The sequence below is a fragment of the Sus scrofa genome, chromosome 9, assembly GCF_000003025.6.
Source record: "Sus scrofa isolate TJ Tabasco breed Duroc chromosome 9, Sscrofa11.1, whole genome shotgun sequence".
Classification (NCBI taxonomy): Eukaryota; Metazoa; Chordata; class Mammalia; order Artiodactyla; family Suidae; genus Sus; species Sus scrofa.
This window is the reverse complement of record NC_010451.4, coordinates 131,516,693-131,587,654: the sequence shown is the minus strand read 5'-3', so window position 1 is coordinate 131,587,654 and position 70,962 is coordinate 131,516,693. Positions and strand designations below refer to the sequence as shown.

Genomic DNA, 70,962 nt, shown 5'->3' with positions numbered 1-70,962 from the left:
ATCTTCCTCTATTCACAGCAAAACTCCTCCCAAAGGGAAATGAAAACAAAAAGAAATGAAAAGGAAAATGGACACAAACGCCCACAGCAGTGTCATCTGTAACAGCCAAACAGTGGAAGCCAACTCATGTCCATCCCCGGCTAAATGCATAAACAAAATGTGATCAATACACACAATGGGATATCATGCAGGCGAAAAAAGGAATAAAGTACTGACATACATCACAACACGGATGAACTGAAAGCATTATGCCGAGTGAAAGAAGCAGTCACAAAAGACTACATATTATATGATTCCATTTATGCAAAATGTCCAGACCAGATACGTCCATAGAAGCCAAACATAGATGAGTGATTGCCTAGGGAAGAATACATTGGGAATTGACAGCTAAAACATAAAGGCATTCTTTGGGGATTGAATAGAAATTTTTAAAATTAGATTATGGTGGAATGCAGGGGGTTGAGTTCAACTGCAGCAGCTCAGGTCACTGTGGAGGCAAGGGTTTGATCTCCAGCCTGGTGTAGCAGGCTAAAGGATCTGGCAGCTGCAGCTCAGCTGCAGCTCAAATTCAATCCCTGGCCCAGGAACTTCCATATGCTGCAGGTGCAGCCATTAAAAAAAAAAAAATAGATTAGATTATGGTGATGGTTGCATGATTTTGTGACTACACCAAACACCACTTAAATGTACACTTTAGCTGGGTGCTATGAGAAGTACATCTTAATAAAGGCGTTTTTTGCAGCAACAGAGATGGACCTAGAGATCAGCATACTAAGTGAAGTAAGTGAGACAGAAAAAGACAAATATATGATATCACTTATATGTGGAATCTAAAATAGGATATAAATGAACATATTTACGAAATAGAAATAGACGAGCAGACATAGAAAACAACCTTATGGTTACCGAAGGGGAAAGGGGGTGGGGTAGGGATAAATTAAGATCTGGAGATTAGCAAATGTACACTATTACAAATAAAACAGATGAACCACAAGGACCTACTATATAGCACAGGGAACTATATAATTCAATATTTTGTAATAACCTACATTGGAAAAAAAATCTGAAAAAGAATGTGTATGCGTGTGTGTAACTGAATCACTTTGTTATATACCTGAAATTAACACCACACTGGAAATCAACTATGCTTCAATTAAACATTATTTTACAAATAAATCTGTTTTTTAAAACAGATTCCTCAATTGTCGTCGGCAGCCACTGTCTCTGCGTCCTCTTCCCTCCTCCCTTGACCCCGTTCCCATGCAACCTGAGTCTCATCAGGCCCTTGCCCATTGCTGATGTGAAACCGCTGCTGTCAGGATCTCCAGGGGCTTCCACGTAACCCAGTGCGGTGGTCAGGTCTTACCCTTGTCTTCCTCATCACCAGCACTGACTTGGCTTGTTCCCATCCTCCTTCCAGAAGGACTTTCCTTCCAGGCCTCTTTGGTCTCCTGGGCCTGCACCTGCTGCGCCCAAGGCCCCCTCTCCTTTTCCTGAGCTGGTTCCTCCTCATCTCGCCAACCTCAGGTGTTGGGGCCACATCCATTCCCCAGCACCATCACAGTGTCAGAACTCTCACCACCATCCCTACACCGATGACCTTAGAGTGAGCAGCGCAGCCTCGCGCTCAACTCCACGCTGGCGCAACGTGGTAAACTGGACATCCACAGGAATCTCACACCGACGTGTCCAAGGACTTGGAGAAATCGGAACCCTCCTCGCTTGCTGCTGGGAATATAAGACGGTCCCTCAAACGCTCAAACATCGAGTTACCACATGACCCAGCAACTCCACACCTAGGTTCACATCCAAGGCACGAAAAGAGCTGTCCACACACCAACGTGTACCTCGAGGTGTTACCTAAAGTACCATATCAGCGTTCATGAATTATTTACTTTTTCACATCAGTCCAAGTCAAAGCACTGGGATGTAGCCAGCAGCACCAGCTGTCTGGCGATTGGGCTTGTTTCTTGCCCTTAGGGTAGGAATCGCTCAAGGTCATGGGTTTGCCATGGGGGAAAGGAGGTGAGACCCTCTGATCAAAATATCCAAGAAGGTGGGGAAGTGGGGAAGGCAGGGGCAGACGGCCGGTGGAGGGCTGAGAAAGGACGCCGGATGATGCCCTGAAGGCGGCTTTTCTCTAGATGTCGCTCCCTCCCTCATCAGATCAGAATTTGCTCTGGGAATCTTCTCAAGGACCATGAGCCTTGAGGGAGGGGGGTAAGCCTCTCCCATCAGGTTGGGAGCTTCTCTGGGATAAAAACCCAAGTCTTGGTATCCTGCTGGGACTGAGCTGAGGGCAGAGCTGGAAGCCCTCGTCCCCACAATTCACTGCCCCACCCTCCCCTCCCCAGAGTTCCCTTCACAGGGCCACCAGCAACTTGGGCACCTGGTCCAGGGGTGACAGACAGACCGACAGAAAAGCACAAGAAGGTGCTGCCAGTGGAGTCTTGTGCCAACCTAGGTTGTGCTGGCAGGTGGTGGGGACTGTGGGTTTGGCCTTCCCATGCTGAGTCTTCCGTGGTTTTCCCCAAGAAACCACAGGCTGTGTTACTGGCCTGTGATTTTCCCCTCCTGCTACATCATCTTGAATCAGAGGGGGTCTCTTGAAACTCCTCTATCCCATCCTCCCCCCCCCCACCCTCACCTCCATCCCAGGCAGAACCATAAGTCCTGGTCCCTGAAAAAGACAGTGAGGGGTGGCCACTGTCCAGAGGCTGGGATCCCAGGAGCAGGCACATCTTTGCAGCCCAACAAGCAGGAAGATCTCTGCCAGGGCTTCCTTGCCCCAGCAGCCCATCTCTGCCCACACGGGAAGCAGCCAAGGCCATGGGCCGCGCCTGGCTGGAGAACCCCGCAGGGTGGGCAGCAAACTTGCTAAGCTGGGGCTGTTGGATCTCATGATATTTCCCAGGGAAACTGAATCTGGGGGGCTGGGCTCCCCAGACTGAGTAGCCAACACAAAAATGGCTTCTGTTCCCGGCCACTTTGGAGTTGGTGTCCCAGCTCTGCCTCTTCCCGTGTGTGACCTCGCGCAAGCCAACCTGGTTTTGTTATCTGTGAACTGAAGCTAATGATGTCGACCTGGGGGAATGAACGAAGACGACGCCTCTAAAGCAGCTCCAGGAGGTCCCTGCACAAGGCCTCCAGGAGGCGCTGCCTCCGTATTATGCTTCTGGAAGCCCTGATGAGCTGGTTACCAGGCAAGCACATGGGATGTGTGCAAATTCGGGGTATGTTTGAGGCCTGCTTTATCAGAAGGGCGAAGAACGAAGCCCCAGTAACACCCTCCCTGGTCCCCAAAGGGTGGGAGCCATCAGCTGGAAGAGGCCTCTCCGTGATCCACCCACACACCCCCTCCCTGAGAGCAGCACCCTGTTTATCAGACCTACTCAGGGGAGGGGAGAGTGGGGCTTGCATCTGACTCAGTGCCCTGAGTCTTCCAGAGAGAGCGCCTGCCTCTCCTGAGCCCCGGGAGAGAGGGGCAAGCTTCCTTAAGCACCCATACCTTGGAAAGCCTTGGAGAGATGAAGCACTGGGTCTGCTTTCATTTTTCCCAAGGCAATCAAGGATTTGAAAGGACATCTTTTATTTGCTCTAGTGTCAGGCTGGAGCTCAGTGCTTTAGGAAAATGCTGTGCCCGAGAACGTTCTGCAATGATGAAAACATCATACACGTGCACAGCCCTGCACGGTCACCACTGGCCACGTGTGGTTATTGGGCAGTTGAGATGTGGTTAGGGTGCCCAAGCACCTGCCTTTTTCATTTGATTTAACTGTAATTCGTTTCCATGTAAGTAGCCCGTGGCCATGGCTTTGATGAACACAGAGGTCTGAGCCCAGCAGGTGCATGACAATGGCCTTTCCTGAGCTGCTTCTCCCTTTTCTGTGTAATGGAGCTCATAATGGCACCTGGCTTCTAGGACTTATTGGAGGATTTAAAAAGTCAGTGAATATAATGCCCTAACTACTGGAAGAATTCAATGACAACCAGGTATTCTCATTACTTTTGCTAATCTCCAAGCTTTATGGGCCTTAGTCATTCCATCACCAAATAGGAACATTTATAATGTGTCAGGCATGATTCTAGGCACAGGGGGGTGCAGAAATGAGTCTTTGTGTGTGTGTGTGTGTGTCTTTTTGCCTTTTCTAGGGCTGTGCCTGCGGCATATGGAGGTTCCCAGGCTAGGGGTCGAATTGGAGCTGTAGCCACTGGCCTACGCCAGAGCCACAGCAACTCGGGATCAGAGCCGCATCTGTGACCTACACCACAGCTCACGGCAACGCCGGATCTGTAACCCACTAAGAAAGGCCAGGGATCGGACCCGCAACCTCATGGTTCCTACTTGGATTCGTTAACCACTGCGCCACAACAGGAACTCCAGAAATGAGTCTTTAAAATCCTTCCATCTCCAGGAATCTCTGTCTAAATGAGGGAAATTGAAGTAATCAAGGGCTGCCACGCAGTAAAGAGAGTACCTCTGGATCCCAGAGGAGACCTCCAAAATAATCTAAAGTGGGAGAAGGAAGTCAAGGAAGGCTTCCTGGAGGAAGCAATGTTATTCTCTTTACATTTACTGGCTTAACTTGACCTTATAGCTCCGAAACCCACCACAACTCAACCTTGTTTCTGTAGATTTTTGTATTAGTTTCCTTTGTTGCTGTAACAAATTACCACATTATTATCTTAATACACTATTGTCTTACAGCTCTGGAGATCAGAAGTCTGAAATGGCTCTCTTTGGGCTAAAATCAAGGGGTCCACGGGGCCGCACTCCTCCGGAGGCTCCAGGGGATAATCTGTTTTCTGCCTTTTCCAATTTCTAGAGGCCACCTTCACTCCTGGCTCATGGCCCCTTCCTCCATCTTCAAGGCTATGGCATCTTCAAATCTCTGTCTCTCTCTCCTGTAAGGGCCTTTGTGATGACATTAAGCCCACCCAAATAATATCCCCATCTCAAGATCCCTAATTTAATCCCCTCTGCCGAAAGTAACATATTCACACATTCTGGACATTAGGATGTGACCCTCTTTTCTGTTAGTTTTTTTTAACAGCTTAAATGACATAATTGGCATACCATACAATTTACTCATTTAAAGCGCACAATTCGGAGTTCCCACTGTGGCACAGCAGAAGCAAATCCAACTAGTATCCATGAGGATGTAGATTCAATCCCTGGCCTCGCTCAGTGGGTCGAGGACCCAGCGTTGCCGTGAGCTATGGTGTGGGTTATAGACATGTCTCGGATCCTTTGTTGCTGTGGCTGTGGTGTAGGCTGGCAGCTGTAGCTCTGATTCAACCCCTAGCCTGGGAACTTATATATGCTGCGGGTGTGGCCCTGAAAAGCAAATAAAATAAAAGTGTACCATTCAGTGGTTTTTCGTATAGTCACAGATAAGTGCGATCATCGCCACAGTCAATTTTAGAACACTTTCATCACCTCAAAAGAAACCCTATACCCTGAAGCTCTCACCCATCTACACTGTCCTGCCTCCACCCCACAACCCTAAGCAACCATTGATCTACTTTCAGTCTCTATAGATTTTTTTTATTCTGGACTTTCACATGGATAGACATGCAATATACGGTCTTTCGTGTTTAAATTTTACTTAGCATAATGGTTTCAAGTTTTATCCACGATGGAGTATATGTCAGTACCTCATGCCTTCCTGTGGCCAAATAATATTCCATTAAGTGGATAGACCACATTTTGTTTATCCACTCATCAGTTGATGGGCATTTGGGTTGTTTTCATCTTTCGGCTATTGCGAATAAATAGTTCTATTCTAAACATTTGTGTACAAGATTCTAGGTGGACATCTACTTCCACTTCTAATGGACATACAACGAAGAGTAAAATTTCTGAGTAGGACATGGACATTTGGGGGGTGCTTCAGTCCATCTACCATACTCTTACTTCAAAATCTTGAAACAATCCGATAGCTGAGGTCAACCTGTGAATTCATTCACTTGGGTCAGGACTGCAGCTACTGCTGCATTGGGAGGCAAGTTCATAGGCACCAACAGGGCAGGAGGTAAGACGGAGCAGTGTTAATGACAACCAAGCAGAGATCACTCGCTGTGAGACCACACACACGACCCCTCTCAAATGTTCACAAGTCATCCAGCTGCATTGCATTTTTCTTTGGTGTCTCTGCAATGAATTATTTCTACAAACCTCCCCTCCTACTAGAGCGGGTCTGAGGGGGTTCCTATTTCTTATATAAGACACTAATACCACCCATCTCACAAGGTGGCTTTGAGGATTTGGTGAACTCAATGAGAAAACTCACATGCAAGTGATGAAGACAGAGTAAGGAGCTCAGCAGATACAGCTCAATCTAAAGCAGCTACATTTTCTCTAGCTGTTTCAGGGATGAAGGTCTGGGTCAGGGAGACCCAGATGGAGCTCAAGCTCTGTTGGAGATTAGATCCAACCACGGGAAGTTAGCAAGACCTGCAGCAGTGCCAGGCTCAGCAGAACTGGATGCAGGAGGTAGTGGGGCCCATCAGGAGGTGACAGGAGCCACTTAGAGGGAAAGCCCTTGAGGGGACAGCAGTGGAAGGAGGGGTCAGCAGCAACTATGCAGATGGGACTTGTTGGGGACACAGATGATGGATCCCTGGGACTTTGAGGGATAATCATGAGAACTTCACAGAAAGCCAGGGTGCCAACCAGGCGGGAGGGCAGGAGGCAGAGCGACAGGAAGAGTTAGTTACCCCGTATTGCGTGGAGCTCTCCTGCAGCCTGTCACTCAGATTTCCCACCAAAGAGAACAGAGTGCCCTCCAGGCTGCCTCCTGGAGACCACCAGAGAGGGGACACATGGCATCTCCTTGATGGACAAGGCTCAGGGCCACTGCATGGACAGTGCCTTTCATTTCTGCTCCCTCCCCACAGCTCTAACCCATCTTTCTCCGGGAGCCACCTTACATGAAGGACTTGAATTCAAGAGAATGAATATTTTTGTGCAAGGAGGCAAAGGTTGGGTCAAATTGGCCAGCCTGGTCAAGTCACAGGGGACGGGACTCAGCAGAGGCCAGAAAAGAGGGGGGACAGACAGCACGATGGCCCTTATCACGGGGCAGGCCCGGGAGAAGGAGGGCGAGGTGGGGGGTGGGAAGAAGAGGAACTCGGGTCAGGAGGGGAAGGCAGGACTGTTGGAGGAGAGAGCGAGCTGGGAGGTGCTGAGCGAGGGCGCAGGAAGTGAGGCAGGGAAGGGAGGTCATGCCTAAGCCTCATCCTTCATTTGTTCACTCATTTAACAAACACGCACTGAGCACCCGGCTCTGAACACCCAGGTGAGGGAGGAGGCCTACCTGCTCTCCGAGCTGAGGCTCCGTAGGTCCACGGGGCCCTGAGAAGTTGAGCAGCTCACTCTTCCGGGTCCCTTCCCCCTCCCCAACCCTAACACAGGGTCTTACCTCCACAGGAGTCTTCTATCTTCCAGACCAGAGGATGCAAGATTATGTCACGGAAAACTCTCATGCCCCAACCCTTTGGTGTGAGTGTCCATCCCTACAGGCAGCTCCAAAGGCGGGGCGCAGATGGGGAATACGCATGTCCCTGGACCCCCCACCACCAACATGGGCTGGCCAGCAGACGGAGGGACCCCTCAGAGACCTAGGGACATGGCAGGAGAAAGGGGCCAGGGTTTGGAGACAGAGGCAGCGGGGAGGAGCAGGGCGAGCTCCAGAGACCGAGACAGGCTCTTGGTTCAAATCTGGACTCCACGGCTCAGGAGCTCCAGGACACTGAGAGTGTCAACCCTCTCCGATGAGGACAGGGTCCCCAGGGTAGTTGTGGCAACTTAAATGGACAGTGTAGGTGAAGGTGACCAGCCCTGGTTGTCAGGATCCACCTGCTCAGGAGGGAGGTCTGGGGCCGGGCCGGGAGCACATCTTCCCCTCCCTGGGAGACGCAAGGTCAGCGGCTGCCGAGGGCATTCCTAGGGCTGGGTCTCCGTCCTGTGGTCTAAAGGGCACAGGCCAGGCTGTTTGTAAGATGGCTTACGGCCCTACCCTCCGATTACTGCACGTGGCGCAGAAGATGGGTTCGTATGTTTCCTCCTGGAACTTTAAATCTGCACAGCGCTTCTTAGTTTCACCCCCAGCCCTGGGGGTGGAAAGGAAAGATATTAGGAAACCCATTTTACAGATGGGGAAACAGAGGCTCAGAGATATTAGATTTGCCAAAGGGTCATTCAGCTGGGAAAGAACGCTGGGTGGCCAGTGAATTCAGGGCATTTTCCACCAAGTGGGTCACAGCTCAGAGGGGACCTCCAAGCCCCAGCCCCCCAGCTTCTTCCACAGTCCAGGCAGATGAGGACATGGGAAAGCCCTGGGCAGGCTCATAATCTGTTTCCCCGCCTCTAAATACCCACACAAGGAGTTCCCATAGTGGCTCAGTGGTTAATGAACCTGACTAGTATCCATGAGGACACGGGTTCAATCCCTGGCCTCACTCAGTGGGTTAAGGATCTGGCATTGCCATGAGCTGTGGTGTAGGTCGAAGATGTGGCTTGGATCCTGTGTTGCTGTGGCTATGGCGTAGGCCGGGATTTGACCCCTAGGCTGGGAACCTCCATATGCCATGGGTGTGGCCCTAAAAAAGCGGAAAAAAAAAAAAAAAAAAGGAAAACCCAATTTTTCCTCAATAGAAGTCTTTTCTTTGAAGGTCAAAAAAAGGATCTATAACAAACACTGGATATAACCAAACATTTGACCTCATCTAATTTCAGTTTTTCCATCCCTCATAGCATTAGTCATGCACATTCATCAGGAGAGAAGTAACTGGCATAGATACAGTTACAAAATCTTCTTTCAAACATGCTTTAAATTTCTTTCCCAGCATTCATGTCAACAAAACTGTTCCCACTTTTCTGTGGTTCTGCTCGTGTTTTGCTTTCTTGTGCAGTTGGGAAACTAGGCAAAGTCTTGAAACATGCATCAGTTAGGTGGCTTCTAGCTCCAAAAAACCTAAACCTCAATTCAACCCTGAAGAAATTCACCGTTTCACACATCTGCTAATCCAGAGGTAGGAAAGCCCTCCGGATTAGCCAGGGCCAGCTCAGCCCAATCCCAGCTATCCCCTCAAGTTTTCCTCTAAACCTTGGCTTCATGCACAAACCAGCTCATCTCCAAGGAGCAAAACGGCTGCAGAAATGACCAAAAGGTGACAGTCACACACGTGTCCATTCACCATTGAATGGCGAAGCAAATGTCTGTACATACAACGGAATCCCCTTCACCTTATGAAAGAGGGAGATTCTCACCTGTGCTACGAGAGGGATGGAGCTTGAAGATACGCTGAGTGCAGTAAGCCAGTCACGACAGGACAAATAGAGCATGATTCCACCTCCACCAGTACCTAGAGTAGTTAAATTCTCAGAGACAGAAAGTCGGATGGTGGCCGGGGCTGAAGAGCGGGGAAGATTGGGGAGTTATTGCTCAAAGGGTATAGCGTTTTGGTTTGGGAAGAAGCAAAAAGTTCTGGAGATGGTGGCGGTGTTCAAATAGCAGCATGAATGTACTTAATGGCGCTGAGTTGTACACTTAAAAATAGTTGAAATGGGAGTTCCCGTCGTGGCTCGGTGGTTAGCCAATCCAACTAGGAACCATGAGGTTGCGGGTTCGATCCCTGGCCTTGCTCAGTGGGTTAAGGATCCAGTGTTGTTGCCGTGAGCTGTGGTGTAGGTCACAGACGAGGCTCGGATCTGGCATTGCTGTGGCTGTGGTGTAGGCCGGCAACTACAGCTCTGATTAGACCCCTAGCTTGGGAACTTCCATAGCCGAGGGAGCAGCCCGAGAAAAGGCAAAACGACAACAAAATAAAAATAAAAACAAAATAATAGAAATGGTGGCGTTCCCTAGTGGCCTAGCAGTTAAGGACTTGCCATTGTCACTGCTATGGCTCGGGTTCAATCCCTGGCCTGGGAACTTTGACATGCTGTGGGCGTGGCCAAAAAAAAATAGATGAGATGATATGTTTTATGTTGTGTACATTTTACCACAATTTAAAAAAAAAATGACTACAGGACTTCAAGATTCTTATCACTTTGAAGAGAAGGGCTCTCTTTTAAGGGAAAGAAGCTTTTGTTCAAGATGGCCACAATAAATCCATCCTCTCATTAGAGTCATATTCTCTCTTTCTGAAGTCATCCTTCTGGCCAGGAAAAATTCTCTGTGCTGATTGGCCTAAGTCTAGGTCCCGGGCCCAATCACTGTGAGGAAAGGTTTGAGATTAGCTTTTGACAAGTCAAGTCAACCTCCAAGCTAGGGGCAGAGTCAACTTCCCCTGGATCTTATGGGGCAGGGGTTGTGGGGGAGGGAGAGGAAGAGAGGAGGAGTGGGGGAGGGGACACATGAAAAAAACAATGTTGGAGGTAGTGAGAAGAAGAGGGAGGCTAGTAGGGAGTAGCAGAGACAGCCAGCCATCCTCCAGCATCCTTCTTCCGGGACACTGTACTAGACTACATTTCCCAGCCTCCTTTGCTGTTACGTGTGGCCAGTGGAGGTTTCACCTTTAAGCCTTAAGGCCGTGGGCCCGCCTCTTCCGTGCTCTCTTTACTTTTCCCAGCACCTCAACTGTGCAGAGGAGGACTTGACATCAAGAGGATGGAGGACAGCAGAGTGAGTCAATGGAAAGAGCCTGGGTCCCTAAACAACAGCCCCCCAACTAGGACCGCTCACTTCACCATGGTTGCATGCAAGACAAAGAAACTTCTATCATTTCTAAGCTGCAGTAGGGGTGGGCAAACGGTGGCCTACTGCCTGTGTTTATAAATAAAGTTTTATTGGAACACACCCATGCTCATTCATTTATGTGTTGTCCAGTGGCTGCTTGCCTGCTGGAGCAGCAGAGTTGAATAGCTGCAGCGGAGACCATAGGACCTACAACACCTGACATATCTACTCTTGTTTACTCTCTGACCCTTTACAGAAAGAGTTTGCTGACCCCTGCCCTAAATATTGGATGTCTTGGTTACAGCAGTCCAGCCTGCCCTTGGCCAATGCAGTACAACCAACACCCCTTGCTACAGGGGATACAATACGGTGTTTTAAATTCTGATGATAAATCACTTATTCCCAGTAAACAGCACCTGCCATATGGTACTACTCACTTCAGGTGACAGTCGATCTCAGGGCTGCTGATCCAGCAACGCTGCACAAGGCAGCCTGTGGGAAGCTTTTCTAGAGGGATCAGTAGACCAAAGACAAATATATATTTTATTCCTGCTCAATGGCTTGTTTCTTTTGGCTAAGCTGGATAGACTTTCATGTCACAGTTCTGAGCAGAGACAGAAAGCGGCCCCACCTTACTTCAGAGGGTGCTCAGCACCCCTGGAAGCAGCCCATCCAACCTACTCCTTCCTATGCCTGTGGATACTGTTTTGGGTGCTTCTCTCAGTCTGCTTTCTGCCTGCCCAGCCATGGCTAGAGCTGACCAGGGCCCTGGTCCTTGGGGTTCTCACAAAACAGGGCTTTTTTTTTTTTTTTCCTTTTTAGGACTGCACCTGCAGCATATGGAAGTTCCCAGACTAGGGGTTGAATCGGAGCTGCAGCTGCCTGCCTACACCACAGCCATAGCAACCTGGGATCCGAGCTGCATCCTCAACCTATGCCACAGCTTGCAGCGATGCTGGATCCTTAACCCACTGAGTGAGGCCAAGGACTGAACCCATATCTTCATGGACACTAGTCAGATTCTTAACCAGCTGAGCCACAGTGGGAACTCCAAGACAGGACTCTGTACATTCTCCTTTGGGGCCAATTCTGACCCATCAGTAGCCGTGAGACTCCATGAGTCTTTGAGTTATCTCTGAAGGGAAATGTCCCATCATGTGGAAGATCAAAGGGTTGGGGTTGTCACAGGCTCAGCGGTGACGGAGGGAAATTCCTTAGGCCAACTTCAGCCAATAGCCCAAGGGGGAGTCTGCTGCGTGGACTTGAATCTCAGCCTCACCATTAGCTAACTATGTGATCTTAGGCAAGTTACTAACTTTTGTGTGCTTCCAATTGGGCTGATAACCCTGGTACACCTCTCTCACTGGGCTGTCAGGAACTTGTCATGAGACCCTGATCAACAAATGTTAGTGCTCCCGCATTTGAAACTCCACATCACCCCAAGCTTTACAAGGCTAGATAAAATAGCGTGGTTGTGCAAGTGCCAGGAGGCGCTGGTAGAGGCGAGCCTGCCAGGAGATAATACCTGAGGTTTCTGAGTCTGGGCTTTCAGTCTTTCCCCAGCAAGCAGCGCAGAGCCAGGCCAAGGGGAGGAGCAGGAAGGGAGGGAGGGGATGGCCCAGTAGCTTCCTCCCACCAAAAGCTACTGGGGGGAGAGATCACTGCACGCTCGCCAGACCCCCAAAGTCGTCTCTGTGCCTGATCTCCGCCTGAACCGTGAACTCTTCAAATGGGTTGCCCTCCTCACCCAGAGCAACACTGCAGCCCGATTAAGCGCTTGCGAAGTGCCCATTCCGGGTTGCAGAGAAGGACCTGGCCAAAGCTTCCTTGCCCTGGACACTTGGCTTGGGCATCACCTCCCCTGAGCCTGCCATAGCTTGCACCCTCCCATCATAAACTCATCACGCTTCCCTTTTTGCAATTTGTTCAACAAATATTGATTGAGTGCTACCACGTGCGGTTCTTTGTTTATTGTCTGTCTCCCGCTGGACTCCCTGAGCGAGGGCAGGGTTTCGCCTCCACCACGTGGTCCTCAGATCGTGGCTATATCCACGACGACGGGTCCGTGAAGGGCCGAGGCCCCCAGAGCTTTGTGCCTCTCACGTAAGATCACAGCTAACACAGACTCAGCGCTGTGGACGTTCCAGGAGTGATGTAAGCGCCTCCTGGTCATGCAGATACTCTAGAGGTTCCCATCCCACTTCGACAGACCTCACAGAGCTCCCAGGTGAGACCTGTGGGGCTTGGCATCCGTTCCCCTGCTGTCCTGCAGCCAACCAGCCATGCGCTACCCATGCTGGCTGAAGGCATGGGTATTATGTCAGATCTTTGATCTGGCTTTTTACAAAACTAACCTGGCAGGCTCTGATCTTCCGCGTTTTTTAGCTGTGGCTGTGCAGGTGGACCCTGGGCCAGCCCCCGCCCCCCACCACCACCAGGGTCAAGCAGGGTCGGGGAGTTGTTTCCACTAACAGGACAGACTGTGAAGCAGAACCACCAGATACAAGTCATCGGTCCCCATGGGGAGTCTGTGCAGCTAGACCCGGGGACCCCAGGAAGTCTCCCTCAGGGGACAGCCTCCCTGCTCTGCTGCCTGCCCCACAGGTTGGGCCTGTGGGGCTTGGCTCGCCTTCCTTCTGATGAGGCAAAGATCAGCTTAGGCCTCTGAAGGTTCACCGCATTGACAGGGCCTGAGTGTCAGCCGGCTGCAGCCCCTGCCGGAAGCCAGGGCCTTCACGCCAGCCTCAGATAAGGCAACCGGCTGGGACTGCCTGGGAACATGGATGCCAGACACACCAACATTGATCGCCATTTTCTGCAACTCACAAGTTAGCCTTGGCCCAGCAAGGGGGAGGAGGGTTCAGAATGGACTAGAAATTCGAAGAAGCAAACAGTCCACCCGAGAAAGGGAGAGCCCTCCTTCTGCCTTGGCCACCGCTGGTGACGGAGGAGACCAGGGAAGGATGGAGACAGCGTAGACTCAGGGTTGGGAGTCAGGGTTGATAAACTCAACTCCGCCTGGGTTTCCAGGTACCAGAGAATCGGGGACCACCCACCCGGGTGGGAGAGAAAGGGGGGGTACTAAGAGCTCAGTTTGGTTCTAGAACCTTTGTAACTTCCGGCTTCCTAATTTGATGACTGCCTGGTTCCCCAGAAGAAAGGCAGCCCTAGGGATGGAGGCGGGAAGAAGGGAAGTGGGCATCCCACTCCCCAGCTCTGTCCTGGACCAGACAGGGAGAGACAGTTCTCCCGAAGAGAGAGGCCATTGCGGCAGCATCCCTGATACTTGATAAAAGAAGAAGGGCGGGAGTCACCTGGGCAGCTTGTGGGCTGAGAAGGGGCCTGGAGCTGGGCAGTGGCGGGTCCATGGCCAGGGTTGAGGCCTGAGGGGTGGGTTTCAGAAAGACAGAGAGCCCAGGACCGTGGACACAGCCTGGCTCAGAAATCTTCATCTGCCTGTGAATCCCCAAGGCTCTCCAGCTAGTGATTCACGAGCTGTGGGACCTTCCTCATGTCTATCATGTCTGAGCCTCAGTTTCCCCATCTGTAAAATGGAGATAATCTGGTAATTGTGATGAGAAGGGGGAGCTACTAAATGTTATAGCCAATTCAGAGTCTGATGGAGAGTGAAAGCTCTGTAAGTGCCCACTGGCCTGTGGCCTCACACCCCACTCCCCGCCCCCTCCAGCCCTGGCTGGAAGGCTGTCCCCAGGCACTCATTCCAGAGTCCTCATAAGCCAAGCTGAGGTTAAGGCTGCCCCGATGGTGAGAGCAGGCTCACGTCTGTGGGGAGTTCAGCGCCCCACATGGCCCCGAAGTGGTGCTCCTTCTTGGCGTGGCCTGATATCCATGGACCCGGTGGCCCAGAGAGCATGGGTCACACCAAGGCTGGGCACCTGGATGCCCATCCCTGGGCATGCTCAGGCAGCCTGAGACGCAGGTTGTCCTGGGGAGACACCCCCGCAGTCATTGCCCTTGGCCTTGGCATTGTGTGGGCAGATAATGTAAACCCAGCTTGCCTTCCACACAGATTTTGCCAGCCTGGCCCTGCCCCCAGTCCCGGCCAAGTTTCACCTGGGCGGGCTGTGTTCCCACCTCTGTATCTCATCCTGCAGAGGCAACAGATGTCAGGGAGTGGGCGGTGCTTGGCCAGGAGTTGCCCCGACAGGCTGGGGTGGTGGGAGCCTCACTCTCTTCTGGGCTCTCGCTGCCACAAGCCTGGCATCCAGCCCCAAGCCGGCTGCCTGCCAGCTTCCTGCATCTCACTTGCTTATCATTGTTTGTTTTGGAGGTTTCTGGAAAGCAAGTCTGCACCTGAGGGAAATCTTTGACTCTGGGGACTTTGTGACGGCTAAGACTTTGAACTCTCAAGAAAGCCCAGCACACAGCGGGCCACCCCAAGCCCGTGGGTGGGGACACCCTACCTGAGGACCGTGGCCCGGCAGCATATACTTCTCCACGCTTCTGCAAAGCAGCCCCGCATGGAAGCAGCTGAGGCCCTCCAAGACAGTGCATCGCCGGGACCTGCTCCAAGCAGCCACCACCCGGGGACCCGTGCTCTGTGGGTCTCTCGCTCTATCTGAAAACAGAAATGATAAGCCTTTCGTCTTCTTCGCCTACTTCGTTTGAATTTGCCTTACAATAAAAGGAGCATCTAGAGGAAGATTATTCAAGTAAATCGTGGACATGTTCCTGTAATGACCAATGACTAATAAGCAGAATCCCCCACCTTACCCCAGGTGGAGATGCAAAGGTGAAGAAGTATCTTTTGTAAAATCTCTCTCAGTAAATAACTTTTGCAAGCACGAATGATCTGGCAAGGCCCAATTTTTTTAAATTGTAAAACTGATGTTAAAACCCCTATGAAATGGGGTAGAATCATAAAAGAAGCAGTTGTTAGTATAACGAATGTGCAAAGAACAAGGGGAAAAAGGCTCCCGTTATTCCCATCACAGAGGTGTCTGCTTGGGTGGACAGTTTGGTGTGTTCAAACTCTCATACTCTATATACTACTTTGGGTCACCGGTAGCCTTCTAACCTAAGCATTTCCCCCAATCAATCAATCCGTGCTCACTAAAATAATTTAAAACTTTTTAATGGCTGCATAGTCTTCCATCACGTCCTTGAACAAGTTTTGTTAACCTTTCCTTTTCTGACGTTTAGGTCGTTCCCACTTTTTGCTCTTATAAAAAGTGTTTAACAACTGTCTTCACACATTGATCTGAGCACATACTTAAGATAAAACTTCTAGTGGTAGAATGGCTGAGTCACAAAGTAAGAAGCTTCTAAGGCTCCTGGTGCATCCTGCCTTGGCTGGTTTCTTCCTTTGCTTCTGTGAAAACCATTGCCGCCTGAGATCAGGGAAATTTCACCTGAGCTTTCAGTAAGCTTATGAATTTGTCATTACTTGTTTGGACCATAATCCATCGGGATGAATGATAACACTATTAACAATATTAGCTAGCATTTATCGGGAGGGTTCTAGGAGGACACCTGACACCCATTGTGTTACATGCCCTACAATTATGTTATGAGGCAGGAACCATATTCCCTTTTTACTATAAAGAAATGGAGATTCTGGATTTATCCCCACCTCATCCCTGGCACATGGGATGAGGTGGGGATTTAGTTTCTGCCCCATATTATTTAAACATCATTTCCTAAATCAATCAGTTCCCCATTGATTTGGACATCGCATCCATCATAGATGACTAAGTTCCTCTAACACGCAGGGTCTATTCCTGAGTTTCTCTTTGTTGCCCTTGAGCTGCCTGTCCCTCCATCCCTCTCTGCATTCTTCTCTGAAGCATCATAAGGTGTTTTAATACCTGTGAACCGACAGCCACACTGCTCTTTTCTTCGCCCAAATTTCATGACTCCACTTATATGTTTATATTTCCAGGTGAATTGTTCCATGTAAATTCATTGTGTCCGATTTAAAACACAAAAAAACTCCCGATAATTTTATTAGACTTATACATTCGGGCAAATGGCCTTTACAATATTAAGAGCTCTCAACATATCATGTCTTACTGTGTGTTTAACATCCCTTGATATAGTTTGGCAGATTTTTATTCTGAGGGTCGCGCACTTCCCGCGAGATTTGCACATTGGTGTGGCTTGTGTAAATGGGCTCTTTTGTGTTACAGGTCTTCTAGCAAGGTGTTTGCTGCCCAGACGGTCCCAGATTCAAGGGCAGCTAAACATCTGGGGACGGCACAGTCCCCAGCCTGGCCCAGCTCCTGACCGTGGCTGTGCGCAGGGAACCCCATGGCCCAGCGAGATGAGGTTTCCTCCTGTGGGTACAGCTGCAGGCAGCAGCACAGAGGGGTTTTAGATGCTTCTTTTCTTACTGTCTGGGGTCAGAGAGAGTTTGATGAAGACTGGACTTTCATACAGCAAGATGCCCGAACACTGCCAGTACTACCTGAGGATTCATGGACAACCCCAAAGACATCCAAAGACCCTAAACACATCCTGCATTGAAAGGTTGGTCCAGGGAGTTCCCTAGTCATGCAGGGGGTTAAGAACGCAGCGTTGTCATTGCTGCAGCTCAGGTCACTGCTGTGGTGTGGGTTTGATCCCTGGCCCCGGGAACTTCCACGGACCTCAGGCACTGCCGAAAATAAGCAGGTAAATAAAAGGTTGGTCCAGCCATGAATTCCTCCAGGTGGGTGGTGCCGAAGACAGAAGCGCTTGAGCCTTTGTGACCTTGAGTGAGTCACTTCCCTCTTGGAATCTTTAGGTTCTCCTGGAGAACAATTAGCTGCGCCATCCAACAATAGCTGTGTCTGGGAACCAACTGAGCTTGCGTTTGAAAAAGTGCTTTGAGAACTGCAGCTCCGGAAGACAAAGGTAAGGCACAGTTCATGCCAGGAAAGGGAGCAGGATGAGGCCCTGCTCTGCTGTGCGGTGAAGGAATCTGAGTTTCTTTTATTTATTTTTAATTTTATGTTTCTTTTTGCTTTTTTTAAGTTTCATTTTTATTTTACATTGGTGTATAGTTGAGTTACAATGGGCCTCTGAGTTTTTCAGAGAGCAGTGTCCGCTCCCAGGCCACCCCGGCCCCCAGTGAACTTGGCCTTCGTTCCTGGGGCTGGCTGGTAAAGGCCTTGATGCCCTTCAGGTTGCGGGATGGCTGTGCTGACCCAGTGAAAAACCACGATTAAGTAGCTGGATGTTGGAGAAGTGTCAGGGTTCCTGGTTCACAGATATCACTTCTTGGGCAGTTGTAAAAATTAATCATTCATCCTTTCCTGCAGGCTGGAGGCAGGCAGCCAGGAGCCTTCGAGAGGCCTTCCCCAGCGTGGCTTGGGCGCAGGACGGGCCATCACACGAGCCCTGGGCCTGCATGACCACGGGCCAGGCCTCCTCTCGGACCCCTGGGGAACCCTTCTGTAAAAGGAGGGGCTACACTCCATGTAAGTGGATTCATAGTTGAAAAACTCTGCAGAATGAAATAATAAAACCTGAAGCCTTACGAGAGACTTTAAAGGCTTGCCAAGTTGTCCTCCTGCTCCCAGCAGCTGATGCCCCTTGACCTCGTGGCCCCGCTTGAACTCTGGGCTCTAAACAGATCAGCCTATGGGTGTGAGTGAGTGTGTGTGTGTATGAGAAAGAGAGTGGGTGTGTGAGTATGGGGGGGTGGGGAGGGCACAGGAGGAGGGCAAAAGAGCATGTCACTAGGAACCTTTTTTTTTTTTTTGTCTTTTTAGGGCCACACCCACGACATATGGAGGTTCCCAGGCTAGAGGTCAAATCAGAGCAGCAGCTGCCAGCCTATGCCACAGCCACAGCAACGCCATATCCCAGCCGCATCTGTGATCTGCACCACGGCAATGCTGGATGCTTTAACCCACTAAGGCGGGCCCACATCCTCATGGGCACTAGACAGGGTCTTAGCCCACTGAGCCACAGTGGGAACTCCAACCAGGAACCTCTTTCTCAATAAAAGTGGCTGCTCCCTCCTCCCAGGGACCAACCCCACGAAGAAGCTGCCTGTGTGAGCGCTCTCTTAAATAGAAGCAAGAGCTTTACTGATCAGCATTACAGGTTATCTTCGTTATGCCAGCTTTAAAAAATGTATAGGAAGTTCCCTTATGGTGCAGTGGGTTAAGGATCCAGCATTGCCACCGCTGGGGCCCAGGTCATTGTTGTGGCACAGGTTCCATCCCTGGCCCAGGAACTTCCACATGCTTCAGGAGCACCCAAAAAAAAAAAAAAAAAAAAAAAATGCATACACTTGGCCCAGATGAGCGAAGCTGCTGCTTCTATTTCCTATAACAAATCAACAAATACTGTAGCGTCGCCACCTGGTAGGGTAGTGAGAGACACCTTCAGTAGGCTAATTAATTGACTAATGGACTGGTTTGGGGTAAATACTCAGTGAATTTGAAGTTCAACTCTGATGAGCCACGTCGCCCCTCCCAGTGCTCCCAGCAAAGAGGCCCTAGGATTAGTAGCTCTCCTGCATGGCTCAGGGTGCTGGTGGGGACGGATCCCCAACTGGCTCCTGCATGGCTCTCTGCTCTGGGTGACCGACCAGTCCATCCTAGCTCAGGGACCAGTCACCATGAGCTAGGGCCAAGATGGGGTCAGTGATGCTGTGGCTGGAGCAGTCGAACTGCTTTGTAGGAATCAGTGTCTCAAAGGTGTGTGCCCACCTGGCCCTCAAGGACCTGAGTTTCTGAGACAGGGCTGTGCTCCCCACACGCTGAGAACCCTGGGAAAGACATTTTCCTCAAAGACTCAAGGTAAGGCTGCCTTCCCAGAAAGAATTTAGGATAAATGCAAAAGACAACCCCAAACAGCTATTTAGAAAAGAGTGAAGAGAATTTATATGCATCAAAAGGAAAGGATTATTGTTAAAAAATAATAATAAAAATCAAAAAGCAACACATGTTTTAAGATCCTACGTGGGAATGTATTTTAAATACACACACTGGAAAGCGGTCACCTCCATTTCACATCCCACCTGCTGCGCCCGTCGGGAGAGCACGTGGACGTGGAGGGGAGCAGATGATGCAGCAACTGGGGACCCACAGAGAACGCGCTGCGGCTTAGCCGCTCTTACCTGTCAGACAGAACTGACACCACGAGCCACCTCAGAGTTTGTCTCATGAGAACCAAGTAAGAGACTATTCCTGAAGTGCTGAGCAAGTAGTGGCATTCCTTAAATGTTTGTTGTTATTGATATTAGCGTTACAGTAATAAAATGTAAGTTGATGATACTTTATTTCCTGAATATCAGGAAACCCCAACTGACTCTGGGGCCCATTTTAAAATGCTTTCTTGCATGAGGGGTTTGAACTATGAGGATTTTTAAATATTGTACTTCTGCATATAAAACCTGACAAAAGAAAGTTAGAAGTTTTCCTTTTTTTTTTTTTTTTTTGGCTTTTTAGGGCCACACCTAGGCGTCAAATCAAAGCTGTAGCCACTGGCCTACGCCAGAGCCACAGCAACTAGGGATCCAAGCTGCGTCTGTGACCTACACCACAGCTCACAGCCACACCAGATCCTTGACCCACTGAGCGAGGCCAGGGATCGAACCCACGTCCTCATGGACACTGGGGATTTGTTTCCACTGAGCCACAATGGGAACTCTGAAATTTTCTGAAGTAACAGTAGGATAAGTAATTTTCATATCATTATTCAACGTGTATTTATCAAGCAGCTACTTATGGGTCTGGTGTTGTCCTTTGCATGAGGAAATTGCGGAAAACAAGAGAAAAAAAATCCCTGCCTCATAGAGTTTTATGCTAATGGGGAGGAGACAAACAGTAAAAAGTGTCATATATTCTATTCAAAAAATAAATAAATATTCTATAAATAAATAAGTAAATAAATACACATACTCAGATACACAAACACACCCCACAGACCCCCATATACAGAGAAGTCCCACCCCAGGGCCTCTCCCCACCCTGCCATACGCAGGAGGTGTGGAAATACCTAATGCCAAATTATTAACAGCTGTTTCTGGAAAGCAAGCCAGAAGGTGGGATCATGGGTGAGGGACCTTGTGTGTTTTCATTTTTACTATATATATTTCCATACTGTTAGAATTGTTTGGGGTTTTTTGTTTGTTTGTTTACTGTTGAATTCTTCACTCTAAGAAACACAAAGTCAGCAGAATGCTTTCAAATATTTGTTGGAAACCAATGATATAATTAAATTAGGAACTACTTATATACATAAAGTTAGGAACTGCTTATATGCTTCAAAAACTATAAATCATAGGAGTTCCCATTGCGGCTCAGTGGGTTAAGAATCCTACCCTTATCTATGAGGATGTGGGTTCGATCCCTGGCCTTGCTCAGTGGGTTGGAGATCTGGTGTTGCCATGAGCTGTGATGTAGATCGCAGACACGGCTCAGCTCCTACCTTGCTGTGGCTGTAGTCTAGGCCAGCAGCTGTAGCTCCGATTTGACCCCTAGCCTGGGAACTTCCATATGCTGCAAGTACAGCTGTACAATTTATAAGCTAACCTAACAAAAGTATTTTATGCCAATGCAACTAACAAGGAAAAATACCAATATCAGTGACAGTATATTGATTGTGAACAGTATCAGACATTTGTTACAAACATTTTTACACAAAGAGAAGCATTTTATTCACAAGGATGTAATTTTTACAGCTGAAATTACTATAAACTTTAAGTGGCAACACTACCTCAATCTATTTAAGGCAAAGATATTGGAAACAGGAGAAGAAATAGAAAGACAATAATGTTGCCAAAACTCAGCTTTTGTCCACAGCTGCTGAATAGAAAGGCAGAGGCAGAGTTTTGGATGAAAGAGAGAGAAAAAAAAAGATTTTATTGCTTGGCCAGGCAAAGGTGACCATAGCAGGCTTATGCCTTAAAGCCTTACCCTCCCTTGAGGAAGATCTGCAGGGAGTTTTAGAGCCTAAAAGGAGAAAAACTGGGTTTCAGAGAAGAGTCAGTTTTGGGGCAAACATGCATTCTTCTTTTAGGGAATCTTAGTCATCGAAGCTGGAGGCAGGAGAGAACAGCGTGATCCTGGAGGTGGTCTTCTGGGTTATGTGGCATCTTAACTTTTCCTAGAACAACAATATTTGCAAAAAGGGCATACGGAGGGGTTCCTCTTGTGGCTCAGCAGGTTAAGAACCTGACATGGTGTCTGTGAGGATGCAGGTTCGATCCCTGGCTTGCTCAGTGGGTTAGGGATCCAGCCACAAGCTGCAGCCTAGGTCTCGAATGTTGCTCAGATCCTGGGTTGCTGTGGCTGTGGTGTAGACTGGCAGCTGTGGCTCAGATCCAACCCCTGGCCCAGGAACTTCCATCTGCTGCAGGTGCCCCCGTTAAAATAAAGAAGGGGAGGGACTTATTGATCAGAGATTGGAACAAACTAGGAAAGTTCCTGAAAATTATCATATGCTTATAATCTTTAATCCACAGGCAATCGAGCTCAGGGTGCCTAATCTTTAGCTGAGTAGGTACTTGTGTTTAGGGTGCAGTCAAATGAAGGAGAAGCTGTTCAATGTTAAAGTCCCTAATTCATTTCTTTTAAAAGCATAGGGAATATGACTTTTCTCTTAGGGGTATAAGATGCCTACATCCTTAAGTTTACCCTTGAAGGGGAACGAGGGTCCTGCCCCAAGGCTGGACTATTGTTTCTTGGCTCTTCCTCCCTGGTCTCTGCATGCCCTCCCTTCCCTGATCCGCAACTGTCTGAACCTGCCCCTTGGAACTCAGGGAAGGCCATGCAGACTGAATGAGCCCATTTCCTAAAAACAAGAAATAGGAGACATAGAAAGGCTTGTTGTGCCTAGGAGCCCCACAGGGCCCTGCTCAATTTCAATAGCAGTAGAAAATTTTGACACATATTGAGTTTTAAAAAAAACCTAAACAAATTATTAGCAAGGACAGAATTAAATACATACATCAAAATATACATTATATATCTTTCAGAATTTCCAGGAAAAACTAACCATCCTGTCTTACAAAGAAACCATAGAGAGTTCCCTGGTGGCCTAGCAGTGAAGGAGGCCACGTTGTCACTGCTGTGGCTAGGATTCAATCCTTGGCCCTGGACCTTCCACATGCAGCAGGTGGCCACACACACACAAAAAAAAACCCTTTTTTGAGGGTTTTTTCCTCTGTAATTCATAGCACATTTCACTGGTCACATATTAGGCTGCAAAGAAAACCCACATTCTAAAACACGCTTTTGTTCAGAGGCACAAAGAAGCACCTCTGAATAAACGCAATGGATATGCATTGTTAGAATTTTTTACACTGATGCTATCCCTTTATAATTTAAGGACTTTTTAAAAGACGAAATGAATAAATTCAGCCAGCGTGAACATTTCCTGGAGTGTGTGACTGAGTCCGCAGAAGACCCCACCGCATTAAGAAGGCCATCGTACGGTCGCCAGAGAAAGCGGGGCGCAGGGAGGAGGGGGTATCTGCTTCCAGAGTGGTGGCAGGGAGGAAGCGCGCAGCCTTAGGGGGTCGAGGATTTCAGGAGCGCCGGCAGAAGCCTCAGAGCCCTGCCCAGGCTGCGGGGTCAGCAATGTGGGAGAGAGCCTTGGAAGTGAGCAAGGCTGCCCCTACCGGCCCCTCTGAGTAGGATGTTGAAGCCCACCTTCCAGATGTGCGAGGTCCCCGGCCGCCGCCGACCTCTGCTCTCCCAGCGTGGGGTGAGCCGGGGCCACGCGGAAGGCGCCCTCCCACACCCACCGATGCCATCAGCCTGCATCAGCCTCCTGGCCGGGCGCTCCATCCGTCCAGCAGGGATCCCTATTTTCCCAGGCACCGAGCCCAAGGAGCAGTCTTCCTTTCCTGTTGGAACATAGACCTTCTCTCCACTCTTTTCTAATCAGCTGCCTTTTATCATCTTCTGCTTTCATCCTTAGGTCATCCTAGGGGCGGCGCGGGGAGGGGGCAGCCTTACCTGGAGTGTTTGGGAGAAATGGGTTTTATCTTGAAAGAAGGGTCACCTGGAAACAGAAAATATCTCAAGGGAGGCCAGGCCTGAGTGGGGTGCCCCCCACCCCCGGAAGATGCTGAAGAAAGGGGGGAAGGCCTGGAGTCACTGGGAAACTGCCTCTCAGGCACCTCCTCTCCCCCCAACACTAACTGGTCCCTCCCAGCACTCAGGTCTGGACCGCTCTGCATCTGCCCTTCCTCAGTCCTTCAAACGTCTGCGGTAAGGCCATGGATTGTCACCCTTGACCCCTCGTTGGGGGAAACTACACGGTTTGGCAGTAAAGCTAATCTTTCGCTGTCCCACGGAGGCAGGCAGGAGGGGGCTACAGTCGAGAGCATGAGTTTTAGAGCAAAAACATCAGTTCAGCTTTGTGCTCGTTCCAGCTTTGATCTCAGAGCCTGTTTCCCCTTGTAAAATGTGACACTAGATGCGACACCCTTCTCAGAGGGTGCCGAGAGGACGGAATGGAATAATGGGAATAAGGCATTTAACCAATGCCGGTAGCTAGTCTGTCCGTAAAAATCAGTTGCAGGGGCTGGACCCCAAAGGTTGGGCTTTCTGGTCTAACAGGCCCATGGCGCCACCTTGTGGTTGCTCTCCGTCAGCGCAGTTGGTTAATCTTCAAATCCAAAAACCCCTTTTCAAACGCCTATGAGCAGACCTTACCTGGTGAAATTCATTACGGTTATAAACATGAAAAATCTGTCCTGGTAAGTATGGTGTTGATGTCATGCAAAGAACCTTAGAAAGATCTTAGAAAGAGATGCTGCAGACGCATTATTTGGGAGGACTCGCCCCTCACCCTCATCAAAGCCAGGCCCTTCTTAGATTACTGCCGTCACAATACCCCCCAGCTTTAGGGTACAGATGCATCAGCAAATAAAAACATCTCGTTTCCTAGTCTCTGCGCCCTGGGAGGTCCTGTGCTCTCACATCTCCCAGGTCCCATCAGCGTCCCCGTCCCCTGCCCCACTCAAACCTACCCTTTCCTCTTCCCTCCACCCCCACTTCAACTCTAACCCCAGACAGCCTCCCCCCGTCCTGCAATACTAATGACCACCTCTTCTAAAACTGCACCTCCCCGGAGTTCTCGTCGTGGCGCAATGGTTAATGACTCTGACTAGCAACCATGAGGTTGCATGTTTGATCCCTGACCTTGCCCAGTGGGTTAAGAATCTGGCGCTGCTATGGTCACAGGTGTGGCTTGGATCTTTAAAGCTTCGATTTTTATCCCTAGCCTGACAACCTCCATATGCCGGAGGCTGCGGCCCTAAAATAGTAAGAAAATAAAAATAAATAAAATTGCACCGCCCATCCCTCCGCCCCTTTGGTGCTTCCTTCCCTTCAGGGGCCAGCCCATACCTACGTGTTCACCATCTGCCCTGTCCTCTCAGCGGCACCTCCCTGAGGGCAGGGATTGCAAAGCACTGTATCTTCAGCACTTTAAACAGTGCCTGGCTGTAGCGGGTGCTCGATAATTGTTGATTGACTGAAGGCAGGCATGAAAATCAAGGTGGAGTCTGAGCCAGGAAAACTAGAGATGCTTCCACCATGCCACAGGATTAAAAATGGAAAGGAAATTGATTTCCAAAGGTAGGAAAGGCCTTTCCTAAGGCAAGGGCTGGCTTCACCAGTGAGCAACCAGCGCAGTCTCACAGAGGCGTTGTGCTTAGGAGGACCTGGCATTTGGAAGGGCCGGAAGCTGGTTTTTAATGCTCTGTGCTATTGTATCGTTGAATTTGTGTTGTGTAAGTCAAGTCTGATGGGACAATGGGCAGGTGTGGGCTTGAAGCCTCGGCTCAGGCATGGTCCCACCTCCTGCCATCAGCTCCCCAGCCCTGGTGCACTGGGTCCCACACAGCCTCCCCTTCCTGCCCGCACCCCATGACCACTGCCATGCTCTGCTGCCAGAAGGGGCCTGGGCCTGAGCAGGGGAAGGGTTGGGTGCTGGCCCCCAGAAGTATCTCAGGACAGGGTGACAGCGGCTGCCTCCTAATGCCTTTCCCCACTCCTGGGCCTGGCAGCCCTGTAGCGTGGCTGGTGGACAGCTAACTAGAGGCCTTATCTTGGCAGAAGTGATCCAGGTACTCGGATCGAGGTACAAAGAAAGTCCCAGCTTGGAGGGGCAAGATCCTTGGAGTGAGCATCTGCCGGAGTCGGGGCTGTGGGCCGGACTTCTCCTGCCAGACAGTGTGCAGAGCAAGCACCAGAGTCAAGGGCCCCATCACCTGTCACAGGCAGGTGTGTGTGTTCCCCTCTGGCCAGCTTGAGGCGCCCTCCCAGATGAGTCGCAAAATACGAAGTGTATAATCTTGGTGATTCTACAGAGGAGCTAAACGTGCTGCTATTTGCTTTTAAAACTGGCATCGTGCGGTATAAAAGACGAATGGTAAAATTCATGCTAATAATTTAAATTTCATTTTGCTTAGAAGATTTAACAGCAGATAACACAATAAGCAGACACCTTGGAAGAAAGGATAAGGCGCTTCTACGAACCTTTAATGGCACTCGTTTCCTGCTTTTTTAAACAGGGAGCGCCACGCTTTTAGTTTGCCCTGGGACCTGCGAATCACACTGAACACTGACATGGGGTGTAACGCCGGCATACGGCAAAGCCGCGGTCATCAGCCTCTGAGTTTTGATAACATGTCTTTGCTGGAACGACACTGTGTAATAAGCCTGTGATAACGTGGCTAATAAACAGGGGTTTGGGACTGGCGCATGCACACCGTGGTATATGGAATGATTGGCCAATGGGGACCTGCTGTCTAGCACAAGGAACTCTACCCGATATTGTGAGAATCTATACGGGGGGGAAAAAGCCTAAAAAAGAATGGGTGTGTGCATGTACAACTGAGTCACTCTGTTGTACAGCAGCCATGATCACGACGTTGCGAGTCAACTAGACGTCAATAAAGCGTTTCAAAACCAGCTACTAAAGGAGCTGTTCCTGTTTATTAAAACCCTTCAGAACTTGGTCTTCTTTCGATAAAAGGATTAGCATTGCCAGGAAAACATCACATGAAAAATGTGATGGGCACCGCGAGGACTGCTGATTCATATCACAAGTCAGACATATTAAAAAAAATCCACCAAAGCCAAAACAAGTTCCCTTCAAACTCCAGCAAGCTTTAGCTTAGATCAGGGTTCCCACGCGTGGCCCTGTTGGCATTTAGTCCTGGGACTGTCCTGTGCACCACGGGGGGCGGGGGGAGGGGGTTAGCAGCAGTCCCGGCCTCTGCCCACTAGATGCCAGCAGCACCCTCCCTCCAATTGTGACCATTAAAAAAAACTGTCTCCAGATGTTGCAAATATCCCCTGGGGGGGGAAACTGCCCCCAGAAAGAACCACTGGCTTAGTCGGTCAAATGAGATGCAGAGCAAAGTGCCCCCAGCCCTGGGGAGCTAACGTTCTCATGCCTGCCCTCCAAACCTGTGAGCCGTAAACACAGACTCCCTCCAACCAAGAGATGGGCACATGCCAGAGACTAGGAAAACTAAAGAATTCTTTTATTTAGTCAGAAAGAGGTGGCACAGGACATTCACAGAATAAAAAGGGGAAAAGCACACAGACATCACAGAGATGAACTCTTCCACAGAAGGTCACAGATTCACGCCCCAGAGCAACGGGATGTTTACACGCGAGATGCCAGCGTATCAGTGGCCGACCAGGTTTTCTCTAAGCTCAAGAACATTTAAAAACCCAGACTTAAATTTTCACTCTAGACAGGACAGCTGTAAAGCACACCACTCAGTCCTTCAGACTTCACAGTAAGCACTGCTCCTGAGTAAAGATGTTTTCCTACTATCCCCCCCAATTCCCAACACTTAGAATATAACATCGAAGGTTCCAGAAGTAATCACACAGAGGATGAAAAGCCCAGTTGGCCAAGACAGTCATTCTGTCTGTAAAGCCTTCTTAGAAAAAGAAAGACAAATGCACGGGGTGGACGCTGGCACACCTGCCGCCGAGGAACAGCAAAAGCGACCCCGAAACATCAGGCTTCCTACAGAAAACGCACGGTTCACGGCAGCACGCGTGTAGGCCGCGGCAGGGGAATGCCAGCCTCGAAGGGCGGGCAGTGTTAGACCCGGCTCGCCGCTCGCTGTCTCTGGGCCAGGCTAGCGCATGCCCAGGATCTGCCTGCTTTTCAGCTGGTACGTTTTCTCAATGTCTGCCAGGGCCTGCGCCCGCAGCTGAGCAGCATGGAGCCTCCTCTTCAGGTCTTTGCACTTGGATTTGGAGCTGAGCTGACTCTCAGGAGTCTCGCTCCTTGCGACGTTCTCCTTACTCTCCCCGCTGAAGTGAACCTTCTTCTTCATTCCCGAGGTCGGAAGATCAAAACGCTCTTCAGGGAGGAAAAAGAAGAGGGTCTGAGTTACGTGAACAGGAGTTCAACTCCCCCGTACTTGGCAGACTCACCGCAACAGTCACCCTGTCGCTTCACACGTGAACCCCGGGGACCGGCTATTCTCTCTGGAACCAGAGCGTGACAATTCAGCTGAGGAAATACTCAAGATCTAACTGGTTTTACTCAACGATTCATTTTTTTGGTTTTTTTTTTTTTTTTTTTGCCATTTCTAGGGCCGCTCCCACGGCATATGGAGGTTCCCAGGCCAGAGGTCCAATCAGAGCTGTAGCCACCGGCCTACGCCAGAGCCACAGCAACACCAGATCCGAGCCACATCTGCGACCTACACCTCAGCTCACGGCAACACCGGATCTTTAACCCACTGAGCAAGGCCAGGGATCAAACCCACAACCCCATGGTTCCTAGTCGGGCTCGTCAACCACTGAGCCAGATGGGAACTCCTGCTCAACGATTCACGATGCTGGCAGCATCCTACCTACCAGACAGAAAGCCCTGAGGAGCTGTGCAGAATGAAAGACCTTTACGGGCAGAGGGGACGGGATGAGGAAGTCACTCTAGCAGGGAACAGATCTGCGTGGCAAGGTCACCTTAATTCAGTGGACAGCAGGTGTCTACCAGGCAGATGACCTTACTACTGCTGACGAGGTCATGCCAGATTGACTGCTTTAAGATTCCATTCCTGGGAGAGGCAGAACCTGTAATTAAGTTAGGTATTAAGTCTTGGTTTGGTGACATTTGGTGATAACTGACTCCATTTTGGACCTGTTATCTCTTTTGTAACAGGCTAGGGGCATAGGTTTGGCAGAAATCAATCAGGCTTTTAATCTGCAGCCAAAAATCGAGGAGCATATGTTTTATTCTCCTAACACTCAACCTTCCTGTTAAGGTTAAATGCACAGAGGATCACAGTCTCTAGTATGAAACGTCTGGAAAGCAATGTTCTTTATCTCTATTCTTGAAAACAAGTGCCTTTCTGCCTACAACGCATGACTCCCAGGAAAGCATGGACGCAGAAGCTCTTCCTTACAGCAAAGCACCTACAGTTCTGGCGAAATACTTAAGAACACTTAGAGCGGCTTAACTGCCCAGAAACTTGTTTCAAAAAGAACCTAAGCCAGGGTGGCAGGGTAAAAGCAGAGGCAACACAGTAAAAGTTAATCAAGTTAATAGTGAGTGAAGATGTGAATTGTACTTTTAACATTTAAAAAAAAAAAAAAAAAGAAAGAATTTCCTTCAAGTGTCTACACTATTAGGAACTGACAGGTTTGAATTCTAGAACAAAAAGGTTCTTTTTGTTTTTCCTTTGTGTTCATGTAAAGGAAATACGGTCGAATGTTTACTGAGCTCACTGCGTGCCGCTGGGGACCAAACAAAGGCCCTGTTGTGGTGGGAGGAGAGAGACCACAACAAACAAACAGGTGCATGTGAGGAGTCTCCGAGGGGATGTGTGCTCTGGGCGAAAAGGAGACAGATGCAGGGCTGTTTGCAGTCATGCAAAAGACCTCGTAGTAAGACGGCTCCTGAGCAGAGACCTGAGGAGAGGGAGGAAGTAAGAAGCCAGCCGACTACGTGGAGAAGAACATTCCAGGCCAAAGAACAGGAGGCGCCCTGCAGGAGTGGGCCGCACAGAGAAACACTGCCTTCGCCTGCCTGACTTCTACTTCCTACACTGCTTCTCCGCCAGCCTTTCAGGAGATGGCTTTTAGGCCCTAAGTCTATGGTTTCAAACAGATCCACCTTTATGACCTCAAATACCTGAACATTTGTAAACCAACAGTATAAACTGTAAATCTTACTGAGATAGTTTTGTAAGAAAGAAAAGGGTTTAGAAAAAAAGTTAGCATTTCTTTTTTGTTGTTGGCCGCCCTGTGACACATGGAGCTCCCGGCCCAGGGATCAGATCCCAGCCACAGTTGTGACTTAAGCCACAGCTGTGGCAACACCGGATCCTTAACCCACTGTGCAGGGCCGGGGATCGAACCTGGATCCCAGCGCTCCCAAGACACCACCGCTGATGCTGTTCTTGCTACAGCAGGAACTCCTTGAATTAGTATTTCATTAAACGAAACGAATTAGTATTCATTAAATAGACTAAGGAGAGCTTTAGAAAAGATGCTCTTAGTTTATTTGTTTTCCTCGTGTCTGAATTGCAGGACCCAAGGAGGGGAGGAGGACCTTCCCAACTGTCCCGAGTTCATAAGGACACTGCCCCCCACTGCTTTGTTGCTCATCTGGGGCTCGGATGTGCTCAGTACTTTAAAATATCTCCTACCCACAGTGGATGCTCCACCCTACAGCTCATTTTCAGTAATTGCCGCGACTCGCATACAGGTAGGTTCCTCTACCCACGGATCCCACAGAGTGAAACACACCGTCCTTCTTAGCTTTTCACCCTTTGCTCAAAGACGCTCGGGGCAAGATGTCGATAAACTCTATAACTGGAAGATCTGTCCCCAACGGCGCCCTTGATGATTCTTGGCAATGAGCTTGATGCCTTCAACTCACCCAGTTAAAAATCCCCCCTCACTCTATCGATCATGATTTAAGTGTAGTTTGTCTTTATGGATGGCAGTGTGGAATCGAAGAAAAACTGAAATAAGTATAAAAATATTGAAATGTTAAAATAGCAATAATGAGGGAAAAAAAGATATTTACTGCCATCACTAATTTCATTTCTTTCTATCACTTATTACAAAGCATATGTAGATATTAATCAATCGCTTTTTCTTTTATTGGCTGCACCCACGGCACATGGAAGTTCCCGGGCCTGGGACTGAACCCGAGCCGCTGCAATGACAACGCTGGGTCCTTAACCCACTGTGCCACAAGGGAACTTCCCAAGCAATCACACTTGGACGCATACGTTTCAGCTGGAACAAGTCCTCATAAAGATCCCAAATGGATGGCCTTTGCTATCGCTGGTTTATCACACCTTTGAAGCCATACTTTCTAGGAAGGCTGTGTAAGTATTATTTGGTCATGTGCAAGAGGGAAATGCTAGGATTTTCACTGGAAAATGGAGGGAAATGTAGAGTTTTGAGAACATATTCAGAGAAAAATCTGAAACGCACAGCATATTTTTAAAATGACCCAATTTTAAAAAATAAATATCAGATACAGAACACATAGTTTGATAAAGAAAAAAAAAAGCTGAAGATGAAATCGTCCTGCCTCGCGTCTCACGCCTCTGACCCCAGTGAGTCAGTCACTACTAGAACAGAATTCTTGTCTCCACTGAAACACATATGTTCAATTAACTCCCTCTTACAATTCGAGACTCTGGAAATTAAAAGGGCTACCGGAGCCCCCTTGGGGGCAATGCTGGTGCCCACTTCCTCATTTGTGGGACCAGCTTCTGTTCACTAAGCTGGTTCTCATACCTGGACCGCCCGCCAGAGACAGGAACTTCTGGTCCTTCAGCAGACTGTAATTCTTCAGCAGACTTTCTGCCCTGGCCAGTTTGTTCTCTGCCAGCCGCTCACGAACACAAAGCTCTCGCTCCTTCTCTTTAAAAGGAGACGGATGAGAAAGAGAGCAATTAATGAGCAGCTCTGGGTATAAAACAATTCACATGTGGTGATCCTAAAGCTTTTCCTTATCACGAAGGCTACAGCCTGACCACTGATGAGCCTTTTTTTTTTTTTTTTTTTTTTTTTTTTTTTTGTCTTTTTAGGGCCACACCCGCGCATATGGAGGTTCCCAGGCTAGGGATCGAATCTGAGCTATAGCTGCTGGCCCTCACCACAGCCACAGCAACTCGGGATCTGGGCCGAGTCTGCAACCTACACCAGCTCACGGCAACACTGAATCCTTAACCCAATGACTGAGGCCAGGGATCGAACCCACATCCTCATGGATGCTAGTCAGATTCGTTCACTGCTGAGCCACACCGGGAACTCCCGATGAGTCGGGCTGTGTGAAGGGTTTCTCACCTATGCTCCAGTCACCCTGACTGTGCCCAGCTCATAAGGCAGTGCGTCGTTGGTACGCGTTTTCTCCTAACGACTGGCCCAAGCGCCAGGACAGAGTGAGCTTCCACCTCTGGTCGAGATGTGTGGAAGTCACTCGGGAAAACCAAGAGCCCTGCCATCCCTGCTCGCCATCCCTCCTCTCCCCCAAGAAGGGGCAACAGTTCCCTTCCTGGGCATTACCCGGCCGCCTGGCACAAACCCTCCTCCTTCCGGCCAGTGAGAGCCCGGAAACCACAGCTCATTTAGGTGGTGCCTCTAGATGAGTAACAAAGGCTTTTATTTATCCATGGCCCAGCTTTCAGAGAGTTCAGATTTCAGTGTTACATGAAATTACAAAACACCAGGGAAAGTTTTCATCAAAGTTTTTGGTTGGTTGTTTTTCGTTAAGAATTTAAAAAAAAGAAAGATCTTGGAGTTCCTATCGTGGCGCAGCGGAAACAAATCCAACTAGGAACCATAAGGGTACGAGTTCGACCCCTGGCCTCGCTCAGTGGGTTAAGGATCCGGTGTTGCTGTGAGCTGTGGTGTAGGTTGAAGACGCAGGTTGCATCTGGCGTTGCTGTGGCTGTGGCGTAGGCCGGCGGCTACACCTCCAATTGGACCCTAGCCTGGGAACCTCCATATGCCTCGGTGTGGCCCTAAAAAAAAAAAGACAAAAAAAAAAATATTCTTTTGACAGAAGGAGTTCCCAGTATGGCTTAGTGGGTTAAGAATCCACTGCAGGGGCTTGGGTCACTGTAGAGGTGCAGATTCGATCCCCGGCCCACACCATGGGTTAAAGAATCCAGTGTTGCCACAGCTGTGGTTCAGATTCAATCCCTGGCCCAGGAACTTCCATACACCAGTAAAAAAATTTAAAAGAAAAAGAATTCTTTTGACTGAGAGACAAAAAAAGACTTTCAGGTAAGCAGAGGCTGTAGCTCCTGCGGGAGCAAATCTCACGGTCCCAGACAATAATCATTAGGAAGCAGAACACGAATGACTGCATCTGGACGCCGTGTAAGTAGTCCAGCTGAATGCAGTGCGCCCCTGCGGAAAGCTGCAGAAGCGAAACATGAGCCTTAAGGGAAAGAGGCCGGCCGTAGCCCCATCTCATTCCTCGACCTCAAAATGCAGAGCCTCACGGCTGCTGCTGCCTTGTGGGACCCTAAAACCTGGGGAGCAGCTTTCACTTTAGTGGATCAGACAGGCGTTCAACATCACAAACTCCTTAGCACCCAATCTGTCAACCCCATCAGAGGACTTAAGTATCTTGTACCCACATTCTCTACGGAATTGCCACAACACATCTCGCTCACATACTGCAGGATTTTAGACCCTAACAGTGTCGGAGCAGCTGTCGCAGAAGGGAGAAGCGAGGGTTTTTATTCTGGAAGGCAACAAACTCTAAGCCCTCCCTTTATATTGGGAAATTTAGGGTCTGTATATTAAGGAAGATAAAGAAGTGACTCCACAGGACAGGGGGATGGCCACTGGGCTGGGCTGTCACAATCAGTGCCCCCAAATACAATGACAGCAAATGATCTCGGAGAAGGAGGCTCAGCTCGAAGGTGCCAGCAAGCTTTCGCTGCACATATTCTGGTTTCACAGGTATTTATAAAAATGTTCACATAGAACACAGACCTAGGGTCCTCTGTCGAGGCAGAGCTCCACACGCAGGAGAATAGCTCTGGCGCTTCCCCCCCACCCCGACTCACGCTCCAGGCTTTCTTCCCTGGCTTTGAGAGCTCGCTCCCGCTCCTGTAAGTGTATTTCCTTCAGTTTCAGCTCACTCAGCACAGGGCTGGAGTCCTGCAGCTTTTCTGGTTCCCCTGACCGTCGCCCTCTTCTCTCGGGATTTCTTTGCTCTTCTGCAACCAGGTCTGCTATCAAAGGATTCTCAAGAATTTCTTCGACAGAAGGTCGATGGTAATCCTGGGGGGAAACAGCCAGTGTCACAGGCAGGCTTCATAATGGAAAGCTCATCCTGAGAGCAGCTACACTTAAAACGGTATATTATTTCCAAGGCAAAAGAAAGGACTCCTTTCAGGGTGGGTCTTATTCTTGGAGGAGCGCGGCGTTATCACTCAGCATCTCTGTGTGCGACAGGGCGAGCACCACCACCTGCCCAGTCCCCCATCACCACGGGCTCCCTCCGCCCTTTCACCTCCTGCAAACGGATGGCTCACAAACACCTGAAAAGTTCGCTGGTGGTCTGAACTCATGAGGTTCTGGTCCACGAAGTAATGCAGATTTTAACTCAGCTTTGTTCCCTCTTTAAGAAGGCTCCATCCTTGTGCGGTGCTGGGTACCACACCAGGTCTGGTTCAGGGCATGGACGGTCCCTGCATCCCTAAGCGCTACGAAGCAGGATGTTCCCTCCCTTACCTTGGGTCCTGTGACTGCACCCATGACCTTCTCGTTCACCTCCCAGAGCATCAGTCTGATACAACAGCCTGATCCCGAGGACATCTCCCTCCCCATCCAGTGGCCTGACTTTTGTCTGCATTCTCTCTTTGAGTTACTTCCCCTCTGTTCTTCTTAGCCCCCCACCCCACCCGTCTCTAACAGTCTCTAATCTTTAATCTCTCATTGGAGCTGGAGGCAGAGTAATAAAGGCTTATTCTTCCTGGCCCCTTCCTGTACCACCTGCCACCCTGAGGTAGGCGAGGATAAGGGGAACTGAGGATCTGGATCCTTTATGCAAAATCTTTCCTTGCTCCCACCATCTGCTGGCGTGGCAGCGCGTGGGAGGGGACAGAAAGAAAGCACAGCAGGGAGGCCAGCACGGGCCAAGGATTCCTGTTTTCATGTGTGTTCACAGAGGAAAAACGTGTTTAGCGTTTCCTCAGTCTCACTGCTCCACCAGAGCAGGTGGCGCAGATTTAACTGAGAGATGGCAACAGGTGCTATATCATCTTATAGCTTTACCTTTAAGTTTAACATCCTCGTAATAAGGTCATTTAATTCATCGGAGTAACGATATGGAATTCGCCTGAATTTGCCTTCTCTGATCTTCCCAGCTAGTTCTTTCTGGTTGAAAGCTGTAAACGGAGGCCTGGGGGAAAGGTTTTTCAAAAAATAAAAGTGAAAATATAGAATAAGCAGCACATGAAGAGCAGCGTTTATAGGTCCAGGCTATGTTTCTACTTCTGGCATCTTCTACAGCTGTTTCCCAGCCTTGGCCCCGCCGACGCCCGGAGCTGAATAATTCTGTCGGGGCGCTGTCCTGAGCACTGGGAGTATGTTTTGCAGTACTGCTGGCCTCTGTCCACGAGATGCCAGGAGCTATCCTTAGTTGTGACAACTAAAAGGTCTCCGGATAGTGTCAAGTGTCCCATGGGAAGCAAGACTGGGAGGTAAAAGATTCCTCTCCTGGTTGAGAACCACTGCTTGACAGAATATTTTAGAAGGAAAACAATGAAAATAAAAAGGGGTAAGAATTCGAGCTCTTTCCTGTCCAAATCCCCAGACTGCATCTCTAGGCCGTTATTTCATTTCTCCCACAGGCCTGACCCACGTGCTCTCCCCTTAAGCCAAGCTCAGGCTAACAGGGAAGCATCTAACCAGGTCAGAGGCCTGAACAAGTCCAGATCCAGCCTCAGGGGGTAATTATTAATTTGTAAATAATTTTTTTAACCGATCCGTCTACCTTCATTTTAACCTAAGGCTTGAACGTGCAGAGGTGCCCAAAAAGCTGAGCCAGGTGAAAGGTGACAGAGCTAAGTGTCTCTCTCGGCCTAGATGTCTGTCCCATCATACTTACATTAGTGCGCACAGTTCATACAGCAAACAACCTAGGGACCAGATATCCGATTTCTCATTGTAGGACATGCGATTCATTTGTTCCTGAGGGGAGGAAGAAAGGAGTTTAAAGGTTTTTTTGTTTTAAAATGTAAAATTACTCCTGGGACAAAAATAGAATCTTAAAGTTGGGTAATGCTGACTCAAGAAAAAGGAGAAAAAAAATTCTTTTCTTTAATGGCCACATCCACGGCACACAGAAGTTCCTGGGCCAAGGACTGAATCCAAGCCGCAGTTGCAAATTACGCGTAGCTGCAACAATGCCAGATCTTTGAACCCACTGCCCTGGGCCAGGGAATGAACCTGCACCTCCAAAGCGACCTGAGCTGCTGCAGTCAGATTCTTAACCCACTGTACCACAATGGGAACTCCAAAAAAAGTTTTTATTATAAATATTTTATATCTAACTTTATACCTATAACAAAAATTTCAGATACAAAAGGCTGATTCTGCTCACATCAGGTCTTGTATCCTAACAACAAAAGAGGCTACTGTTTACTTCACCTTCAAATTTACAGTGGAAAAAAGGCAATGCTCTTATCCTAATACACTTCACCAGATAGAATTCACTCACTTATTTTTCATTCACAAACATCTACTGTGTTACTCCAGGCAGACACTGGCAATTCAAAGGGCTACATGAGATCTCTACCCTCAAGGAAGTCATACTCTAGAAACTCCATTTTAAAAGAACCAGAGGCGTTCCCATTGTGGCGCAGTGGGTTAAGAACCTGACGTAGCGACTGCGAGGATGTGGGTTCAATCTCTGGCCTCGTTCACTGCATTAAGGATCTAGCATTGCTGCAAGCTGCGAGGCAGGTCACAGATGCAGCTTGGGCCCAGTGTGGCTGTGGCTGTGGCGCAGGCCCACAGCTGGGGCTCCAATTAGACCCCCAGCCTGGGAACTTCCATATGCTGCAGGTTCAACCCTAAAAAGAAAGAAGAAAAGAAAATTGAAAGAACCAGAGCAAATTCTAGAATAACTTCAGGTCCACATTTAAATGGATGTAGACATAAATGGTTAACTGACTCATTCATTTATGTATTTTTCCCTTAAGTCCACTGTATATACCACAGTAGTAGCTAACATTCTCATTTTCTATTTTAACTGTTTCTTAGCTTTCTTCCACACGTACAGCAACAATGGTCCACCATGACTCTCATTCTCAACAGAGGGCACAGAGGCAGGTAAGGTACCAAAATCTTTAGGAGGCTTCTTGGTATTTTAAAGTCCAGCAGGTGAGTCTGGTACTACTTCTTGACAATCAACCCCTCAGGAAACTGAACCAATCTAACTACCAGGGCAGAGGAAACAGGAACAAAAGAACTGCACAGGTTTCAAATTTTCCAAGAACCACCTCTGGCTAATTTTCCTTTCTGCCACTGGTTCCTATATGGAATTTGATCCAGTGAGAAAATGACGCAGTTCTGGCCCTGTCTAAACTTAGTCAAAAACAAAATCACCAATTTACAAAGTTTTACACTGTAGTCAGATTGGTTAACCTAACTAAAAAAGATTTAGAAAGTCCTGGAAATGTTTGTGAACCATGAGAAACAGTAAATCTCTCTCCATCTGTACCAGCTAATATTTCACATATAACACATTGGTGCTGTCACTTAAAAGCTTTTCAAAGTCACTAGAGAGCTATAAACATTTCATACTCTGTGACCCAGCTATTCCATTTTGAGAGCGATACACCAAGAAATAACCAAAAAGGAAGAAAGGATAATTCCTATAAAGATATGCAGAGCCCTGTTCCTCAGAATGGTGAGACATTTTGGAAACAAAATATCCAGCAATAGAGGAAAAGGCTTCTGGGTGGGTACTGCAGCTCCGCTGCAGGAAGAGGCAGCAGAAAAAGAGCAAGCACCAAGGGTTAACCAGCAAAAACATGATAAACGTGTTATCTGAAGTGAGAGAGCCTCTGAGCCTCAACCTCCATCTCTAGAATCATCTAAAGAGTCTGTTAAAATAGAGAGTCCAAAACAAACAAACAGAGTGCAAAGACCTGTCCAGGGACCCAAATTCCCTGGATTTGGGGCCCAGGACTCTGCATTTTAAACGATCACTCCAGACAAATCCAAGCTGGTGTCCAGGACTTATGGCCCCTAGGGAAGTGCTGCTCTTGAGGGTGGAAACAAAACCTATTTCATCTTTGTAGTCACAGAGCTTAGCAACCAGCAGTCATTCAATACAAGCCTATTTTGCATTGCTGATACAGGAATTTAATGGCCTGGTGGCCCATTCAGAAAAATATAAATTTAAAATAAAACAATAGTTAATTCTTGGTTATTGGATACTACTAAACAAACAAACAAAAAGCTCAATTTCCCTGCAGTTGAATGAGTACCATTAAGATGTTTAAAAAGTATCTAAATTTTTTTTTTTTTTTTTTGGTCTTTTTTACAGCTGCACCTTTGGCATATGGAGGTTCCGAGGCTAGGGGTCAAATTGGAACTATAGCTGCTGGCCTATACTACAGCCACAGCAACGCCAGATCTGAGCCACATCTGCAACCTACACCACAGCTCAAGACAACACCGGATCCTGAACCCACTGAGCAAGGCCAGGGATCGAAGCTGCATCCTCATGGATGCTAGCCAGGTTCATTTCCACTGCACCACGACGGGAGCCTCAAGTATCTAAATTCTAAAATACTCACAGGAGACATGTAATAAGGTGTGCCAACAAATGTTTTTGCAAAACTCGTATCGTGGTTCAGTATTCTAGCTAGCCCAAAGTCTCCAAGCTTAACATTCTGCTTGCCATCCAGGAAAACGTTGGCTGGTTTCAGGTCCCGATGCAGCACAGTGTGGCCGCCATCGCTTCGTCTGTGACATTCCTTTAGGGCCAGAGTCAACTGAGTCATCACTCGAAGAACAAACTCTTCATCTAAGTACTGTCTGAAATCAAAACAGTTATACAGCACATAACTTCTAGGAACACCATCACAAAGATGAATTATCTAGCTTTCAAAGGTTACACACAAGGAAAGAAATTATTTCGGTATGAAACACGGGTATTGACCTGCCAGGGATTTTTCTAAAGTACCCACCAAACAAACATGAGAAGACCCTTCCCCATTACTAAGGACTCTGTCTCTGATCCTAATACATGAGGCTCAACAGAAACAAAACAAGGCTCATTTAAAAGATTAATTAACCTGCGAGTTCCCGTCGTGGCTCAGCAGTTAACAAACCCAACCATGATCCATAAGGATTCGATTCGATCCCTGGCCTCACTCAATGGGTTAAGGATCCGGTGTTGCCATGAGCTGTGGTACAGGTGGCAGATGAGGCTCAGATCCTTCGTGGCCGTGGCTGTGGCTGGCAGCTCTTGCTCTGATTCGACCCCTAGCCGGGAAACGTCCGTGGGCCACAAGTGCGGCCCTAAAAAGCAAATGTAAAAAAATAAAAACAAAAGATTAATTTACCTTTCCTTGGTTCCCTTTGAGATCACGCTCGCCAGGTCCCCCCCCTCGCAGTACTCCATGACAATGTACAGGGTGGTGTTGGTCCGGTCAATAATCCTATCATAGTATCGGACAATGTGTGGATGTTTCAGCTCACGAAGCAAGTTCACTTCGGAAACAAGCATTTGTTTCTCGGCTTCTGTCATGGAGCCATAGTCAAGTTCTTTCCAAACTAATATCTGAAATAAAATTTTCCAAGGTATAAATGAACTCATTAAACTCCAAACCCCCCCCCAATTTTTTTTTAATTACTTCTCTGGTAAACGGATCATACAGTCATTATCAACTCCTTTAGCTGAACCAACAGAAGGACCCCTGAGTTTACTTCCATAATCTTCCCCTCATTTTCAAGCAGTAAAATGATGCAGTAGAGGGCGATGAGGCACATCGGGTCTCCCCCCACCCTACCCTCAGTTGCTTAGTAGAAGGCTGTACTCTGCCAGGGCAGAGGCAGACAAAGCCCTTCACCATTCCAGCAGGTCAAGCTCTTCCAGGGAAAGAGAACTTGGTAAAAATCCCTCCATCAGAGCCAGTTTCCTCTTCACTGTTTGTTTCTGTGTAAGGTCTACCTGCACACGTTGGGAAATAGAAGTCCAACAATCCCAAGGGCATTTTAAATGAGTTCTGATTACAAGACATAATATTTCTAGGTTCTGGTGGCCTTGCCCCTTTTTCATGACTGAGAGGGTTGTTCTCTAAAAATAGCTCAGGAGTCAGCTACCTGTCTCCAATAGAAGGCCCTTAGCAGGTCAAAGTATGAAAAAGGAAGAACATGAAAGAGAGACGAAAAAGGACGGAAAATACATGTATATAAAAAATGCATTCTCCTGTAAATAGCAAAAGCAGTGCTTGACAATACGTATTTGGCAGTATTTTATTTGGCACATTCTATTAATTTTACTTAGGAATTAAGGGCAGATTTACAAATTTCAAAAAGAAAAAAGAAACAAGGACACAGTCTCCATGCCTCGAGCGACCCAGAACAGACACAGACCTGGGGGGGAGCTGGCTGACTTCTGAGCACGGCCTTCGAGACCCACAGCCCCGACCCCTCGCTCCCCTTCGGCGGCAGAGGCGCAACACCCGCCGCAGGGGCGGAGACAGGGAAGAGGCCCGCACTCACCTTGCCGTCGCTCTTCCTCCGGATCTTCTGGCAGCGGCCGTAGGAGCCCGTGCCAATGGTGTACAGCACCTCGTAGTCCTCCGCCCGAGTCGGCATGGCGGGGCCCGCGCAGGACGCCTGCAGGTCTCACTGCCGTTGCGGAGCTTCGGCCACCGACTCGGAGGCCTCAAACCACAGGCCCCGGCTGCCCCAGGCTCCAGCCCCGTTTAACCGTCGCGGGCCTCGGCCTCGCAGTCTATTGGCCCGCGGTAAGGCCTCTTTGCCCCTCTGATTGGCTAAGAAGAACACAGCACCCTGGGCATCTTGGGAAAAGCGTATCGCTAGGCAACCGCGTCAGCGTCGGTGTCTACGTCGGCCTCCCACCAATGGGGAGAAAGGGGCGGAGCTAAATCCAAAGGGAAGGCGGAGGATTGAAAGCAGCGGAGACACAGGTGGCTTTCCACAATACTGCGCTTCTGGTCACCAAGGTAACCGAACCCCGTAGAACTATCCTCAGACCTTTTTGCACACCTCCTCAACCAACTGCCTTCTGATCTTTGCACTCTGACTTCGCACACTACCCACTCTCTGCAGGCGCTCTCCTCTCTCAGGTTCCTGTACCCTGAGGCCAGACCGGATCAAGCTAAAGCTGAGTACAGAGGCGAAAATTACTGTCCCTCGCTAGAGAGTGCGCGAATGAGTCCTGACAGTAGTGCGGGACTTTAGTGCCAAGGTCTTTATATGTATTGCCCTGTTTATAAAGCGGGAATTAGTGTTATTTCCCATGAGGAAACTTAAGCACAAAGGCTATAGTGTTTGCTTTAGGTCCAAAAGCCAAGAAGAGTAGAGTCAATCCAAAATCAGTGGTACTTATCTAAGTTTACGCATGACCGTAGTCATCATAGAGAGACTGTATTTTTGAATACCAAACTTAGAAGACTGTTCAACATGCAGAGGATGTGTACAAAAACCCTCGAGGTAGAAGTTCCCGTTGTCGCGCAGCGGAAACTAATGAAACTAGTATCCATGAGGTTCCGGATTCGATCCCTGGCCTCTCTCAGTGGGTGAGGGATCCAGCAATGCGGTGAGCTATGGTGTAGGCCAGCAGCTGTAGTTCGGAATAGACCCCTAGCCTGGGAACTTCCATACGCCTGCAGGTGCGGCCCTAAAAAGCAAAAACAAACAAAAAAACACCTCAAGGTGGGATACGGAAGTCCCTGATGTTTTAGAATACCCCAAATGAGAATATGGTGGCTCGAAGGCAGAGACAGGTCTACCTTTAAACAACTAGAAAACAATTTTTTTTTAATTAGAAAAGACTATGCAATAGGTTATCTGGGGCGCCAAACAGGAACTCAATTGACAGGAGTTCATTGGATGCAGCCTTTTCTCGGTACACACAGAAACCAACATTTTCCGCTCTCCCAGCCAGATGGAACAGTCTCATTTTTACCAGGGACAGGGGACCTGAAGGCCTCCATTCAGAGGTGGATGGAAAAATGTAGGTATTGCAAGATGGCTGATAATTTCTCAAATGTATGTGTAGGTCAGTTTTCTTTAAATATCTGCTCAGCATGGGATTGAAAGGAACTTGGTTTTCTCTTCATGAGAATTACAAACCTCTTTATGTTAAAAATAAGTAACTTATTACATGCACTGACTATAACGTCACCGGAATTGCCAGCCAGGAGAATTTTAAAAGTAACGTTCAAGGGCATTGTCTTACTTCCAGAGAATGGGACCAATTTAGGTTTCAAAAGTTATGTAAGGAGCCACAAGTGGCTGAGTTAATTGGCTTTATATTTTTTATTTTAGTGCCTCTTAAAGATTGACATCCATAGAGCTCTTTCACTGGCCAGCCTCAAATCCAATCCTGCATCTTCTCTCCCGCCATTCCTATGCTCTGATGCTTTGCCCCAATTCCCCAGACCCAACGCTCTTTCTCACGTCCCTCCTACCACCACCACTTTCGCACTTGTTATTCCATTTGTCTGGAATACTGTCCACTGCACTCCCGTATCCACTCCTCCATCCCTGACCCTGTTTGTCTAGAGGACACAAATTGTCTTTCAATACCCAATGCCCACTTTCTCTCCTGTACTTGGAAAGCCTTTCTTAGCATACTAGAGCAAGCAAACAATTAATCCATCTACATTATTCATAGACCACATTGTGCATAAATCAGTCCTTGTTATTTATCACTGTTTGCTTACATGGATCTCACAGTAAGTCAACCTCAAGCTCCTTCTAGCTAGCCTAAGTCCTGTAGCAAAAGAAGCATGCAGCAAATCTCTGCTAAAAATGAAAATGTGAGAAAGCAGCCTATTCATAAAAATGTAAGAATTTGAATGAGCCATCAAGTTTCAGGACTCCAGTCTTGTGGCAGAGACCAAATACGGGGAAAAGAGCCATCCCAAGAGTGTGGAGAGTGGCTCCTAGACACATATATTCATTCAACAAATATTTATTGATCACTTTTTGTGTGCCAGATATAATGATAAGTATTCATATGCTGGGTGTTCATTTAAAAAGAGACAAAGGAGTTCCCTGGTGGCTCAGTGGTTGAGGATCTGGTGTTGTCACTGCCGTGGCTCTGGTCACTGCATTCGATTCCTAGTCCAAGAACTTCTGCATCCCTTGGGTGTAGCCAGAGAGAGAGACAAAGATGTCAAGAGTGACATAGGTGTGGCATGACAAGCCCTAATAACCAGCCAGAGTTAGCCTGTGTCATTGGGTGGGAGTGAGAGCAGGATGGCCTGGCAGAGACCATTGGACACTGAGTGGAAGGAGATCTTGGTGGCCTAGAAGCATGCGGACGTCTGTCACTTTAGAGGAAACCCCCCTTCCCCCATTGCTTCCTCCCTCCTTCCTTCATATTCCACCCTTTCTTTAAGACAGAGCTCAAGGCCAGTTTCGTCCCTGAAAATGACCCTGGCTTCCCTCAAACCATGAGGTCCTCCTCAAAGAGAAACTAACTGGGTTCCTTACTCACTTAGAATGTGCCATATAATCATCTGAATTCCTAGCTTCTTGTGTATATTTATCTTGTCTGACCTATTAAATCAAAACCTCACCCTTCAAGAAAGATACCTGGAAGCATGCTGGGTGATGAACACACCCCAGGGCCTGGGACTGGGGTGCAGTCCTGGAGGTGGAGGAGGCGGATGGACCAGTTCACGGAGAAAGTCAACCACTGTGGACTGTGAGAAGAGTTAAGAAAACAAAGAACTGGAACAGAGTGGAGAAGATGACATTGAAAGAGAGAACTAAGAGGTGACCAGCTCCGAAAGGGTGAGGCCAAGGCTCACACTTGTGCACAAACCAGGACACAGGTCTGATCCACTGTTCTCACAATTGTCTTGCTAAATATATTCTTTGTTGTTCGTTTTAATTTAAATTTAGTGGAATCTCAAATAAGATTCGAGAAAAATGAACACACTCTGTGTTCTGCTCACAAGCGCTCTGCAGGTGTTCCCAGAGACACAAGCTAATTTTTATTTATTTTTTATTTTTTTGTCTTTTTGCTATTTCTTGGGCCGCTCCCGCGGCATATGGAGGTTCCCAGGCTAGGGGTCCAATCGCAGCTGTAGCCACCGGCCTACGCCAGAGCCACAGCAACGAGGGATCCGAGCCGCATCTGCGACCTACACCACAGCTCACGGCAACGCCGGACTCTTAACCCACTGAGCAAGGGCAGGGACCGAACCCGCAACCTCATGGTTCCTAGTCGGATTCGTTAACCACTGCACCACGACGGGAACTCCATAAGCTAATTTTTAAAAGAAGCTCCTTGGAGGATTAACAGGCACCTCCAATTTAACGTGTCCAAAATCCAGTTTCCAAGCTTTGCCCCAAATTGGTTCTACTCCCTGTCTTCTTCGTTTTAAGAAAGGAATGCATATGATCTTATTGTGGTTTGTTTTGCTCACTGCAGTATCTCCAGCATCTAAAACATGCCTGGCACATAGTAGGCCTCAGTTGGCATTTGAAAGTCCGTGGGAAGGAACCAGCAAGCCGACCATCACACTCCATTGCCCTGGGCTTCCCTTTTTACGTTACAGTAACACCCACTAGAGGGCTGTAAATCACTGCATAATAAACAAGGAATCAGCGGCTCCGCACGAGTCCACCCCCAGACGTGTCCTGACCAGACACTCTTTGATTTGCATATCGAGCCCTTCAAATCTCAGACAAGATGCTTTGTGTGCCTTATCCCCACAATTACTGGAGCCATTTGAAGTCACAGATTATAGGAATTCTTTAAAGTGCTTATAAAGATTTCTAGAAATCAAAAAAAAAAAAAAAAAAGAGAGAGAGAGGAGTTCCTGCTGTGGTGCGGTGGGTTAAGAATCTGACTGCAGCAGCTGATAGCTGCAGAGGCGTGGGTTCCATTCCTGGCCCTGGAACTTCCATAGGCCGTGGGTGGGGCCATTTTTTTTTTTTATAAAAAGAGAGAGAAAGAGATTCTTTGTTTAGACCAATCAGAATCTGAAAGATGTTAAAGAAAGATGCGTGACATAGTATGAGTTCAATAAATAACCATGTTCTAGAAGAAAGAATGAGGCCTAATGGAGATTGGCCCTAACAGTGAGACCCACCACTTGCTATAAACAGGACAAGAGGCAAACTAAGAGAGAGCTTGGGATTTAATGGCAGGCAGCTAATGGAAGAATGTGACGAGAAGAAATTTATCTTTGAAACCAAATTGTGGTTAGTTCTGAGCTCTGTCACATTTTAAAGAGGGATAGAGTTTTTGCTTGTACCCAAGGGCACCAGTTAGAGGAAGGCTGACTTCTGTTCAATACAAGGATAAACTTAGGATAAAGCCATGCACAATTTTTACATGGTTTTTAATATTTGTATATTCAGGATATGTCTTATCAAATCGCTAAGGGTATTGATACTATAAATCGGTCCAGGAGAATGTTGACACAGACTCACAGGTGCTGAGGCCATAATGTGTTCTAAGGGACAACAGGGGCTTTTAAAGCACAACTCCTGATTTTCGCTTCGGGGCCAGAACAGGGAAGTTGCCTGAGCAGTGAGCATGAGGTCCCGCACTCTGGGTTCGTCTAGTTCTGTTTCATTGTGCCCTCTGACGCCGGAACCCGCTTCACCTCTCTGTGAAACGAGGGCGTTAAATGAGATGACCTTGCCTGTGACACCTCCAGCGTCACATGTTATGATCCTTTCCCCTCCTCCTGAAAACTCGGCAGAGCTGCTGTCAGAGCCAGAGCACTGGTCTGCTTAGCCCTTGGTTTGACCCCAGATGACAGTTTTAATCAAGCAGCTGCGTCTGCATTAGCTTTCTTGGCATCCCGCTTCTTCATTCTTGACTGTTATCGGCAACGTTTATTGAGTGGCAGACACCATGACAGGTACTGGAGATAGAAAGATAAGAGAGCAGCCTTTGACCTCCAAAGAGGTCCCCCTGGAAAGGCGAGACAGGTCTAAGTCAGCTCTTCCTCCTCGGCGTCATGATCTTGGCCTAAATGTCAGGGCAACGCAGAGGGAGGAGCCAGGCTCTGAGAAGGATGGCAGGGAGCACAGGTCAGGGCAAGGGTTCATGGGAGAGGTGACCCTTGAACTACATCTTAAAGATGAGTCAGAATTAGGAGAGGGAACCGTGAGCAAAAGCCTGGAAGCAGGCCAGGGCCTGCGGGTTGGTGGAGCAAACATTTATCACGTGGCTACCTTGGGGGACAGGGATTTAGACAGGCGAGCAGCGTCACCCAGGGGTTGAGGGATGGAAGCTTCGAGCAGAGGAGCATCATCAGATTGTGCGCCAGAGAGATCGCCCCGGTGACGAGGTAGAGCGTGAATGTGGGGGGAACGTGGTGTCAGAAGTTACGGTAGCAAAAACCCTCGCGGAAACGCTACCGGCTGAACTAAGGCAGTGGCCATGGGAATGAAGCAGAGGGAGGGAGCCCAGGGCAGTTTGGGAGGCAGATTCGATGAGATGCACTGAGCGACCATGGAGGGGAGCAGGGAGGACAGCTGCCGGCCTGAGTGACCACGTGGATGGGGGTGCAGCAAGAGGAGGGCGTGGGGGCGGGGCCGCTTGAGCACAGGTGGAACCCAAGGGCGGGCTGGGAGGCTGGCCAAAGTGCAGCCAGATACAACGTTTCAACGAAGGGTCTAGGCTGGAGACAGAGGTGAGAGTAGAGGTGGTAACAGAAGCCAGGTGGGGTGATGCATGTGCCCCAAGGGTGGTAGAGTGAGAGCTGATGGGAAGGGCGCCTGGAGGTTATTCCGGGCTGAAAAGGAAGAAAAGTCAGCAGAGGAGACCAGGAAACATGACCGAAGAGCTGAGAAGCAAGATTGAAATTATGAACCCAGGTGGTAAATTGAGATGGTTGTAAGAACGTGGGGGACTGGGAGTTCCCGATGTGGCGCCGTGGGTGAAGGATCCAGTGTTGCCACAGCTGTGGCGTAGGTTGACGCTGCGGGACTTCCATATGCTGCATGTGTGGCAAAAAAAGAAATGTGGGAGTGGTCCACGGTGCCAGGTGTTTCAGAAAAAACACATAAGAGGTGGGCAGAAATGAAAACACGGAATTTGGTCCTTCGGAGAGTACAGGTGACCGCGCTAAGAGCATTTGCAAGCCGCGTGGGGGGCAGAGGCCAGCCTGCGGGGCGTGCAGCTGGACCAGATGGAGGGGAGACAGAGTGTGCATGTGCGGACAGCCCAGATGACCTTCAAGAGCAGCTGCAGGCCTGGCCCCTTGTGCCCGTTTGCACCTTGGTCCTATGCCCCGGGGAACAAATGATCCATCCCAGAGGCTTTTCTGCCCTCATTGTCAGCACTCCCAGAACACCAGTCTGCAGCTGATGTCACATGGCATACTCATGACATGACACCTGTCACAGCATGTGGTTCTTCACAGCACTGACGTGCCCACGTCCCCAGCTGGTGTCAGCCGCTGCCAAGGTGGTGACCATGGTGACTTGAATGCAGAGACGGGGGAGAGGCTGTCTTTGCTTAGTTGAGGAGAGTTTAGAAAGAAGTCCGAGGGGGCATCTTCACTGCAGCCTCCAGGAGACAGGACCCAAAGGCACTGGCTCGGGCCTGTTCCGCCATCGGGGCCACGGTGAGCCTCCATCCGCAAGCAGACTTGAGTCTGGATTAAGTCCCGAGGCGCCCATGCCCTTGTGTTGTTTCTCTGTGCTGATCCTTTGACAAAGCTGAGCTCCAGAATCTCCTCCCTGCTGCTCCCTTTCATGGGAGGACGCCTCGGGCAGAGGCAGAAAGGAAAGCCTGCCTGGAGGGCTGTTAGAGCAACTGGTCACTGAGCTCAGGCCCAGCACCAGCACAGGTCACCTTGTCTCGCTCCCTCTCACCAGTGCCCGTGGGGAATTTACAAATGAGAACTTGGGGGCACAGAGAGCTTAAATAATTGACTCAGGGTGGTGAGGGGTGGCTACACACTGAAGACCCGGTGGGGTCGGCCATGGGATCCAGGATCTTGAAAGCCAGTTTGTGTGGCTTTGCCTGGTCTCGTCTAAGGCGGAGAGGACTTTCAATCAGCGAAGGCAACCACCCCATGTCTACTTTAGGTTCTGCTTTAACAGCTGTGCCTTGAGGCCTGGCATCTGCCTGCCGACCAGGTATCCCCAGCCTTGCTGGAGAGACCTGATTACTGCCGCCCTGGGACATGGCAAGAGTCCACATGGGGCTCTGAGCGCCTCCTCTCCTGAATCACACAGACCTGAGGCGGGCTCCCATTGGCACCCCACCCAGCGCACAAGCAGGCCAAGACCATAGGCAGGTGCCCCATAGAGGTGGGCGACAAGGCTGACCTCCCAAGACTTCACTGGGACTGAATGAAATAACATGCTGGTGTCTGACTGATGCCCCAGATGTCATAGCTAATGGTGGTTTGGGTACAGGTCTTCCATGGGTGGAGCCACGGAGGATGGCACAGCATCCAGACTTTCTGCTGGCAGCCAAGGCTCCCTGAGGGGCATTTTACACAACCTCCAACCCAGCCACCCTGACCAGCATGGCTGAGGCAAACATGTCCCCAGCTGGCCTGGCTCGTTCGCTGGCTTCTGTTCTGCCTGCCTGTCTGTGGAATCCTGCCTTGGGCGGGTTCTCAAGCCTATGAGTTCAAGGGCATTGGGGCCCATAGCTCTCAAGACAAGGCGAGGGAGCAAAGCTGAGAGCAGCGTGGCTGTTTTCGGGATGGTTTTAAATCCACTTCCCCATTGATGAGCAGGTGCAAACAGCCCCAGGTGCCTGCCAGCCTTCTTGTGCTGCCTGTCCCCCTCCCTCTCCACCCCCCCGCCCACTTTTCTTTCTTTTCTAGCAGAGAGAGGACCTGACAGAGGAGAGGTCCTCGTCCTTCTTCAGACCTCTTCCCTCCCCCACAAGCCTCAAATCCCAGCACGGGTCTCACTCAGGTCTGCGACATGATACATGTAGATTCCTCACTCTTCCTCTCTTCTTTTTCAGGAAACATCTGGAAGCTCCTCTGGGGCTTCTAGTGAACCTCAGTCTCCTGCAGATGCTTCCGGAGTTGTTCATTTGTTGGATATCTAAGCTGTATACAGATACGTCTGTATACATCCCAAAGATGGAGTTTGAACCCAAAGCACACTGTTCTTAGTTAAATCCCTGCTTTAAGGAAACGAAGCTTCTGAAATCAGAATTTGCCACACACAGTAATTGGAAAGCGGATGATTTTGGGGACACCAACCACTCGTCACTTTATAAAAGAACTTACTACTGATTATTTCAAATGCCAGTCTTCCAGCGTGCTCTTCAAACACTCTGAAAAAACTGAAAGATTTTCTTTGCCCCTTTTGGTTTTTGTTTTTGTTTTTTTTTTTTTTTTTTTTTTTTTTTTTTTGAGCAATTCTGTAGTGCATAGAAAGACCTAATTTGAGGAAGCCTTGGTGACTTGTCACACATACAGCTCTTTAGCTTCGTGCCAGCCTGATGCATCATCCATCATGCGGCCGCCCTCACACTGCCCCTGCCCCTGGGCAGCAGCAGGGGGCTGTATGGAGCATCTGATGAGCTGCAGCCACAGGTACAGGTACACCTGGCCTGCTGGATGTGGCCCCAGGAGCCAGGAATGATAACAGCCCCTCCTCCATGCCAGGTACAGCTCTGTATCTTACTCCTTTATGCTTCACTATGAACCCATTACCGGAGCATTGGTTTATTCCCATTTTGGGGGAGAGAAAATCGAGGCTCAAAATGGTTAACCCCAAGGTTTCAGGTCACTGTACGAGTCCTCATCTGAAAGAGAGAAAGCAGAAACCTGCCTATCCACCCTGCAGTGGAAGATACCCACCCTCCAGGAAGCTCTCCTATGCCAACACCCCCACCCCGGACCACCTAGAAACCATATGACTCCCGCAAGGACCCTGCTGGGAACTAGCATCTGCAGGGGGCACAAGTGAGGGGTCAGCATGAGCCTGGTCACCCTGGAGGGCTGCATGCCATGGGTAGGCATGTCTGCACGCCATGGGTAGGCATGTCTGCACGCCATGGGTAGGCATGTCTGCACAGAGGCCAGGGTGCAGGTGGAGACAGGAGTGGTTTTTATAAATGGAAAAGCTGCATCCTCCCCACAGAAAAAGGGAAGCCAGACCAAAATGGAGCAACTGGGCCACAGCAAGCCCTGGCTAGCAGGGAGCTAGCGCAGGACTCAAACATAAGGCAAGTTGGAGAAACTGCCAGTCTGGAGGAACTTAAGGAGCCGTGACAATGGCAATGAATGTCCTGAGGTCTCTGGATGCCATCCTGGAACAGATAAAGGGGCTTGGGTGAAAACAAAGGAACACCACCTGTGTGGCATGTCTGTTACAAAGAATGAGGCGGTTCTGTTAACGTTATTAACGAAAGTCCAGTCTTGATTCTGATTTCCGTAGTTTTGGGGGGTTTTGTTTGGTTTTGTTTTTTGTCATGGCTCCTTAAGGTCCTCTAGACTGGCAGTTTCTGAGACTTGGAATCGGGAGTTCCCGCTGTGGCTCAGCATATGAAGAATCCGACGTTGTCTCCTCAAGGATTCCTGGCCTCGCTCGGTGGGTTAAGGATCCAGTGTTGCCTCAAGCTGCAGTGCAGATTACAGATGCGGCTCAGATCCAGTGTTGCTGGGCTGTGACTGTGGCTGTGGCTGTGGCTGTGGCCTCAGCTACAGCTCCGATTCCACCCCTAGCCCAGGAACCTCTATGTGCTGCAGGTGCAGCTTTAAAAAAAGAAAAAAAAACTGCTCTTTGACACCGTCCCAGGCAATTCCCCAGGCAAGTTAAAAGGCAAGAACAGCCGCTCTGGAGTTCTGACTTCTAAACCTGCTCTCCTGAGAAACGCAGTGTAGACAACATCCGCTTTCAAGACACACTTCCATGGGCATCTCAGAGCCCAAGCTTTGGGAGGCAGTAAAGCACTGGGCCACGCTGAGAGCTCCCCGAGTGCGAGCTGGTGTCAGGGACAGCCTGCCGGGGAGGGCCGAGGGGCTGCCACTCCAGCCTTTCCTCTCCAAGAGTACAAGCGGGAGGAGAACTAGAGGCCCAGCCTCAAAACTGCCCTAACACGTATTTCAAAACATTGCCAAATGCCGGCACCTTAGCTGTGATTAGCAGAAGTCCTATCTTATCTCTGTTCCTGCAGCTCTCAGCTACGGAACTGATCAGAAGCCCTCTGGGCTCCTTGTTATTAAAAGTGGCAGGGCCACACCTCAGACCTCCTGCACGGGGTCCCTGGCGAGGGGCCAGCCTTCAGTGATCTGGGGAAGTCCCCCAAATGGTTTCACGGGGACCTCCGGGGCCCAGAACCTGCAGAAGAGCCCAGGGTGCTCAGCCCCGCCCTCTCTTCACCATCTTGCTTGTCACCAGAGGAGGCGCCCTTCCCTCCTGGCCCTGAAGGAGGGGGACAGGGCTGTGGCTCTCCCCTGCGTGGGGTGGCACGCTCTTTTGGGGGTGAGGTGGGGGTGGATTGTGAGCACTCCAAACCCTTGGGATGCTTAGAGTCTGCAAAGGGTCCAAATATAGAAACGTTGACCCCATTCCTGAAACAGTAACTGCAAACTGCCCCTTCTTGGGGACAGATGTGTTTCAGAAGGTGCCTTGGGCCCGCTTGCCCAGGCCTGGAGCTGGTTTGAAATATGTCCCCCCAGAAAAAAATATGTTCAAGTCGTAGCCCCCAGTGTTCAGAATGTGACCTTCTTTGGAAATAGGGTCACTGCAGATGTGGTTAGTTAAGACCAAGTCAATTCGGAGGGTCCTAATCTAACATGACTAGTGTCTTCATTAAAAGGGGCCGTTTGGAGACAGAGAGGCACATGTGAGGATGAAACAGAGCTAGAAGTGATGCTTCTGCAAGCCCAGGCACATCAAAGACACCTGCAAATCGGAGTTCCCATAGTGGCTCAGTGATTAACGAACACAACTAGGAACCATGAGGTTGAGGGTTCGAGCCCTGGCCTCGCTTAGTGGGTTAGGGATCCATCCGGCGTGGCTGTGAGCTGTGGTGTAGGTCGCAGATGCAGCTCGGATCCCACAGTCAGCAGCGGTAGCTCCGATTGGACCCCTAGCCTGGGAATCTCCATATGCCAGAGGTGCGGCCCTAAAAAAAAAGGCAAAAGACAAAAAAAAAAAAAAAAAAAAAAAGATACCTGCAAACCACCTGAAGCCAGGAGAGAGGATGGGACGGAGCCTCACAGCCTGTAGAAGGAACCAGCCCTGCCCACACCCGGATTTCAGACTTCTGGCCCCCTGAGCGGTGGGATAGTAAATTGCTATTGTGTAAGACCTCCAGGTTGTGATATGTGCAACCGCAGCCCTAGGAGACTAATACCTCTCTGTCAAGATTACTGCGAGGGCGGGACCCCAGGCCTCACCTGTGAAACGGTGACCTCTTTCAAGAAGGAAGGGGGAGAGCTGAGTGTCCCAGAACCATCTTCCTCCTGGTTTCACTAATTCTTTCCCGGTCATTTTCCTGCTTCTCAACAAGTCACGTTCATCCCGCTCCGGGGCTGGCCCCCGACTCGGCATTTGATCCTTCATGTCTTCATTCGTTGGTCCTTTGTCCGTGTGTGTGTTTATTCAGGCAGATGTCTTTCTTGCCCACATCCCGGGGGCCAGTCGCTGTCCTAGACGCTGGGCACATGGTGGGGAATGAGACAGGCCTGTCCCCACAGGGCTTTTGTTACAGAGGACAGAGCTTTAGTCAAACAGTGCTGACGTCTGATCAATTTCGACGGCGACAATGACAGAGTAGCTGGGGGGTCTTGCTGTCCCAGCTGACCCTGAGCCCCGCCTGCGTCTGCCGACTGAGGACAAGGATGGCTCAGTTACAGAGAAGCAGCCTCGTCGTGCTGTGGCGTGTCCTGCCGATGGTGAAAAGTTCATCTCGGGCACAGATGGGATGTCACTTTGTATCTGCCCTACCTCGCAGCCCCGTTTTGGGGAGAGGAGCTTTCTAGGTGAGGTGGCAGGGACCCAGAACACCTGCAGTCGCTGGATTTCCTGGATAAAGAGCAGGAGGTGACAACCACAAGAACACAGGTTTGTAGGAGACTCAGGTGGTCTCTGAGGGAGGTTGGGGCCCCAAGCGTGGTGCAGGGCAGTGCCTCCACTGAGCTGTCGAGAAATGCAGACTCAGGCTTCCCCCCGGAGCTGCTGAATCAGGACCTCTGGGCTGGGGACCCCAGGAGTTACTGCTGCTCCTGGAAGTTGAGGAACACTGGAATCCAGTATAAGCATGGCTTTGGGGATAAATGGAGTCCAGTTTGAGAACTGGCTCTCTGCTTTCTGAGGTTCTCCTGTGTTTAACATGGGCATAAAAATAACACTTAATTTCCAGTACCAGCTTCTAAGGTTATGAAGAGGATATTAAATAATGCATGTAAGTGCCTGGGACTTGGCAAAAGTACAGTAAATATCAGCTAGTTACCTTTTATTATGATGATTCTTTTCCTGCCTGCTTTTGGGGAGCAGGCCTACCCAGCCTAGCATTGGAGCGTTAGGAGGTTGTCAAAAACCTCAGCATGGCCCGAGTCGTCTCTTGAACTGGTTGCCTGGCTGGTTCTGTGCTTTGGCGCCCAGCAGAACGGGTGAGGCCGCTTGGCTCACCGCCTTGTGGCCCTGAGGGTTTTTAGGCCAAGGGTTGTCAGGAATCTGGCCCCAACCTGCTCCGGGAAGTATGGCCTCAGATAAGGTCACGACGCCCACCATCATCACAAAACCAGACAGTGCAAAGCGGGTGCCTCGTGCAGGATCTAAAGAAGGAGGGCCGTGGGCCCTGGAGGGAAGAGTGGGTGCAAGAGGCTGACAAATAGTTGTGTGTTTTCACAAGAGAGACTTGGATTCCTGGGAGGAGCCCAGGACCAGGGAGCACAGTCTTGGTGTTCATGTTGCCTCTCTGACTTCTTGATCAGGTCCCTTTAAGCACTTCTGTTTGTCTCCCACAGAGCAGGAGGTTGTTCAAAGCTGTAATAAAGCTCCACGATTGAACCAGCTCTGCCACTGCTGGGGACAGCCTCCCAGAGCAGTTAAGGCCAAGGGAGATGTGTGTACACAGTGAACTAATACCCAGAATGGGCATTTCCTGCCCCACCCCACTCCTCTGCCAGGAGGTTTTAACTGGGTGATGCTGGAGAGGGCCCCATGGCATTGAGATTCCCAGGGTTGGTTGCATGGTGCAGCTGGGCAGAGGCCAGCCAGCCTCCTCTGACACAGTGGGGCTCACACACCTTGTCAGAGCATGGACAAGGAACAAGGCTTTTCCTCAGCTCCTTCCAAGGATTCCCTGGAAGGTAATCCAGTTGTTGGGCTGATATGTCCAGGTCATCCTATCCCAGGGGGGAGCCTCAGCCTCAGCCCAGTGTGAAGCCCTTACCTGCTTGGAGGAGGCCCTGGAGAGGCTGGGATGGGGTGGTCTCACCTTTGCGCACAGGTGGTACCTCCCTGGTCTGGTCTTGACTCAGGTTTCCCTCCATAGTGGGCTCCCCTCCCCAGACCCTGCACAGATAGCCGGCAAGGCTCTAGCATATTTCTTGGTGTTCTCTCCTGGCCGCCCCTCTGGGCTCCTCAAAATGGGATGACAGCACTAACACCCCAGCAAAGGACCTGCCAGGCCAGGGACAAATCGGAGAGAGAAAAAAGTCATTTATTCCTGTTGACTTTACATTCAGATATGTATTTTCTCCAATGATGCTGATTTTTCTTGGTGGGGGGCTACACCCACAGCATATGGAGGTTCCCAGGCTAGGGGTCCACTAGGAGCTGCAGCTGCCAGCCTACACCACAGCCACGGCAATACAGCATCTGAGCCACATCTGGACCTACACCATAGCTCATGGAAACGCCAGATCCTTTAACCCCCTGAGCAAGGCCAGGAATTGAACCCATATCCTCATGGGTACTAGTCAGGTTCTTAACCCAATGAGCCACAATAGGAACTCCCAATGATGCTAATTTTTATTACATTACTTGTATGTCTGTTTCTGGATTCTTGAAAAACCACCTAAAACTGTTGATGAAAAAGACAAGTATTTTGGGGTTCCCACCATGGATTAAGAATCCTACTGCAGCAGCTCAGTTTGCCTGGGAGGTGCAAGTTCAATCCCCAGCCGGGGAACTTCATATGCCGTGTGAGTAGCCATAAAAAAAAAAGGACAGGTGTTTTTCAGTGGTGGTCTGCTTATCTCAAAGGGGAGTGAACTGTGATTATGGGGAGAAACTGATCTCCAAGGCAGGGCAAGGTCATGTCTAAGATCCATGAAAAGGGCTGGGGTCTGGGTGAGTGGGTGAGTTGGTTACTGTGCCCATTCAACTTCTGTCCCTCTCTCCCCGCCACCCTCTTCCTCTAGTCTCGGCCCACACAAGAGGGTCCGATGCACCTCACTCCTCCGGAGCCCCTGCAGAGGAAAGGGAAGAGGGCGCCCCAACTCCTGTTAGCCCCACGCAGGTCCCTCATTAAACTGGGCTTCTTGGCACACCCACCCTTGTACAACCTCCCGCCGCCCTCCGTCGCCAGCCACTCCCAGGCTCTGCCATTGTGGCTCCAGCCTTCAGGCTCTCACACCTCCTAACACACTGGCGCTTTCCTCTCTGCCTTCTGTCTGATCAAAAGGCCCCAGCATCCTAGTGGATCTGATGCCCTCTTCCACCAACGGCTCTGCGTGGACAGCCCAGTCCTGCTGGTAATAAACCCCAAGCCTCTATCTGCAGCCTTGCACACATTTGTGTGATGGCCCAGAGAGGACTCGGGGCTTTGGGCTTTATATGTGTCACTTCTGTTCTGAGTGGTAGTTAGACACAGTGCTGAGCAGCCTGACACTGGCACCGGCCCTCTTGGCTGGGGATCTGCCACATATTGGCGCCTTTGGGCACATTGCCTCACCAGTTTTTGTTGTTGTTGTTTTAGTTGTGGTCAGACACACGTAACTTGGGAGCTCCTGTGGTGGCTCAGGGGATTAAGAACCCGACTGGTATCCATGAGGATGCAGGTTCGATCCCTGACCTTGCTCAGTAAGTTAAGGGATACGTTGTTGCCTCAGGCTGTGGTGTAGGTTGCAGGCCCTGCTCGGATCCCATGTTGCTGTGGCTGTGGCTGTAGCTGGCAGCTGCAGCTCTGATTCAACCCCTAGCCTGGGAACTTCTATATGCTGCAGGTACAGCCCTGAAAAGGAAAGAAAAATAAAAAAGGCACATGTCACTTCAAATTGACCATTTTAACCATTTTTAAGGGTTGCATTCAGTGGCATTAAGAACATTCACACTGTTGTGCAAATCACCACCACCCATCTCCAGAATTCTTTTCATCCTGCAAAACTGAAACCCTGGGAAAATCTGTCACACGCTAAAACGTGGATGCACCTCGAGGGCCTTATACTAGTGAAGTAAGCCTGTCACAAGGACCAGTACTGTATGAGTCTGCTTACACGGGGGATCGACAGAGGTCAAGACCACAGAGACAGAAGGTGGGATGGTGAGTGTTGGGGGGCGGGGAGGCAGAGCGGAAAGTGGGGAGCCGTTGCTTAATGGGTGTAGAGCTACCGTTTTGCAGGTGAAAAGAGTTCGGGAGATGGATGCGCAGCAATAGGACTATACTTAACACTATGGAACATTTAAAAAATGGCTAGGGGAGTAAATTCTATGTTTGTGTGATGTACCATGATGAGAAAACTTAAAACTGAAACAACAACAACAAAAACAAAACCCAGAACCGAAAGCTGGACACTCTGTAGCCCCCTCTCACCTCTTTTTGCCTCCGTTTCCTCATTTGTCAAACGGGACTCATCATGCTACCTGTTGAGAGGGTTGCTGTGAGCCTTTGCTGGGTAATGTGCACAAAGGGTTCCCATCGTGCCTGGCCTCCTAGTGTCCTCACGTCCGCTCTTGTCATTACTAATGTTTCATGTCGAGCAGGGCAGGAGGCGGGCAGGTTAGCAGATGCACTTTGCAGAGAAGGAGGGCAGGGTGGAGGGGTGGGGGACGGAGAGTCTGTTCTGGGATTTGGGGAATCTAGCTCACGAGACAAGAGGAATTCCTCAAGGCTTGTTGACCTGAACATCTGGATCCCAGCAGAACCCCCAAGGCCTACAATGACATAGGCTCGAACCGTTTTTTATTTTATTTTGTTTTGTTTTATTATTTTATTTTATTTTGGCCTCACCCACGACACGTGGAAGTTCCCAGACCAGGGATCGAACCTGCCCCACAGCCGTGACCTGAGCCACAGTAGTGACAAGGCCGGATCCTTAACTTGCTGAGCCATCAGGGAACTCCACGATCATTTTATTTTATGGTTTTTTTTTTTTTTTTTTTTTTTTTGTCTTTTTGCCTTTCTAGGGCCGCTCCCGCGGCATATGGAGGTTCCCAGGCTAGGGGTCCAATCGGAGCTGTAGCTGCCGGCCTACGCCAGAGCCACAGCAACGCAGGATCCGAGCTGCGTCTGCAGCCTATACCACAGCTCAGGGCAACGCCGGATCCTTAACCCGCTGAGCAAGGGCAGGGATCGAACCCTCAACCTCTTGGTTCCTAGTCGGGTTCGTTAACCACTGAGCCATGACAGGAACTCCCTGCACGATCATTTTAAACTTATGCACAGCAGGCTGGAATTTCTGAGTCCTTTACTCTGCCAAAGCGTGAGCTGAACTCAGTTTGGCTACAAACCAGGCTGGTCGGGTGCAGGAGAGTTTTCTGAGTTCAACAGGATAAACGACCCCCAAGCCCTTTGGCGGGGGTTTCAGGAATACGCTGTAAAATTGTCTCCCCTTCCGGTCAAGTCGACCCTCACAGCAGTTTGAGTTAGCATTTTGTTAAAGTGTGGTTGATCTGCAATGTTGTGCCCTTTTCTGTTGCACGCAGAGTGACCCGGTCACACATATGTATACACTGCCTTTCTTATTCTCTCGTCCATCATGGTCTGTCCCGAGAGACTGGATATAGTTCCCTGTGCCTCACCGCAATTTTAGAAGATGTATTCATTTAAAAAGCCTTGTGAACGTGGGAAATGTGATTACATTTAATAAACAATTGTATTTAAAGGAAAAAAATCACACCCTTGTGAATCCAACAAGTCTATTCACCAGTTATACTGGAGGGGTCCTGGTCCCCTCTCCCAAGAGCCCCCGCTCTGGCTGTAGGATGGCAACTGAGCGGAGTCCCTGGGTGCTGTGGAAAGATCCAGCTGCAGAAGGGCAGCAGAGACCAGTGCAGCGAAGAAAGGCGATCACTCCAAGGGGTTTTACAGCATCTGTTGGACCAAATGTTTTCTGACATTTGCGGTAACTCTCTTGGGCTCCTGCTCCAAGCATTCTAATGACCTGGTTTCCCCTAGCTTTCCCCTCTGGCCAGGCAAGCACAGCGGCCTGGTGAAGGAGGGGCTGGGAAGGGGGGCCCGCAGCCTGCTGCTTGCTTCCAGTCCTGGGCGTGCATGTGGGCGGCCGTCGGCTTGCGTGGCTCCCTGGGAGTGTGGGCTGTGCGACCCCTCAGCGCCTCCCCCTTCCCTCTGACCTCCATCCTTAGGCGGTGGCTGCAGTGCGATTGCTGGGAGTGCTGGAGACAACGGTTTTTCTTCTTTCTTGTTTTACAACATTTTGAGGTTTAATTGACGTACAATAAACTGCGCCTGTTTAAAGCGTGCACTTTGATAAGTTTGATGTATGTATTTCCATGAACCATTGCCTGGAGATAATGAACATAATCCACCCTCCCCCCGAATCTCCTCCCTCCCTCCCTCCTACAGCCCCCTAACGCCTCACTCAGGCCACCATGGATCTGCTTTTGGTCGGTGTAGGTTCATTTCATTTTATAAAATTTTATATACATGAAATGGTGCATTTTGTATTTTTTCGGTCCAGATTCTTCTCCCTCAGCTTAATTATTTTGCAATGCATTCATGTTGCACATATCACTGGTTCACTTCCTTTCTGTAGCTGAGTAGTCCGTTGTATTAATATCAGAATTTGTCCGTCTAACTGCTGATGGGCGTTGTCCAGGTCTTTTTTTTTTTTAAGTTTTATTTAAGCCTAGTTGACTTACAATGTTGTGATCATTTCTGCAGTACAACAAATTGATTCAGTTATATATGTACACACGCTGTGTACAGGTCTTTGTGTGAACATATGCTTTCATTTCTTTGGGGTAAATACCAAGGAGCGGAATAGCTGGATCACATAATAGGTTCATGTTTATTTAAGAAACTGTCTCACTATCTTCCAAAGTGGTTGTACCATCTTAGGTTCCCACCAGCAGTGCATGAGAATTCAGTTGTTCTGCATCCTTGTCAGCATTTGGTACTGAAAGCCTTTAAATATAGACATTCTAATCAGTGTGTAGTAGCACCTTGTGGTTTTGATTTGCATCTCCCTAACTAATGATTTTGACCATCTTTTCATATGCTTATTTGCCGATTTGGTGGACTATTTGAACTCTTGTCTTCCTTTTTTTTAAGGGCCACACCTGCAGCATATGAAGGTTCCCCAGCTAAGGGTTGAATCAGAGCTGCAGCTGCCTGCCTACACCACAGCCACAGCAATGCTGGATCCTTAACCCACTGGCCAAGGATCAAACCTGCATCCTCATGGATACTAGTTGGATTCCTCACCCTGAGCCACAACAGGAACTCCCAATACTTGTCTTTTTTAAACATTGGGTTGTTTGTGTCTTTACTGTTGAGTTTTGAGAGTGCAACATATGTAATTTAAACATGAGTCTTTGATCAGATACATGCATCGCAATCTGTGACTGGTTTTTTTCATTAACAGTGTCTTATGAATATCACAAGATTTTGATTTTAAGACATTTACTTGATCAGTTTCGAATTTTATGGATCATGCTTTCGTGTCATGTCTAAGAAATCCTTGCTTAACAGAAGGTCACAAAGGCTTTTTCTTATGAATTCTTCCAGATATTTTGTAGATTTGGATTTTTATTCAGGTTTGTGGTCCATTTTGTGTTAATTTGTATGTATGCTAAAAGATGTGAATCCAAGTTTACTTATTTGCATATGTATATCCAATTGTCCCAGCACCATCTGTTAAAAGACTATTTTTGCTCTACCGAATCACCTCTGCTCCTTTGCGGAAAATCCGTTCAGGACTGTATTCCTTTCCCAGGACTGCCTAACAAAGAGGCACAGACTTGGTGGCTTAAAACAACAGAAATTTACTCTCTCACAGTTCTGGAGGCCAGGAGTCTCCAACCAAGGTGTCGAAAGGGCTGAACTCCCCCTGGAAGCTCAGGGGGCGATTCCGCTTCGCCTCTTTCAGCTGCTAGCAGCTCCAGACCTTCCTTGGTTTGTGGCAGCATGACTCTCATCTCTGCCTCTGTCTTTTTTAGGGGTGGGGGGAGCTGCACTCACAGCATGCGGAAGTTCCCAGGCCAGGGATGGAACCCAAGCCACAGCAGTGACAACACTGAATCTTTAACTGCTAGATCACCAGGGAACTCCATCTGCTTCTGTCTTTACCTGGCTTTCTCCCCAGGTATCTCTGTGTCTTCCCTTCTTAGAAGGATACCCATCATTGGATTTAGGGCCTATTCTTAATCTGGGATAATCTCAAAATCCTTACTCAATTACAGCTGCACAGTCCCTTTCCCCCGTAAGGTCACAGTCAAAAGTTCCAGGTGGACAAATTTGCAGGAAAAGGGCCACAAGTCACCCCACGACATGCATCCGGGTGGGTCTCTTTGGTTACTACAGCTGTATAATAAGCCTTGAAATTAGGTGGTGTTTGTCCTCCAAATTTGTTCTTTTTATTTATTTATTTTTATTTTAAGGCTGGACCCACGGCATATGGAAGTTGCTCAGCTGGGGATTGAGTATGAACCACAGTAGCGACCCACGATGCAGTTGCAGCAATGCCGGATCCTTTAACCCACTGTGCTGGGCCGAGGATGAAACCCACACCGCCCCAGTGATTCATGCTGCTGCAGTCAGATTCTTAACTCACTGTGCCATAGCGGGAACTCCCAAAGTTGTTCTTTTTAAAAGTCACTTTGACTATTCTAGAACCTTTGTATTTCCATATGAATTTTAGAATCAGCCTGTTTCTAAAAAAAGTAAAACTAAAAAACAACGACAACTTGTGGGATTTTTGAGGAGATTGTGTTGAATCTATCTGGGGAGAATTAACATCTTAACAATACCGAGTCTTCCAAACTATAACCAAAGTATATCTCATTTATTTAGAGCTTCTCTAGTCTCTCTGAGCAACATTTTACAGTTTTCAACATACAGGTCGTTCTCATCTATTGTCATGTTTATTTCATATTTTTGATGCTATTGAAAGAGGTCTTGCTATTTTCATTTAAATCCTGATTGTTCATCGCTAGTGTTTAGAAATCCAGTTGATGCATGGATATTTAGCTTATCTTGCAGCCTTGCTAGACTCATTTATTCGTTCTAGTGGCTTTTTTTGTAGAGTCGGATTATCTTGGTCGGTGATCATATCATCAGAGAATAAAAACTGTTTCACTTCTCTCTTTCTTTCCAATATTGATTTCTTTTCCTTGCCTTAATTGGCTGGAATCTCCCATACAACACTGATAAAAGTAGTGAGATTGGACATTCTGCTGTGCACCTGGTCTTAGGGGGAAGGTATGCAGTCTTAGCTGTAGATAGGGTGGCCAATTGTCCCAGATTTCCTGGAATATACCACGTTCAGTGTTAAAACTAAAATAGTCCCAGGCAACCTAGGACAGCTGATCACCCTAGTTGTAAGATCTGGGTCAGTTTCAATGATTATTTTTTTCCTCCTCCTTATAGGTTTTTCTTTTGTTTCTTCACATATTACCTGGTAATTTTTTATTCAATGCCAGACATGGGAATTTTATTTTGTTGGGTGCTAGATATTTTTATATGCCTCTAAATGTTCTTGAACTTGTTCCCGGATACAGCAGTTTTATCCTTTCAGCTCTTTAAGATTTGTTAGGTGAGATGAAAGCAGTATTTAGTCAAGGGCTAATTATTTTTCCCTACCGAAGCAGGATCCTTCTGTGTAATCGCCCCATAAATTATGAATTTTTCCAGCTTGATTGATGGGAGTAGGAAGTATTCTCAGCCCTGTGCGAGCTCTGGGCACTCTTTCCTTCATGCTTTTGGGTAGGTTTTCCCCAGATGTGCGTAGTTGCCTCACACACGTGCCCATCAGTGCTCTGCTGAAAACTTGAAGATCTCCAGGCTCTCTCTGTGCAGCTCACTTCTCTAGGGTGCTCTCGGGTGTACACTGTACGGCTGCCTGGGTCTCCCCAGACTCCCAGCTCCTTCTCCTCACTCAAAAACACGGCCTGGTCTGCATCTGTTTCCCTTCTCTGCGCTATGGCTTCATCCTTCTCTCAAGGCATTAAACTGGGGCATCTCTTGAGGGTCACTGACCTTTGTTGCCTGCTGTCCAGCATCTCGGAAGCCGTGGTTTGCTGTTCCTTCCATCAGGCGAGGAGCTCCCAGCAGGCAGGTATTCTGCTTGCTCTTATCAGGCAGGTGCTACTTGAGCACTGATCTTCCTTGAGATAGTGTTGGGCCCTTAACCCGCTGAGCCACAGCAGAAACTCCATATATTTTCTAAATGTGTTTGAGCTCAGTTAACTGTTTGATCTCAGAATCTCTCTGGACTAATTATTATTCTCAGAAACGTATTTGAAGAAACACTAACCCAAGTCATCCTGAACAAATGAGAGGCTCTTCTCTTCTCTGCCCTTCTCCTCTTAGAGAGGACATCAGAGGAATGGGTGATGAGCAAATGAATAAAAGGAAGAATTTGAAACCATTCTCAACAACCCTTCTGGATCAGGCTGGTTTTCCCTGAGATTCTCCTGACCCCCCCTTGCCACAGGTTCATGTGCCCCTCCTGCCCCATAATCTTCCAAACCCACCTTAGTTCATCTGCTCCAGTGTGGAATTAGTTCAATGCAATATGAGTAAGGCTGGGGGCACAGACTAAGAAACTAGATGCAGACTGGCAGGACCTTCGCTTGGTACAACTCCAGGGGGCGCCTTTCATGTTGCATCTGACATCACAGGTGCTCTCCTGGAGTTGTGCAACTCCCAGCCCTAAGGAAGGGTTGGAAAGTAGACACTCCCTGGGCTTCCGCATTTCTAATCTCTGATCGCACCCCCACTCTGCTTGGAATGAAATTCAGATCATTCTCTTAACACAGGGCCTGGCCTAGCAGGAGCTCAGTGAACTGAGGTCCAGGGAAGCAGACATCCTCAGCCCTTCTGAGAAGGTCTTGGGTGTGGCGGGCCAGAGCTCTTCAGGGACTCGGGGCTGGTTGAAAAGGGAGGATGGAGTTTGGGGCATTAGGGTCCAAGTGTCAGCTCTGGGCAAAGCCGGGGAGTGGTCCAGCCTGCTGTTTGATGTCATCAGGCTGCTGGTGGAAGCATGCTCAGTGTGTTGGCCAAAGAGGATGCCCATGGAGTACACCTGCACACACTCGTGTGTGCACAGGGACAACTTAGGCAGGCACAAGAATTACCACACGTGGTCACACCCACATAGAGAGGTGGACTTGGATGGCCAGGCACGAGAGATGCTCGCAAGGCTTACATGAACATATGTGCACCTAGGCACGTGCACACACACATACACACACACACAGGCTGGGCAGCCTTTGAGAGCACACAAAACACAGTGGGGGTGACAACAGTTGTTAAAAGGCAGGAAGTGGGAGCCCAGGGCAGATACCAGGGCTGTCTCTTGACAACCGAAGTTCCGAGGGGCTGAATGGTGAACTCCTCCCACCTTCCTCCCCTCGTTCCCAGAAGGTGGTCTGGGACTTCAGACAACAGGCAAGACCCTGCAGCCCTTGTTCCTGTAAGGACCACAGCACCTGATGCTTGCTCAGCAGCTGGAAACAGCAAGAGTGAGTGAGTGAGTGAGTGTGTGTGTGTGTGTGTCCGTGTGTCCTCTGCCCATCCAGGGGCTCCTGAAAGGCAGAGCATGACTTCCACGGTGAGGTTGAGCCTCCCTATTTTATTTTTTTTATTTTTTATTTTTTGCTTTTTAGGGCTGCACATGGAGGTTCCCAGGGTAGGGGTTGAATCGGACCTGTGTCTGCCAGCTTACACCACAGCCACAGCAACTCGGGGTCCAAGCCATGTCTACGACCTACACCACAGCTCATGGCAACGCCAGATCCTTAACCCACTGAGCGAGGCCAGGGATCGAACCCACAACCTCATGGTTCCTAGTCAGATTCGTTAACCACTTAGTCACGATGGGAACTCCAGGTTGGGCCTCTCTTGAGGGAAGACCATGCCTTGCCTGGGCTCCTCTCAGCCTCAGGCTCTGCTTCCTCTTCACCTTCACACATGCCAAGGGCCCAGGGAGCGTGGTTTCTGAGCTGGCTTCCCCCGAGTAAGCTGGTGCCCTCTCTCCCTCAAGATCTCGGGGCATCCTGGCTGCCAAGCCCCCCCCCCCCGCCCCCCGGAGTCACTGGCAGGCCCAGAGGCCGGCAGGCCTGGGAGGCGGTGTTGCTCAATCTGGCTGCAGTGCCCCAAGGGCCCAGTCCGCTCAGGTTTCCTGGCGCATCTGAACCGCTTGGGAGTTGTTGAGAACCTGAGGTTTCCTCGATAATTTACATCCTCTCCCTCCCTTGACAGGATCACATGGCCCCCGACAAAGTCGGTGAACACGATCCTGGGGGAACCTGATCACCCGGGTCGGGTAACAACAACAAGGGGAACAATACGAGGGTCAGCCTGGACTCTGGCCAGCGCTCCGGGAGCCCCGGGCTCAGCGGGAGGCCAGTGACCTGATAGGGGCCGCTTAAGCGCAGCAGAGGCCCTTCACTAGCTGCGGGGGGTAAAGGGTAAGAGGAAGCCAAACCCCTGGGGCCTTAGGACAAAGATGAAGGTGCCGTTGTGCCCAACCTCAGTAGCCCGAGGGGCTGCGAACTTTCCTCTGGCGTGGAGATCCCACTCCTTGCCCATCTCTGCTGTTGACCAGCTGGAGTGTCTGCGGATCGTGACACCTGTTCCTGGTTCTCCACCTGTGCTCGGGCCACTCCCACCCCGACCCCCATCCCATGGCCTGGTTCTCCAAAGCTTCACCCCTCTGCACTGGCTCCATTCCCTCAACATATAAACACACTCGGGACTTGGGAATCTTCAAATAAATCCCTCTTTGCCCCTCTAATCATCAGCCTACTACTCTTCCCTCCTCGGGTAAGCCGCTGGGAAGAAACTGAGGGCACCACGCCCTCCTCACTGCCCGCTGCCCGCGGTCCACTGGTCTCCACCTGCTCCACTGATGCAGAGACACCTCCCCTGGATCTGTATCCCTACAAACCCTCCTGGGCACCTGAATGTTCCACAGGCAGACTCTGAACTCGTTATTCCTTCATCAAAAGCATTTAAATACCATCTTTGTGCTGGTCACTGAGCTATAAAGTGAATACGGTGAAGGTCAAGGAGCTTATGATGTAACGGTAAACAGAGATGCGAACCAACCCTTAGGGATCTGATTATTAAGGGATGCAATTGACATCTGCCCACATGTGATGAGAACCCAGGGAAGTACATCAAACTGGGAGGGGAGGAGCAACTGGTCAGAGAAGTCTTTCTGGAGGAAGTGGGTTGGAACTGATTTTTCACAGCGGTATAGGAAGTGGGTAGAAGAAATTGAGATTTTTAGCTCCAGGACTCTTAAGGACTTCAGCAAACCAGGGAACTGTATAACTGGGATGATTTCGTAAAGTGGCCTCAGACCCTCATAAACCCTTCAGATCTGCTACTCAAATACTTAGCGCTGTTGTCTCTCCCTGTGTGGGTCTCATTCTCTCCTAACCAGTTAAGCTTCCTCTGTGTTTCAGGGGGAAGAAGGAGCATGGCCACAAGGCATTCCAGGCTTACATCATTTCAGTTTGCTGGCCCCACAAGAAAGAGAGAACCAGGACCCACATATAAAATCTCAGAGAAGGGCTCTGATTGGCCCAGATTAGGTCATGTGCCAATCATGGGCCAATCACTATGCTTGATGAGGCTTGGATCTCCTGCCCATCCCTGGGACCAGGGAGCCTGATGCTGTGATTGGCAGCTCCCTGGAATGAGACAAGGGCACTAAGTCAAGGAAGGGATACTGAAAACACAAAAACAACAGATGGTCATAATAGAGAACTTTCTCGACAGAGAGAATCTTATGTACGAAACTACGCAGCAGCCATGGAATGTGTCTGAGAATTACTGGTAGTTTTATATAGTAAGATCTAAGGATGAACAATGATGAGTGGCAAGAAATAAATCCAGAGAAGAAGAAAGAATTTGGAGGCCCGTATGTGCTGAACAACAGAGTTTTAAAATTATCCTAAAAGCTACAGAGAGTCTTTGGGAAATATTCTATCAGGTATTTTATATGATCGGATCCTCATATTTGGGAAAAAATTTCTTTTGGCCAAAAAATTGTTCTTTGCTTCCCTATTTCAGTTAATGGCACCCCAGTCTTGCTAGTTCCATGAGCTGGAATCTGGAGGAATCTGTGGGTCAACTCCCTCAACCAAGTCCTCCGTGGGTCCCCTCCCGTTAGCCATTCCTCTCCACTCTAACGGCGCTGCCCAGCCCCAGGTCTGTTCGTGCAAGAACGACTACGGTGGGCCCTGCTAACTTGACCAAGGTGTCCACTCTTCCAGAGAGGTTTCAGTGCCCCAGTCCAGGCTGAGTTAGACGTAGTTCTCTCTGCTTCCATCCACTGTACACCCGTCAGGGGGCAGCACCCCCTGCATTGCAACTGTGTACCTTCTGGCTACGACCTGATGCTCTGTACGCAGACTCTGTGGATGCCTCAGTAGCACAACACTGTTTTCCATTTCTTTTTCTTTTCTTTTTTCTTTCTAAGGCTGCACCTATGGCATATGGAAGTTCCTGGGCCAGGGTGCAAATAGGAGCTACAGCTGCCGGCCTATGCCACAGCCACAGCCACGCCCGATCCAAGCCACATCTGCTGGCCTACGCAGCAGCTTACAGCAACGCCAAATACTTAACCCACTGATCGAGGCCAGGGATCAAACTCACATCTTCACAGAGGCAATGTTGGGTCCTTAACCCGCTGAGCCATGACGGGAACTCCCTGTTTTTCATTTCTGACCCAGCTGCACCACTGGTGTTCAATACACTATAGATACCAGGTAAATGTTTGCTGATGATGAAAAGACAAATGAATACATGAACCCCACCTCTTGCCACTAAGATGGGCAAATATAAATGCACTCATAACTGAAAAAAGAAAATGTCCTGAGGCCTTGGTGAAGCTCTCTGAACAAAGGTGTTTCTGTCATCAGCCTCCAAGGCTCAGGTTCTTTTGCTCTCTCCTTCTAGCCCCTCTTTTCACTTTCCCTCTCTCTGTGGAATTGTGGGCCGGGAATGCCGCCTGCCAGGCCAGGAAAGAAAGAAAGTCGTTGGCCACCTCACGTCTATAAGGATCAAGACAGTTGGTGGTCATTTGTATGGCAGTTGGAAGAGACGAATACATGAGGTAAGATGAAAAGTGTGAGAAGCACACAGCGTGATGGAACCAAGAGTGCTCTCACCAAAAAAAAAAAAAAAGGAAAAAATTCAGGATTTCCCTCGTGGTGCAGTGGTTAAGGATCCAGCATATGGAGTTCCCGTCGTGGTGCAGTGGTTAACGAATCCGACTAGGAACCATGAGGTTGTGGGTTCGGTCCCTGGCCTTGCTCAGTGGGTTAACGATCCGGCGTTGCCATGAGCTGTGATGTAGGTTGCAGATGCCGTGTTGCTGTGGCTCTGGCGTAGGCTGGCAGCTACAGCTCCAATTAGACCCCTAGCCTGGGAACCTCCATATGCCGTGGGGGAGGCCCAAGAAATAGCAAAAAGACAAAAAAAAAAAAAAAAAAAAAAAAAAGGATCCAGCATAGTCACTGCAGCTTCTCTGGTCGCTGCTGTGGTGTGGATTCAGTCCCTTGCCTGCGAACGTCCCCATGCTGCAGGCATAGCCAAAAAAAGAGGAAAAAAAAAAACCCAAAACCCTCTTATTACAGTAAGCACAGTGATTACACAGAAACCTATTGAGCCCAGAGTTCTTTTGCCTGGTTCTGAGGGCTGCCCAGACCTGTTGTTTATGTTGTTGTCCCGTTTGCTGCCTTCATCCAGCCACAGCCACCTCTCTGCCATCTGTGCAGGTGTGGCCTGCAGCTTGGGAATCACTGCTGGGCTCAGAGGGGAAGCTGAATGGGCCCAGAGCCAGCTCTGGACAGACTCCTGAAGCTTGCTTACATGGTGCCACCGTTCCTAGCGCTCCATGAGGGCACGGGGTGCTGGGTGCTCTTCTGCAGGTGGAGGGGCTGAGCACAGCAGTGAGAAGGTGGCAGAGCTAAGACCTGAGTCCGAGGGTCAGGCTTCAGAGCCTGTGCATGAACTGTCTCATCAGGCTGCCTGGGGCAAAGGGGATCTCCATTTCTTGATGTACTGGGCACCACACAGCCATGACCAGGGCCTCGGGCTGCCAGCCTGCCCTTCCTCCTCCTCCCATCTCCGCCCCATCACCCAAGGCCGTGCCAGGCTCTGAAAACCCCCGCGTTCTCTAATTCCGCCCCTCCTCAGGCCTGTCCTGCCTTGGTCTGCTGGCTGGCTGCCCAGCCCCCAGGAGCAACAGCCTTTACAGAAGGGAGCGGAGCCTGTGAGCCACCTGCGCGGGCTCTTCTCCCGCTCAGGTGCTTCCTGGTGGGTGGGACAGGAGGGGGCGTGGGTGCCAGGCTGGCCCTGGATCCTGTTACTCACCAGGAAGCGTGGTCCTGCCCACAGGTTACTGCAGGGGGTGCCTCTAAGCCCTGAGCTTCGGGATGTTTCGCATTCCCTTCCCAGCGCTCCCACAGCCAGAAGCCCTCTGCAGCCTCGGCTTTGTCCCCGCCTCCACGGCCGTCCTGAGGCCCAGGCTTTCCCTGCCACAACACACACCTTGTCTGAATCCTGCTGGGGTTCTGAACCCCCACCAGCCCAGAGGGAGCTCATCCAGTCCCCTCAGGTCCAAACTGACCTTTCAAACCCTAACAACCCCCAGCTTCAGATTCGTATTTTCTTTTCTTCCTTTCCTCTCTCTCGAGTTGCAACACTTATTTTCAGGTTCTCTCGGGGTTTTTTGGTTGTTTTGTTTTTAATTTTTTCCTTTTTTGCCACACTGGCAGCATGTGAAATTTCCCGGGCCAGGGATCGAACCTGCGCCAAATAGCAGTGACCAAAGCCACAGAGGAGAGAGCACAGGAGGCTTAACCTGCTAGGCCATCAGAGAACTCCCCAGATTCGTGTTTTCAATCACTTACGTAACGTGTCCTGTTTTGGAGCCAGTGGATGTCTGAAACTTCACGTGTGGTCATCTTCCTGCCCCAGATACCCCACCTGGACAAATGACACCCCAACTCGTTCAGTTGCTTTAGCCCCCAGACCTTGTGTGTCATGTGGCATCTTAAGTCCTCTCTCTTACTTTCTACGGTCAATTCATCAGCCAATCAGGTTTCACTCTTCCTCCAAAATGTACCCCAACTCTGTCTCCAATGCCACACCCGGTGGAGGCCATGCCCACCGCAGGCCTGGCCCTCGCTCATCTCCCAGCTGCGCCCTGCTTCCGTCGTTGTCTCTGATCTGTTCTCCACGCTGCAGCCAGGCATCTTTGAAAATCCAGAAATCAGTTTCACTGCTCTGCTTTAAACGCTCCAGTGGCTTCCATGGGACTCAGGGTAAAAGCCGAGGTCCTGGTGGGGTCCTCAGGGACCCTCCCTCCGGCCTCACCTCATAGGCCCTCCAGCTGCTCAGGCTCTATCTGGCCAGCCCTGCCCGCGGCCTCCCCAGCAGGGCCCGAGTCCCCAGTCTGCCCTTGGAACCCTCTGCTCAGGTCACTTGCCTGGCAGCCAGCTTCTCTCATGCAGATCTCGGCCCCGGTGTCACCAAGGAGACCCCTTCAGGAAACCGCCTTCCAATCGCATGCCCATCTCCTCTGTTTGTGCTTCCCCATGGCATGTCTCATAAATAAAATGACCGTCTTCTTTGTGATTGAAGGAATTTACTTCTGTAAACTCGCCCTGAAGGATGAATTAACAAATATTGAAACATCACGAAAACCAAGATTTGGGCACCTACCAGCCTCTGGTTACCGCCTTTTTCTCAAGACCTAAGGGTGTTCTATGCAGAGCTTCTATTTAAAGATACATTGTCATGCTTCTATTTAAAGATACATTGTTTATAATATTTTGTTGATTCATCAGTGGTCCAACTCCCAGCCAAAGGCACTCAGGCCTGAGAGAAGCTTAAGTAACCCTCCTCTGGAGTTCCTGCTGTGGCTCAGTGGAAACGAGTCCGACTAGGATCCATGAGGACACAGGTTCAATCCCTGGCCTTGCTTAGTGGGTTAAGGATCTGGCATTGCCGTGACCTGTGGTATAGGTCGCAGATGGGGCTTGGATCTGGCATTGCTGTGGCCGTGGCGTAGGCTGGCAGCTACAGCTCTGATTCCACCCTCAGCCTGGGAACTTCCACATGCCTTGGGTGTGGTCCTAAAAAGACCAAAAAAAGAAGAAAAAAAAAGTAACACTCTTCTCCGTGGGGCACCTCACAGACTTCCTGCACTTTCAAACGCTAGACAGACAACTTCACTGCTATGCTTGGGACCATTTCAAACAGCAAAATCACCAACGGAAAGCACAAAAATGCAAAAAGAAAAAAAAAAGTGGCACTAAATAGTCCATAAAAAGAGTTCCCGTTATGGCTCAGCGGGTTAAGAACCTCACTAGTATCCATGAGGATGTGGGTTCCATCCCTGGCCTCACTCAATGGGTTAAGGATCTGGTATTGCTGCAAGCTGCAGCGTAGGTCATAGACGCGGCTTGGATCTGGTGTTGCTGTGGCTGTGGTGTAGGCCAGTGGCTATGGCTCTGATTCAACCCCTAGCCTGGGAATCTCCATATGCCATGGGTGTGGCCCTAAAAAGACAAAAAGTAGAAGAGGAAGAAGAAGAAGAGGAGGAAGAGGAGGAGGAAGGAGAAGAAGAAAAAGAAGAAGAGGAAGAAGAAGGGAAGCAAGCAAGCAAGCTTGTTTATAGTCTGAGAACTGAAATGAGAAGGTTCCACCTCATCTGGCAACATGCCCATGCGCCCACCGTCCACACAAAATTTTCACTAACTCCGCACTTAGGCCCGAACGACTCTGACGGTCCTGG

The 70,962-nt window shown here is 49.4% G+C and overlaps 1 protein-coding gene and 1 long non-coding RNA gene across 3 annotated transcripts; one reads left to right on the top strand and one right to left on the bottom strand.

Moving 5' to 3' along the window:
• NEK2 (NIMA related kinase 2) lies at positions 27,128–40,611 on the bottom strand. Of its 2 annotated transcripts, XM_021063863.1 has the most exons (9): positions 40,364–40,600; positions 39,202–39,419; positions 38,431–38,671; positions 35,730–35,812; positions 34,895–35,021; positions 33,682–33,898; positions 31,394–31,519; positions 28,601–28,708; positions 27,128–27,989 (listed from the first exon to the last, which is right to left on the bottom strand). In XM_021063863.1, exons 1-8 carry the CDS (start codon positions 40,457–40,459, stop codon positions 28,602–28,604), a joined length of 1,215 nt encoding a protein of 404 aa, XP_020919522.1. In that variant the 5' UTR covers positions 40,460–40,600; the 3' UTR covers positions 27,128–27,989; position 28,601. The 2 variants fall into 2 exon arrangements, with proteins under 2 accessions (XP_020919522.1, XP_003130461.2); XM_003130413.3 differs by lacking the exon at positions 28,601–28,708 and having other exon boundaries at positions 40,364–40,611.
• On the top strand, positions 40,746–49,060 carry LOC102166108. The gene is made up of 2 exons (XR_305732.3): positions 40,746–40,830; positions 48,798–49,060. It is a non-coding gene; the product is annotated as an uncharacterized LOC102166108 (long non-coding RNA).

Excerpts from the sequence above, each read along its gene's own strand:
- NEK2 (XM_003130413.3), bottom strand. The coding sequence starts at position 40,459 with ATGCCGACTCGGGCGGAGGACTACGAGGTGCTGTACACCATTGGCACG. Across the intron at positions 39,420-40,363 it reads GGAGGAAGAGCGACGGCAAG|ATATTAGTTTGGAAAGAACT; the intron begins GTGAGTGCGGGC and ends ATTTTATTTCAG. Across the intron at positions 33,899-34,894 it reads CGAGGATGTTAAACTTAAAG|GATTACCATCGACCTTCTGT; the intron begins GTAAAGCTATAA and ends GTTTCCCCCCAG.